Below are 72089 nucleotides of genomic sequence, written 5' to 3'. Positions count from 1 at the left end.
ACCCTCCTCCTTGCCTTCCCTAATGACAGGCTTGCTAACAGGTCACCATCTGGGAAAGAGTGTGGACTATTTTCCCCTGATCCGCTTCTGACCTGATGTAAAGTGTAGAACGATGGGTCCGAGAAGGAACAAGAAGAGGCCGTAGTGTGCAGTGGTTAAGAGTGAGCATGGTAGTCAGACAGCCTGTGACTCAAATCCCGGTTCAGCCCAGTACCTTTTAGCACCATGACCTTGGGCAAGTTTCTCAGTACTTTTGAACCACAGTTTCCTTACCTATAACATTAGAATAATAATACTACCTTCACCCTAGAGTATTTATAAGGAGTAAATATTCCTATGAAACATGCATATCAGAGTGTCTGGAATATAGTATATACTCAGTAGTGGTTGCAAAGGCATACATACATCTTAAACCTTTTGCTATAGAACATTTCATACATTTACAGAAGAATAGTATAATAAACACCCATATATCCATCACCAACCTTTGACAAATATCAACTCCTGACCATTCATGTTTCCTGTATATCCCAACCTACTTCCCATCCCAACCCTGGATTATCTTGAAGCAAATACTAGACATTGTATCATTTTACCTGTAAATATTTTAGTATGCATATCTAAAACAGAAAGATGATTTTTAAAAAACATAACCATAGTATCAAAGGTACTATAAATCTTTAATTTTATCAAATATCCTCTCATTAGAGTTTAGATTTCAAGGATTATCTCATAATTTATTTACAGTTTAGTTTGTTTGAATCAGGATGGGGGAAAAAAAAAAAAAGGTCCTATAAGATGATCCCAGGTCATTTCATGCCTTTCCTGCCTCACACTTTGAATCAGTCATTTCTCCAAGAATCCCTGGTTTCTTTGAGTAGAAACTGGTCCTGAAGACTATAATCTGTTTGGTCTAATTAGCCCATCACAGGCATTCTTCATTTCTGGTACATCGCTTTTGATCTCAAGCATTTACTTTTGGTTCTTTCTTAGGATTTCATGTCTCTGCTTACATGGCTCATCTATCTGTTCTTACATTAGAGTCCGTGCATATTCATCTTAGTTGTTTTTTTGTTGTTTTTTTTTTTTTTATCTTATCTTAGTTGTTTTAAATTCCTGGTTTAATAATACCAAGATTCCTGTGTGGACAAAACAATCTTGCCTGCCATTTCAATAAACATGAATGTTGCCCACAATCAATCCATCAGCATTGCAGCCCCCGGACAGTGGGCCCTGAGGGGAATTCAGAATAGAGGAAAGCAGGATACTGGCCCTAGATAGCTAAGATGCATATCAAAGGAATGGTTTCACTGAGCCCAGACTCTTGCATCTTCCCAGACATAGAATAGCACTACATCATTAACTTGAGATGTCTGGTTTTTGTGTGACTAGCAGTAACCTTTTGATGTTTGACTACATATTTGTTTTGTTTTGTTTTCAACAAAAACTCCTATATCTCCTGGCTCCTCCACTACCTCTTTGGAACAGTTCCTCAGAACTATCTGAGAGGCTGTCTCCCCAGCTATAGTTCTCAGTAAGTCCTCAAACGAAACAGAATTCTCAACTTTTAGGTTGTGCATTTTTGTTCAGTCGACACCTACCATGTCTGGTTCTGATGCTTGCTCTGTCTCTTCAAATTATGTGTTTTGCTCTTTAGTACGCCTTGTAATTTTTCTTGTTAGCTGGACATGAACAAGAACTGCTGTAAAGAAGCCTTTAGTAATGGGGTGATGGGGTGGGGGAGGAGAAGTATTCTATAGTCCTATGATTGTATCTCAGTTCTAGTGAGCCTTTGCCTCTGGACTGTGAACCTCACCAGTGTTTTTCAGTTTTTTTCTCCCCAACTTGGGTGGGACAGTAGGGTTCCAGTGGTCTGGAGGTGGGTATTTCCCTTTTCCTACATGAGAGGCTTAGCGCTGACTGTAGTTGTAGATTTTTCTTCCTCCAGGTTAGTTAGGCTCTGATAAAACCCCTGCAGGTTAGGCTCTGGTTAACTGGTTTCCCCTGAGGGCAAGCCTTGTTGAGGAGAAAAAGATGCTCTGCTCTATTTTAAGATGGTTCCTTTGCCCCTCCCCCTGCAGGAAGCAACAGGGGATTTTTTTTCCCGATATTTACTGTGAGAACCTGGTGGAGCTCTTAGAAGTGAAACTCACAAAAGTGTGGAGACGCCCCCAGTGACTGGGTCCCCCTGGAGCTTTAACTCCACGCTGACCATCGAGCAATCCGTCAATCACAGCAGGGCTCCCTGCCCAGCACTGCCGCTCATGGTGAGTCTCTGCTCTGCAAAGCCAGGACTCCCTGCATTTGCCTGTCTGTTCTCCAGTCTTTGGGGCAGCACTTTGCCCTGTGTCCTCAAAGGGATCTCTTAAGGATTTAAGAAGAGTTGCTTTTTCACTCTGTTCAGCTTATCACTTATTCTTAGGATGGAGTAGTGACTTCCAAGCTCCTGACATGTAACTGGAATCTGGAAGTCAAATTTATCAATTGGATTCCATACGGCATCTGTATTTTGTTGTTGTTGTTGTTTTAAACTACAAAGAATTAACTTATTTTCCTGGTAATTGTGAAGTCGCTGAGTAAACATAATAAGGAACCAAATATATTAGTCCAGTGACAAAGCTTGAAGTGAAAAGAGAAAATTGTTACAAAGTAACCTGTACTCGGAGTCCTAAGGCCTTAACTCCCTTTTAATGCAATACATTAAAAATAATTCTAAGTTGCGCTCAATATATTGGATATGCAGGTACAATTCTTATCATTTTTGATAATGATTTAATTTGCCTTAGTAAATTATTTCTAGCTGATAAATTTGAGCAGAGGCAAAATGCTTTATACTGATCTGTTTAGAATATTTTATTATTACATTAATCATTGAAAAAAACTGATTGCTATGAACGTGTTTGCAGAGCAGATATGCATCTGTATTTTGAGTTCAATTTAGAAAAGTTTTCCTCACTCTCAGGTTTTGAAAGAATTTGTCTGTTTTCTTCTAATAGTTCATAGTTTAATATTTTAACAAGTATCTGATGCATTTGGAATACCTCCTGGGTTGGTATGAGGAATGAATCCAATTTTAACTTTTTCAAATGATTATTCAGTTATTTCAATACTGCTCTCCCCTGATATGGGATGTTGCCTTTATCATACACTAAATTTCCTTATGCAAATGAGTGTTTCTCTAGATTTTCTGATTTTCCCACTGGTCTTTCTATTCATGCACCAATACTCTAAGGGGCTTTACAATACTGTGTACTATCTGGCCTTCCCTGTTGTTCTTTTTCTAATTCTCATTCCTATAATTACTTTTTCTTCTCTTTGCATTGACTGATTTCTCAAATACCACGGGAAAGTGAGTTGAAGATGGTTTTAGTTTTAGTGAGAAAGAATTTCCCCATTAAGTAAGTTGCTGGCTTTCAGGATGAGTAGAGAAATAGATAAGAAAATATGTGTCAATTCATATTTTACAGAATGTTTTTACTGAGAATGGCTATTGGTGAGTTATGTTAATAATTTTCCTCTTAATGAACATCCCCCCTCTCTCTAGTTTTCTAGAGTAAATCCCACTTGGTTATACTGTAACCCTTTTTAAAATGCTTCAGATTCTGTTTTTGCTAATATTTTATTAGGATTTTATATTTATATTCATAAATGTGATTCATCTGTAGTTTTCTGGTAGAATCTTTGTCAGATTTGCAGCTCAAAGTTACATTTACTTCTTAGAAAGAATTTGAAGGTTCACCTTATTTCCCTATATTCTGGGATAATTTAAGTAAAATTGGGATTCTCTGATCGCTGCAGGTTTAATAGAATTCTCCTGTGAAGCCATCTGGGACTGATGATGTTTTGTGGGGAGCACTTCGACTGCTTTCTCTGTCCATTCTTCCATGATCACTGGTCTACTTCAACTTTATGTCTCTAATGGAGTCAATATTTATAAGCTCTATTTACCTACAATAGATGTACGTAATTTAAAATTTAGACATTAGCCAATCTATTTTCTCAGCCGATGCAGGATTATCGTCTAAAATATCAAGCCAGATAACCATCAACCCACTTGAAACACTTTATGTTACTATAGATCATAAGGGACCCATTATTGGTTCTAAATATTAGAGTATTTTTAGAATAAGAACATCAAATTTATCTTCCTTTCTCTGTGCAGTGTAAGAAAATCAGATTAATTTAGCTCTGTGTGGCGTACACAGATTTCAGGACAGTTTTCACATGTCTCACCAAATGGTTGTTTTCCTTCCGTGTTGAGAGTCCCTGTAGTGGGACTGTTTTGCTGGCTCCTCCATCCACACTCTCTTTCTGTTTGTGTCCAGATTGTTAGTGCTTTTTTTAAAAAATATTTATTTATTTGTTTGTTTTATTTTTGGCTGTGTCAGGCCTTCATTGTGGCACGAGGGATCTTCGCTGTGGCGTGCGGGCTTCTCTCTAGTTGTGGAGAGCACATGGGATCAGTAGTTGTGGCACGCAGGCTTAGTTGCCCCTCGGCATGTGGGATCTTAGTTTCCAGACCAGGGATCGAACGCGTGTCCCCTGAATTGGAAGGCGGATTCTTAACAACTGGACAACCAGGGAAGTCCCTGTTAGTGCTTTTTAATGAGCATTCTTGCATAGGATAAGTTGCTAACTGCTTCCACCGGGATTCCTCAGATTCGATCTTAAACAAACTTGGACCTGTTCTACAACAAACTGTATATTATTTTGTTAAATGGAGAAAAGCAGTTTAAAAACAACCCAGATTTTAACATGGCAAACGCTGCTTTCATCACACCAACACAAAAGGGGGATGTAATGGGAACTAGAATAGTAAGTAGAAGATATCAGGGAGAGTATCCTATGTAAAATACAACTTCACCTGACTTAGAAAACTTGGAATGATTTATATATACAGGAGAGTAAGAAGTAAGGAAGGGTTGGGAATGGTTTCAACTCTATCTAAATACATTTTTTCGTTCCTTTGTGAACCATAGCTGGGTTGCCTACACTCCACAGCCTCTGATGTGGACACGGCACAATCCCAGGACAACGCTCTGAGGGTCCTGCTTGTCGGGAAGACTGGAAGTGGGAAGAGTGCGACGGCAAACACCATCTTCAGGGGAAAAAGTGTTCGACTCTAGGATTTCTGCCAAAGCTGTTACCAAAACTTGTCAGAAAGCATCCCGGAAATGGAAGGGGAGAGACCTTCTCGGTGTTGACACCCCAGGGCTCTTCGACAACGAAGAGAGCCTGAGCACCATGTGCAAGGAAATCAGCCGCTGTGTTCTTGCCTCCTGCCCGGGCCCTCACGCCAGCGTCTTGGTCGTGCAGCTGGGCCGCTACAAGGAGGCAGAGCAGAAAACCGTGGCGTTGATCAAGGCTGTGTGTTCAAGTATACATATTTAAGATTATGTATTTCCCTCTAAATACTGCTGTAGCTTAGTCCAAAAGTTTTGATTGTTTCATTGTTATTCAGTTCTCAATATAGTTTCATTCATTAGGGGAATTACAAACTACTCTGCTCTGATTTCTGATAAAACATGAATTCCCTGAATTCAGATGTATCTTTAAAATTTCAATGAGAAGTTTATAAATTAGAAGAAGACCTAAATGTAGTTCAAGGACATATGCAGTGTGGGAAGGGGTGGAGGCCCTGGTTTATTCACACAACACAGACTTGAACTTCACAGCTGTTCTAACTGAGGTGATTTCCCTTCAGCCCCTCCTGCAGGGCCAGGGCAGGGTGATGTGCAGAAAGGAAAGGAAGGGGGATTCAAGTCTCAGATTCTCAGAGCCGCCAGCAGGGCCCCGCTCCCTGAAGAACTATCAGCTGCCTTTTCACCTCGCCCGCCCGTCCCCTGTAATACAGGCCAGCTTCCTGCTGTTCTCCTCCCCTAGCCCTTGAGTTCTGTTCCATGCGTTCTGGGTCCTTAACGTGTATCGCCGCTTTATTTTATCCTGTGTTTATGCCCTGTGCGTGGGGCTCATCCACCCCCCTAGACTGAGGTCTTCTCTTACAAACACCACCGCACAGAGCTGAACACACAGGAGGTGCCTGGTGAAGAGCTGTATAAGGAATGCGATAAAATGGGATGAAAACGAAAGGGGAGGGATAGAGTGGCATGGACAGAGCCGGTCCTGTCTGTGAGCAGAGGCGTGACTTTACACTGACTACTGCAGGAAGCACCTTGCTCATGAGGACTCTTTTGTGTTGACACCATGGCCTCAGTGTCCCTTGTGAGATATGAACTTGCCGACAAAGAGTAGCCACGGGCAAAAAGTTGTAAGGTGAGAAATGCTGGTCTTGAGCGTGGATCCTGTTCTCTGGGCTGCCCCCACTGCACCCACGCCCCAACCCTCCCACCTTACAGTCTAACCAGGACCCCTTGCCCGCCATACAGTCCCCCGGGCCTCCTCTCCTCTCACGGCGCCAGGTCCCCAGGACTTCCTGAACTGAGGTTCCAATAATGTATGAAGGTCTGTTCTTGGCCTCAACATCCATTGGCCTCAACATCCAAGTTTTTCTGATCAAAGCCTCAGGACCTCCAGATCAGGCTCCCTCTCTCTTCCAGAGCCATCTCGTTCTAGAAAGGCTACCTCAGGTGCCCTAACAATGGTTTCCACATCCTCTCTCTTTGGGAACCAGGACACCAAAAGAGAGCTTGTGAGCTCTGGGTTTTCAGGGATGAAGACTGGGAGATGAGGTGTTGCCATCAGGAATAGAAGTGCAGAAAGGAGGATGAAAAGATAAGCCAGATGTTCTAGAGAGTTCTCCCACGGCTGGTCCTGGTCACAAGCCAAGGTATGGGAGTTCTCATCACAGAGCCGTGGAACACATTCTACAATGTCCCATTCCATGATCAGTGGTATTCTCTCTATTTCCTAAAAATTTCTTCTAATTTGGATTGCTTTCTCCAGGCTTTGGGATCCCCAAATTACCATGTTGCAGAAGATGGTGATGAAGGCAAAGAATATCAACAGTGTCACCATCATCATCTTTACCACTTTTCTAGTTATCCTTCTCCATGAAGCAATTTATATTTTGGAAAATTCTCTTACCTCCATTGTTTTAATTGTTCTTCCAAGATCCCTGTGATACAGTCCAATTAGATATTACAATTTCTCTTAAAATATTAGGAACCTGAGGTTCGAAGGATGTATTAAGGTCACACAGTTGGTTATGGAGTCGATGTCTAGTCCAGGCTTCTATTTTACCTATGTTCTCCTTAACTGTCCAGAAAACAACTAGTATTCTAAATAATATTGGCAACAAGGCATTATGGGCAAGAACCAAAGTGATATTGACAAGCTAGAATCCTGCACTAAAACCAGCTGAATAATTATTTTAAAAATTCTTAAATGATAGCTCTTCCAAAAATAAATTTAGAAGAACAGACTGGAGGTGTTAAAAAATAGGATATTTTCACTGTATACTAACCTGGAAATTTTCTGTGAGCTAACACTGAAGACGAACCAATGATGCAAAAAAGCTTTCATCAAAAATAAGCCCCTTTAACCCAGACTTTATTATCAGAAGCCCAGATCCGACAGGAAATAATACTGCCAACTGTTTGTGTTGAGCAGACAACACATAGAAACACATAGCCAATTCAGGGACTAGATCTTGGATGGTATTGACAATTTGGAGTATTCAGGGGAGTGTAGCAAAGAATATTTTTAAAGTGTATAAAATAACTATACAGAAAATAATGAAGGAACTGAATAAGAGTTTCAAGAAGAAGATACTTGGCAAGTAGGCAGATCTGAAGAAATTTGCTGGCTGTTGATGTGTAAAGCAGAAAACAGACAAAAGGGCTCATATTTCAGAATTTCTCCACCAAAAGGAGAATCTAAATAAGGTGTTCAAAAATGGAACAGGGTACCATCAGCAAGAGAAGGTTACAGTTGAACAGAGACCTTGTAAAGTTTGATGATTTTAACCATGTGTAAAACGAGGTTAGGTCTTGCGTAAGAGAGTAATGTAAATGAATGTTAATGTGTTTCTCATTTTATAGTTGATAATTCTGATTTCAGTCTAACAACAAGTCATCTATAGCATTAAGACAATATAGGATTACTGCAGGATTTGAGAGCCAAACTTTTTGATCTGCCCCCTTCACCCTCAAAAGTAACTCTTCTGCAAATATGCTCCAGTGCTTACATTTTTAACTCTTAGGAATCACTTGCTTAGGGTTTTATTAATTATGACTCCACAAACCCCTGGTTTAGCACATGTGAAATATTTACTAATACAAGATACATGGTTGTAGGGAACGGAGCACGGGGTGTGAGGGGGAGAAAGGAATGGGCCTGAGAGAAATGAATGCACACGAGGAGGTCAGGTTTGGATCTTTGTTCCGAGTGATAGGAGAGCCATCTCACCCACATGACCCTAAGGAGACCTTACGAAGGCATTACCCTCTCCAGTCAAACTTGACATGCAGGCTTGAAGGTTGAGTGGTGAGGTGCTGAATGGGGAAAATTGCACCCCATAGTCCCACCTGGCTACGAAGGATTCTGTTGTCTGGTCTTCCGGGGATATTTGCCCATTTTTGCACTGTCTTATTTCATGAGGCTCAAGTGAGAAATGGAAAGGACCATTAACATTTTTAAATGGTTAAACAAGGACAAGAATAAAAACAAATACATACCAAAGGAACGGCTATTGCCCAAAGTGCCAGTAAGCAATATCACCCAGAAACGTGGCTGACAGATTCGGTCACTAACTCCTAACATGAACAGCTGATGGTGAACATTTACCAAACTACACCCACCTGTTCAGGGATCGCTTGTCTCTGAACCAGCCCTGCAGAGTGACAACTGCATTCCGACCGGCTCTCTGAGGATCGAGTCAGCTTTGATGGGTTTGTGAGCTGGGGACCGTGCTCCTGGGTGAGCCGGGGTCTCAGGCTCCCTGGATATGGTCAGAAGTATTGGGGAGCTTTAATGTCACAGTAGGAAGAGGCCTTAGATCATTGGCCACAACCCTAATTTTAACCATAAACAAATGACGCTCAGAGGCCTTATGGGTCTTGCCCATAAACCACAGTGGCAGCCTGATGCCCACAGTCTTCATCTTCTGCCCTCAACCCGTGTTCTCTTCACTCTACTTGTGTATTAACAGGAGGCACAAGTACTGAGGTGACAGTGGGAAAGTCCAACACTGAGGGGGCTCACAGGGGAAAACCAGCAACGCTGAGCTGATGGGAAAGCCCTAAAGCAACTCACAGGCATAATGAGTACCGTGGTGACACTCAGAGAGGGAAGATCTAATGTATTAGTAGGAAGAGGCGGAGATGATTTTAGGGAAAGTCTAGAAAAAAGCCCTTATATATCTTAATGCAGTAGAACAAGGGCTTTTGGAGTTAATACACTCCCCTTTGTTAACCCCAGTCTAGTTCTCCAGGTAGGAATTCAAGTTCCTGTCATTGTGTGAGTGTGTCTCACTGCCAGTGGGTCATGTTTATAGGAAAGGGGGCCTTGCAACCATCTCTAACCACCCTAGCTTAACAGTCTGCCTGCTCCCTGAAATGTCTTCCATCTCTTGGAAAAGGAAATCATGGCCCAGTGTCCAGAATAAATTAACCTCTGAAGCAAATTCCTCCACAGAGGTGCTAATCCTCAGAAAGGGTAAGACCTGAAAGCAGAAGAGGCTGGGAACAGGCTGGGGAAGAGCACCACAGTAGGTGGGTGTGTGTGTGTGTGTATGTGTGTGTGTGTGTGTGTGTGTGTGTATGTATGTGTGTGTGTATGTATGTGTGTGTGTGTATGTATGTGTGGGTGTGGGTGTGTATGTGTGTGTGTGTGTGTATGTATGTGTGTGGGTGTGTGTGTATGTATGTGTGTGTGTATGTATGTGTGTGTGTGTGTATGTGTGTGTGTGTGTGTATGTATGTGGGTGTGTGTGTACTTCGGTTGCAGCAGTCTCTAAGGAGCAGCCTGGGCAGAGTCTAGAATGGCCTTTCCAGAAAAGCTAGTGCCTCTGCTCTACTCTTTGTGACCCTCAGACTCATCAATTCTGGAATCTGTCAAGACTGGAAACCAGGATTGAAGGGAAGTGTGTTCTCCTAAGATTGGGTACTTCAGACTCCCTGATGTAGTGGGGTAAGGAACTGAGGTCAGGAGTGTTAAAAAAGACATTGTGAACCTAAATGTCCATCAACAGATGAATGGATAAAGAAGATGTGGTACATATATACAGTGGAATTCCACGTAGCCATAAAATAAAGAATGAAATAATGCCATTTGCAGCAACATGGATGGACCCAGAGATTATCATACTAAGTGAGGTAAACCAGACAGAGAAAGACAAATATCATACAATATCATGTATATGTAGAATCAAAAAAAAATACAAATAAGCTTATTTACAAAACAGATTCAGACTCACAGACATGGAAAACAAACATGGTTACCAAAGGGGAAAGGGGGGAGGGATAAATTGGGAATTTGGAATGAACAGATAGACACTACTATATATAAAAAAGATAACCAAGAAGGACCTACTGTATAGCACAGGAGACTATATTCAGTAGCTTGTAATAACCTATAATAGAAAAGAATCTGAAAAAAGAATATATATGTATGTATAACTGAATCACTTTGCTGTACACCTGAAACTAAGACAACATTGTAAATCAACTATACTTCAGTTAAAAAAAAAAAAAGACATTGTGCAAGAAAGAAGGGAGGAAGTGAAAGAGACTGATACTGGATAACACAGGATTGGGGGGAGTAAGAAAAAAAGGAAGGGAGAGGAAAATGGGAGTTCACGTAGATAGATGGGGTAACCTCCCTCTTGTCCCAGTTTCACTTCCTTAATTTAATCTCCATGTACCAAATCAAGATTATGCAACTCAGCTTTCTCATGTGTCTGTTGCTCAAGAGACCCCCCCACTATAGGTCACAGTTCATACTTCTTGGCCTGGAATTGACAGATTTACATCAGGCTGCAAATTTTATTCACAGCCCCATCTCTTTCTATTTTGCTACCTTATAAAGGACACAGCGATAGGCTTGGGGTTCTGAAAGTTCCGTTCCCCGCTCCGGCCCCAAACACATTCTCTAAGCAACATTGTTCAAGTTATTCAATTTTCTGAATCTTATTTTTACTTCTTTAGATATGGAGATAATAATCTTTACTTCCCAGTGTGGCTGTTAAGTATTAAATGAGAAGAAGATATGAAACGCAATGTTCAGCCAGAAGTAATTACATGGTAGCGTAGTTCATGCCACCACGTAGCGTAGTTCACCTGTGCACTTTTTCCCACCCATGCAATGCTTACTTCTACCTTCAAACCATCGTTCATGCCATTTCCTCCCACCTGTCTGTTTGTCCCCAAAGCTCTCCACATACCCCATCCTCCCATCCTTCAGAGAAAACCTCCTCTCTGACCTCCTGCACGGCAACTGGAGATCACTGATCATCCTCCTCCCCTGTCAATCAGACACTCCCTCCTTGGCCACCTCTTTTCCACAGGTGTCAGTCCTTGTCTTCTCATCAATATATGAGGACACCTGTAGAGAGGAAGCCACGTTGGTGTCTTCTTTTTTCCCTTACATCATCCTCTGACGCGTGACAGGCACATCAGAGATATCTGAGTCTACTTACTGTTTATGGAAATGGCCACCTACTCTGATCCCCAGAGTCATGGAAACTACCCCGATGAGCTACTTTGCAGACTTACTGTGTACTTGGCCAGCGCTGCTCAAAGTGTGGGCCATGGACCAACAGCAGCAGCATGACCTGGAAACTCGTTAGAAATGCAAAGTCCTGGGCTCCCTCCCAAACTTACCGAACCAGAAACTCCGGGAGTCCAGCAATCTGTGTTTTTACGAACCCTCCAAGTGAGTCTGATGCAAGGTAAAATCCCAGAACCACTCGGCTAAGGCATATTCTGTAGAAGGTCTTTCACCTCGGATTAAATCAGCTAATGGGAGACCATAAACGGGATAGACAAAGCACATCTGAAATGTAAAGGTTTTGGGTGTGAAAGTCAGCATTGGACCCTCTCATCTGAGATGAACCTAAAAGAAAGAAAATGTAGAAGTGCTTTGGGCAATCAGGAAATGTCCTAGATGTCCTATGTAGGGAGAAAGCCAGAAAGTTAAGGTGCCTCAGAGATAAAGCCCCTACTTCTGTTTATAGTTGGGTAGAGGACACATGATGGTAACCCAACTTCAACAATAAAAATGATGACAATGCCCTAGGGCAGCACTCCTCAAAGTGAGGTCCTTGGGCCAGTAGCATTAGTATCACCTGGGAACTTGCTAGAACTCCCACTTTTCAGGCTCCACCCAAATCCTACTAATTCAGAAACTCCAGGGATGTTGCCTAGCCCTATGTGTTTTCCCAAGTTCTTCAGGCAATTCTGATGCAGGCTAAGGCTTGGAAACCACGGTGCTAGGTGCTGGGGCTACATGCTTTACATATATTTTTCCATTTAATGCTGACAATCCTATCAGTAGTTTAAGTTTTTTCCCATTTGAAGATGAAGGAAATTAGGGTCAGATTTGCCTAAGGACATATAGCTGGTTAATGGCCCAACAGGAATTGAAACGGTCAGATTCCAAAACCCCATTGAGTATACGGAGGATGTCTTTTGGTCATCGGCGGTCACTGATGGGCCCTGGGTAACTAAAAATGACGGAGCGGTTTGGGGGGACAGGTGGAAGACAGGAAGTTAGAACTAGAGCAAATAGAGCAATCTGTACAATTTCAATGGATAATATTCAAATCCAGGACCTGGTAGCAAGTTAGATCTGAGGTGCCCATCTCTTTTAAAATATCCTGCACATCTGAGAGCAATGGGTCATAGGCTACACTAACCGAACCCTCCAGCCTATACCTGGTGTTTGAGGACTTGAAGCGTTAACTCTTCGCTTGAACTACTTCAAGCCCCTTTGACATCCTTCTAAGTCTCCCCCTGTGTGTTGTTTTCTTTGCCTAAGCACCCTCCTGGTGCAAGAGCTTTACTCAGAAGAGAGCAGTGACAGTTCAAGGAGAGTGGGCTGCAGCTGATGTTTGGCAGAGGGGATTTCAGTCCCTTCAGATCATACCAGATAAATAGGCTTTCTGCCCTCTGGCAGGGTGGAGCTTGCCTCAGGAGCAGCTCGGGGTCTTGTGGTTTCCTTTCACAGACAGAATCGCAAACAGTTATTTTTCACTCTTGGTTAAAAAGAAACACCCAGACACCAAGTTCTTCTCAAGACATAGTTGAACTTAGAACGAGAAGTGAATAATGAAAGTCTTATGCAGGAAGTGGTTGGAAAGGAAATGAAGGGCTGACAGGGTGCTGAGCACTGGGGAGGGTGTTAGGAAATAGATTGGGGCAGAGAGTTCAGTGGGCTCACCTCAAGGCTCACAGCCAGGGTCCTTCTCCAGCTCACTTGAACCACAGTAGTTCTGTTTCCGTGCACTGAGGGGGTGGGGTGGGTGGGGAGGCAGAGGATGTGAGAGAGAACATTGAGGAGGCCCCCAAAAAAGATACCCAAATGCAGATGATGTAAAGCAGGGTAAGGGACAAGGCCTTCGAATCCATTCTTCACATAACTCACAATCGGGGCCATGGCACTATGACCCAAAGTCAATCTCAGAGTGAGTTTCCATTGTTTTGCAAGAAAACATTCAGGATCCAAACTTGACAAATGCCTGCCTCAATCTCCAGCCTCATTTCTACACAATCTGACTTCCTGCCTCTAGGTTCTAGCCATCCTTGCCTTCCTTAATACCTGAGAGTTCCATGCTGTCACTTGCCTTGGAATATGCTGCTACTTATTCCTGGAAACACCTCCAATCCCTTTCCTCACTCACTCTTCAAGTTCAGCTCAAACAATTTTACTTTTTCTCAGAAGTCTTTCCCGGCTACCCCCCTCCCATTAGTTTAGTTTATCCTTTATACATTCCCAATGGCACCCTGGCATTTTCCTTCATAACATTCACTATGCTATAGTCTTTGTTCAACATCAGGCTGGCCTAAGAAAGGAAGAGGTGATGGTGAAAGGTAGTGATGGTAAAAATCTTGTTTTCTTAAAAGATAGAACCAGAATTCTTCTGGAGTGCAAGTATCTATTCGAGAAAAACACCATGGTTGATACATTTGGAAGGAAAATGAAACCCCCAAACCAGATACAGCTAGGACCACGGCAATCAACGGAAAAAGAATTTTCTTTGTTTTAGAAATGAATAAGATCACTCATGAAGAAATGCAAAAATTCTAAATTAACTGTTATCAAATAGAAGCCAGCGATAACTTAGATGAGAAAGATTAGTCCCAAATATGCAAAGAAGGTTCAATATCAGGAAATATTTTCATATAATTTAATGTATTATAAAGCTGTGGAGCAACATAATCCAATTATCACCTTAGTGTTGGAAGGTAATTTGGTAAAATTCAGCATCTAATAACTGGTTACTTTTTAAAAATAATAAAAATTTCCATCTCAACCTCAAAGCCCACACCTTATTTAACTGGAAGCATTGAGGTATTGCCACAAAAGTTAGAAACAAGTTAAGGAGGCCTACTATATTGGGATTGTTGAACATTCTTCTGGATACTAGCCACAATAAACTAACAGTGGACAAAATTGGATGGTTTTTTTCAAAACTCCAAGAGGAAGAGGTAAAATGATCATTTTCGGCCACATAAAGAACTTCTACAAATCAATATCAGAAAGATTAACAACAGAATTTAAAAATGAGTAACAAACATATGAGAGGATAATAAAAAAAAGACATAGTTCTTTAACATATGAAAAATAACTCGACCACATTCATGTTGAGTAATGCATATAAAAAATCACATGAATACAAGTTTTCATTGATCAGATTGGCAGATAAAATCATGAACAAGGATATGGGGAAATTAACAAAATGCTGGTGTAACTAGTTTGGTTAAAATTTTTATTGTGGACAATCCAGTAATATCTATCAAAATTTCAAATGCATCTACCAATTGTCTAGCAATTCCATTTCTAGGAATCTATTCAGGTGATCCAATCATCTATTGCTATATAACAAATCACTCCAAAACTCAGTGGCAAAAAACAGCAATTTTATTATGCTCATGATTTTGTGCGTCAGGAAGTCGAGCAGAGCACAGAAGTTTTCCCCTGCCTCTTCTTCATGCAGACTGGGGCTTCAGTTGGTGGGGACCCGGGCCTAGCTCCACACCTCTGTGCCTCCCTGCTGGTCAACTGTGTTCCTTGATTCCTCCCTGTTGCATCTTTTGGGGCTGGAATGTTCCAGATGGCTTCTTCACACCTTCACCAAGGTGAGCACTTTCCTCCTGGTGGTTTTGATTCCTGAGTTCACAATAGTAATGTAAAGTCAGAGGAATTTAAAGGGATTATTGTCACCTTTGTCCACTGAGAGAGGAAACAGATCAAAGAGCAGTCACTGTGGCTACTGAGTGGGGGTGACTTTGTGTGGGAATGAACTGGTGAAGGCGTGGGTAGAACAGTCCACACTTGAGGTATGTCCATGTCCGATTCCAAGGAGCTGACAACTATCTTTACCTCATGGTACGAGATGTTCCAGAAGGAGATGATTGTGAGCCATCATTTGAAACCATAGACAAAGCAATGTGATGGAAGAAAACTTGAAATAGACATCTCTTTGGGTTCCCTTGCTTGCACATATACCTCTTTTTTGTAATGTAACACTGCTGGTAATTGCATCTTTTAGTGGAATGCTTCTGTTGATGTCTTTTGTTTGATGTAAAATGTCTTTAAAACTTTTTAAATTAAAATTTTAGCCATTAGGGATTTCCCTGGTGGTCCAGTGGGTAGGACTCCGCAGTCTCAATACAGGGGTCCTGGCTTCGATCCCTGGTTGGGGAGGTAGATCCCTCATGCATGCTGCCACTAAGAGTTCGCATGCCGCAGCTAAAAAGCCCGCATGCTGCAACTGAGACTCAGTGCAGCCTAAATAAATATTTTAAAACTTTTTTAGCCATTAATCTTTACAGTTATTCCATGAGATGACCCTTCTTACAACTCTGAGCATCCTTTGAAACTAGGTCTTCGGCAGCTAGTTCTTTGCAATGTAAAGCTAACAGTTCCTCACACTTTTCAGTAGACAAGTCACTCAATCCAGCCTCTTTGAAAAGATCCAGGTTGGGTCTTTTGTTGTTTGTTTGTTGGGGTTTATTTGTTTGTTCACTGAGTTTTTGTTTTGCACCCATCACTTTGGTGAAACTTTGAAAGTCAGGCGTCCATCGTTCCTTCCCTGCTTCACCAGTTCACCCCACACACTTTCACCTCCACTGAACAGCCATTGTGACTGGTCTTTGATTTCCCTCCACCCTCCACCAAACCTCTTTTCTTTTTCTCTTCTTCTCTTTTTAAATTGAAGGAGAGTTGATTTATGACATTATATTAGTCTCAGGTGTAGAACATAGTGATCCACAATTTTTACAGATTATATGCCATTTAAAGTTATTATAAAATACTGGTTATAGTTCCTGTGCTGTACATCATGTCCTTGTATCTTGTTTATTTTATACCTAGTAGTTTGTACCTCTTAATCTCCTTCCCCTATCTTGTCCCTCCCCCTGCTCTTCTCCCCTCTGGTAACCACCTCTTTGTTACCTGCATCTCTTTTAGATTCTACATATAATTGAAAACATACAGTGTTTGTCTTTCTCTGACTGACTGACTTCACTTAACATAATACTCTCAGGTCCATCCATGTTGCTGCAAATGGCAGCATTCTTTTTTATGGCTGGGTAATATTCCATTGTGTATATACACCACATCTTCTTTCTCCATCATCTGTGGATGGACACTTAGGTTGCTTCCATATCTTCACTATTGTAAATAATGCTGCTAGGAACATTGGGATGCATGTATCTTTTCAAGCATCAAACCTCTCCTAAGCAACTCTAATCAGTACATAAACATGTTTTAAATTACGTATTTGTCTTCTTTTAATTTGTGAGTGTAACTTGAATTCATAATGTATATTTAACCTTTCGTGGAATGATGCGGAGAAGATGATTCCAACAATTAAAAACATAGCTAAGCAACATGGGCAGGAGACAGGATCCTGTCAGGAAGCAGCTGAGATAGGACAGCAGTTCACTCTACATCCTCTTTCCCAGCCTCACATGCAATGTGATCATTTTTACTAGTATGCACAGTCGGATTTGCTGTAATGGATTTGCAATTCAGATAATGAATTTGGGGTAAAACTGTTTATAGCAAATGTTCAAATTGTGGGAGTTTGGATGGTGAGGGACACCTATCACTACCTGCAACTGAGTCTAGGATAAACCCAGACACCCATGGTAATCAAAGGGAAATGAAAAACTATTTTTAGAAATACTGAAAAAAGTAAATTGTCTGGCTATAAAATGAATTCTTTAAAATTTATTTTATTCCTGCATACAAAATAGAAGCCCTTTAGAAAACAGGGTGAAAGGGGAAATTATGACAGAATAGCAACACAAAAACTTAAGTTCTAAGGAATAAACTTGGTAAGAAATATGTGTGCTCTACATAAAGAGAGACATAATATTCTAGTGAAGGACATAGAAACTGCCAGACATTTTCCCACAGTGTTGTAACACTTTACACTCTCACCAACAATGCAGATTTCTGATTGTTCCACATCCTCCCCTGCTGTCTATCTTTATTTTTTATTTTTAAAATGTTTATTTTTTTCCTCCAGCTTTATTGAGATACAGTTGACAATAAAACTGTAGATATTTAAAGTGTACAACTTGATGATTTGACATAGGTACATTTTGTGAAATGATGATCACAATCGGGTTAATTACCACATCTATCACCTCCCATAGTTACCTTATTTGTGTATGGGGTGAGAATGATTAAGACCTGCTGTCTTAGCAAATTTCAAATATACACGGCAGCATTATAGTCGCCAGGCTGTACATTAAATCCCCACAACTTATTTATCTCATAACTGAAGGCTTTTACCCTTTGACCAGCATCTCCCCAAACCTCCAACCCCTGGTAATCAATCACCATTATACTCTCTGTTTCCATGAGTTCCACTTTTTCTTTTTAGATTCCAATTATAAGTGAGTTTATAGAGCATTTATCTTTCTCTCAGTTAATTCACGTAGCATATGCCTTAAGTTTCATCCATGTCTTTGCAAATAACAGGATTTCCTTCTTTCTCATGGCTGAATAATATCCCATTACATATAGCTTAGACATATTTATCCATTCATCCATTAATGGACACGGATTTTTTTCCCATATCGTGACTAGTGAATAATGCTGCAGTGAACATGGGAGTGCAGGTATCACCTCAAGATTCTGATTTTGTTTTCTTTGGATGCATACCCAGAAGACAGATTGCTGGATCATGCAGTAGTTCTATTTTTAATTTTTTTAGGAATCTCCATACTGTTCTCCATAGTAGCTATACCGATTTACATTCCCACCACCATGTGAATTCTCCACATCCTCACAAACACTTCTCTCCTGTCTTTGTGATGATAGCCATCCTAACAGGTGTGAGGTGATATCTCATCGTGGTTTTGATTTGCATTCCCCTGATAATTAGTGATGTTGAGCACCTTTTCATGTACTTGTTGGCTATTTGTATGTCTTCTTAGAAACGATATCTATTCAGGGGCTTTGCCCATTTTTTAATTGAGTTATTTGTCAGGATACTTAACCAATAACTTTCTTTTATAAACCAAAAATATTTTGGTTATTCAAAAGAGCAATATTTTAAGCTTTTATTCTAAAAAAAATGTTTTTATATAGGTACTTTAGTGAATTTTACATGTGATTTAGAAAATTGATGGGCTTTGAATTTGATATTGCATTATATGTTTTCATATAAAACAATAAGAAATAGGTCCGTTAGTACTTTGACACAGAATGGTTTGTTTTTAGCAAGAGATTACTGATATTAAGTAGAAGACTGCATAGCAAAGGATGTGGAAGAATGCAAAAGAGTGATAATAGTTAGTGTGTGACAAAGCAGTGGTGTCCACCCGTGTCCCGGGACTCCACTGCGTTTCCCAACCTCTCTTATAATGAGGTCGGGACCTGTGATTTTTTCTTATCAGTGGTTGGGAGAGAAAGCAAAGTGCATCACTACTAATCTGAGATATTTAAAGGCCATCTAAGTCCCACATTTTCTCTGCCCCTGCTGTGGTGAACGTCATATAAATAAGGATATAAAAGCATTTGAGTGATTTCAGCTTTAACCCCTTGGGTCATTCTTCCTGAATGTAGAGACTCAGATTATTATTGTAGACACTGCCTAGATCATTGCTTCCCAGGGGTGCCTCCCTGACATTGCAGAGCTGGGCAGGAAGGAAAAGCAGGGAAATTACGAGTGAGTTATTTCCAAATGCGCTGATGGACGTGACTGTTACAGTCAGACGGACATGGGCTTCTCCCGGGTTCCCCTTTCTGTACCCTCCCCGCTCTGCACAGTGCCCTGTCCCGTGCCCCTCACACCCACACTCTTTCTGCCCCCGAGCCCAGCGGCACTTGCCTTTAGGACAGTCACTGCTGCAGTGTGGATGAGGTGTCATTCCTCCTGGGGGGAGTTGAGGGGTGTTCATTCAGGCAAACCTGTAACTGCGGGGACGCAGCCCGGGTGGGAAGCAAGCAAATCTACCAGCATCCCTGGCGCCCCTTTTTTTCCTGTCCAGTTTAAATGATTCAAACATTGGCTTTCTTCACTATTGAGAAAAGACAGTCCACATGACAACAAATTACTCGTTAAGTGTTGCCATTTTAACTGTTTATTTTTAAAAAGAGAATTTCAGACACAGGCATGTGCTGGGGCTCGCTTGCAGTGGGGAAGCTCGGTGAAGATTCAAGAGAGGAAGAAGAAGCGGATTAGATATTCGTGGTTTTTTTTTTTTTTTTTCTCTTCAAGCTGAACTGGTAAGTCACAGGTTTGAACAGGGAGGCTTCTGTTTCTTTCAACAGTAACTCAGGTAAACCCACACTCACGAAAGTTCTGCAGTGTTGATATCTAGCTTCCAGGCTATGCTTGAAAAAGAAAAATTTTTTAAACAAATTTGCCCTATTTTCAGGGAAACAATTTAGAGTGATGGCATTTGGCTTAAGTGAAGCCAGTTTACAGGACCTGTAAACTTCATGGAATTTAGATTACCCATTACTGGCAAAGAGAGCTTCCTCTGCATAGAGCCAATAAAAAGTGCTAACTGGGAAGAATTTGGTCATTAACTCATGCATTTTCTCTGCCTTGTCGCTTGGTACAGGCTGCCAGTTTTAAGTTACTTCTCTCTGTGTAGGAAAAGGAACTAAATGGCAAGGCTTCTTCATGGAAAGAGGAAAATTCAAGGAATTAACGGATCAAATGAAGTGTATTTCTGGTTTAAAGGACAGTGTACTTTTCTGGAGTCGTGTTCTTAATTCATTGAACCTCTCAGCAAGGACTCAGCGTGGAGGGAGGGGTTGGGTGAGGTGGGGAAGGAGCGAAGGAAAGAGCAGTCTGAACCTGGGACCCAAGGCAGACCTAGAAAGGAGGCAGAAGGAAGGGAAGGTGTGTGGCCACGGAAAACAAGAGTGGGCAGGGAGGTCCTGCAGGGAGGAGGGAAAGTGGAGGAGAGGTGGGCATGGAGATAAGAAGAAGTAGGTGGGGCGACAAGCGAAACCCATTTTCTGACTCACTGGGTTGACTCTGAGCAAGTGACTAAATTTCTCTGTAAAACAGAGATAGTACTTCTTTCCACCCACCTCCTCAGCTTTTTGTAGACAAATGAGGCATGGTTGTGAACGTGCTCTAGAAATATAAGGTTCTGTCATGAGTCGTAGCTCAAAAATGATAGTTTTTAAATTGGTCTCTGGTCTCTCTGTCCCTCAGGAACTGCCATGGGCCAAAAGGAATGCAGTCACTCTGGTAAGAAAGTGACTTCCTGTGTGTGCCTGTTTTACCCATTCTGTGCCTATTTTGCATAAAAATCATGCTATCCTCTTGAAGCAAAGTATAAGCGAGCAGCAGTTTCTTCACTGGAGAGAATCATTTCACAATGCTCATTTCAGTATTTTCCTGGTCCAACCATTTCACTGGTGGTCGGGACCACACCTCTGCCCAGCCACGGTCAGAGGAGCCGTCTCTGGCCCTGGAACAGTCAGGTTACTTTCCCCACCTGGAGATGGAACCCGCAGTCTTGGCTACACGTCTCTCATCTCCAGAAAATTTGCCTTTTGCAGGGCCAGAACTGGGTGATATAGGCAAGCTTTGAATGACAAGGTATGTTTTTAATTCTAACTCATCCTCCAAATATGTTTTTCTAGGAGCCAACATGGCAATGCCCTGCAGACCTAGAGAAATCTAGAGTTTTAAAAATCATTATTTTATTTGATAACAGAGTTAGCTTCTATTTCATAAATACCATACATTGTGAGAGTGTCTTTTCCCAGACTTTTCCTTATCATTAAAAATATTCCATTGGCATGATCAGTGTGGTAATAACAAAGCAAGCTTGCTCTATTTTTTTTCACCTTTGCTTTTTTTTAATTGAAATATAGCTGATTTACAATGCTGTGTTACTTTCAGTTTTACAACAAAATGATTCAGTTATACACACACACACACACACACACACACGCACATACATATGAATAGATTTTTAGATTCTTTTCCATTGTAGGTTATTACAAGATATTGAGTATAGTTCCCTGTGCTGTACAGTAGGTCCTTGTCGGTTATCTATTTTATATATAGTAGTGTGTATATTTTAATCCCAAACTCCTAATTTATCACTCCCCTGCCCGTTTCCCTTTTGGTAGCTGTAAGTTTGTTTTCTATGGCTGTGAGTCTATACCTGTTTTGTAAATGAGTTCATTTGTATCATTTTTTTAGATTCCACATATAAGAGATATGATGTGGTATTTGCCTTTCTCTTCTAAGTAAACTTGCTCTTAGCAGGACCATATACAAAGAGCCAACAAGCTCAACATGCCAGAGGATCGGAGCTGAGAGTCATTCTGGTGGGCAAAACCGGAACCGGCAAAAGTGCTACAGGGAACAGCATCCTGGGGAAGCAAGCATTTGAGTCCAGGCTGAGTGCCCAGCCCTTGACGAAGACCTGCAGTAAAAGTCGGGGAAGCTGGGGAGACAGAGAGATGGTTGTTGTTGACACACCAGACATGTTTTCTGGGAAGGACCCCTCTGATTCCCTGTACAAAGAGGTACACAGGTGCTACTTACTCTCCGCACCAGGACCCCACGTGCTGCTCCTGGTGACACAGCTGGGCCGATTCACCACCGAGGACCAGCGGGCTGTGCAGAGGGTGAAGGAGATCTTTGGAGAGGATGCCATGAGGCACACAATTGTCCTCTTCACCCGCAAGAAAGACCTCAAGGGAGGCTCCCTGATGGATTACATCCATGGCTCAGATAACAAAGCCCTAAGCGCGCTGGTGGCTGCGTGTGGGGGGCGAGCGTGTGCCTTTAATAACCGCGCTAAAGGGAGCAGTCGGGATGAGCAAGTGAAGGAGCTAATGGCCTTGACTGAGAGCCTAGTGATGGCGAAAAGGGGTGACCACTACAGCAATAGGTTGTACAGCCTAGTAACAGGGTCTGAATGTGGAACTGTGCAGTCAGAGGAGAGATTACAGGATTTCAAAGAGAGCTTTATAAAGTACATGGAAATTCAGAGACGTTCAACCATGGTCAAAGCCCTAATCCTAATAGTGATGTGTGTTTTATTGTGTATTCAGGTGTTTGTCAGATTGCAAACTCTGTTATTTTGTGTATTGCACGGAATGTGCAATTTCTTTTACTGCTTACTGTTTAGCATGTGCAATTTATTCTGTAGCTTACTGTTAATTATACCCCAAAATTTAATGATAATTTTTAGAAAGACCATTAGACTGGAATGCAAGACTCCTATATTATAGTTACAATCAGTGGTTCTTTATCCACTGTCATTTAGTGGGTGAATCACACACTGTACCTCCCCTGTAAAATACAGTGCCTGACAGCACCAAACGTTTGAGATTCTGTAAAGTGCTTAAGTCTTAACATCATTCTATTTGTTAGTGAACCAAATGATTTTAAAAGTTACTGTTTGTTTTGCAATATACCTTTTGAAAGTTGTAAACATAAAATTCCTCTCATTTGCAAATCTCCAAAGTCAGTTTTACGTTCCTGAAACTCCTTTTCTTCCTTATAGTATTACTATTTCTACTGAATATAACAAAAATAACAATAAAATTTCTACTGGGTGCAGTAAAATAACAAGTAAGCTGTAAAGTCCCTGAGATCACATGTCTTTAATTCTGTGCTATGGTTTTACCCTCAGAAGATGGGAAGTGAACACGAGGCTCATTTGTGTAACACAACCAACGCATGCTCAACAATCACACACGGACACACTCACACATCAGTAGTCTGTTTTATGTCCATTAAATTTGCTTAAGATTGAAAGAGGCTCAGCCAAATTTTATCCCTGGTACCCAATCCCAGTTAGCATTGAAACACACATAGAGGCTTACGCTTCACACGAGATGATGGACTGAATATTTTTGGGCATCATCCTGTTAAATGCAACTAGAATTTTTTAAAATAAACACAATCTTTATGACTGATGAGCTCACTAGAAAATTAGGAAAACTCCAAGAATGAAGCAGACAATACACATGAAAAGGATGTGGAGCTAAAAGGGGAGTTGAGAGCCATGAGGACAGGCAAACCCAGAAGGCAGGGTTGACCTACAGACAAACGCCTGCATCAATCCCGAGATGAAGAAACTCAGCCTTGGGTTTTTGGTAAAGTCAGAGAGCTGATTCTGAGGTCTCCGATCCCCAGACCCAAACCTATATTAAACCTTCCCTAATATTATAAATTCTAATATTATAAATTAATATTTAAAGTCTTTTTTAACCAAATGTAAAATGTTCTGTTTTTTAATTTCTTCTTATGCTCATTTTTGTAGGCTGTGCTTTTCAAGGAATTTTTCCATTATACTTAAGTAGTTGAATTTATTTGCAGAAACATAAAATATTTTATCATCCCTTTAATATGTACAAGAACTAACATCTTACAGAAAACTCAGATGAACTTTTTGGCCAATCCAATACCTGTTCCTCTTTGAATTCTGATATTGGCAATTTATGATTATTTCTTTTTGTTTCATCAGCCTGGCTAGAGGTTTAATTTTATAAATTTTGCAAGAATCTAACTTTGATTTTCTCCTTTAAATTTTCTATGTTCCATTCCACTGAGCATTTTTTTAAGTTAGATTTTACAAAAATCTAACTTTGATTTTCTCCTTTAAATTTTCTATGTTCCATTTCATTGAGCATTTTTTTTAATTTTCATTGAGCATTTTTTTAAATGTTTTTTTAAACATTTTTTTAAATGTTCCATTTCATTGAGCATTTTAATATATTTTGCACAGCAGAAGTTTTTAATTTCAAAGAAGTTTAACTTATCAATTGTTTCTTCCATGCTTTTAGTGCTGTACCTAAAAAGTTGTCGCCAAGCCCAAAGTCACCTAGATTTTCTCCAATGTTATCTTTAGGCATTTTATAGTCTTTCCTTTTACATTTATATCTATGATTTATTTTGAATTGATTCTTGTGAAGTGTATAAGGTCTGTGACTAGATTCATTTTGTTTTGCATGTGGATGTCCAGCATCATTTACTGAAAGTCTGTGCTTTTAGACAGACTCACAGTCATAGAAAATAAACTACTGGATACAGTGGGGAGAGGGAAGGGGGATGCAAAATAGGGTTATGGGATTAAGAGATACAAACTGTTATGAAGCAGATAGATAAGCAACAAGGATATATTTTACAGCAACGGGAATTATAGCCATCATTTTGTAACAACCTTAAATGGAGTATAATCTATAAAAATACTGAATCACCCTGCTGTACACCTGAAACTAATATAATATTGTAAATCAAGTATACTTCAATTTAAAAAATAAAAATAAATAAAAAATTTAAAAAGACTATGCTTCCTCCATTAAATTATTTGCTCCTTTGTCAAAGATCAGTTACATTTAAAATAGCTATAGCTATGGTTGGATTTACATCTACATTTACTGTCTTGCTCCTGCTTTCTATTTACCCCATATTTTCATTGTTCCTCTTTTTTTCATTTTTGCGTGTTGATCTTTTCAAAATTATTTCATTTTCTCTCCTCTTTTGACCTTTTTTTTTTTTTTTAGTGGTTGCTCTAGAAACGAAAGTATTTATCTGTAACGTATTATTCTCTACCTTGAATTAAGAGTGGACCACTTCAAAGAGGATATAAGAATCTTATGAAAGTGTACTTGCATCTAGCCCCTACCTTACCTTTGTGATATTGTTGTCATTTTTTGCTTCTTCATATGTTAGAAACTCACAATAAGTTATTATTTTTGCTTTAGTCAATTTCACTTTTAAGAACCTAAGCAATAATCAAAATAGTAGTCTTCTCGTATTTCCCACATATTTAAAATTTCCAGAAACCTTTATTCTTTCCTGTTGATCCAAGTTTCTATCTGGTATTCTCCTTCAGCCCAAAGAATTTCTTTAACATTTCTTGTAGCACAAGTCCTAGTGGGACAAATTCTCTCTAGTTTTCTATCTTAAAATGTCTTTTTTGGGCTTCCCTGGTGGCGCAGTGGTTGAGAATCTGCCTGCCAATGCAGGGGACACGGGTTCGAGCCCTGGTCTGGGAAGATCCCACATGCCGCGGAGCAACTAGGCCCGTGAGCCACAACTACTGAGCCTGCGCATCTGGAGCCTGTGCTCCGCAACAAGAGAGGCCGCGATAGTGAGAGGCCCACGCACCGCGATGAAGAGTGGCCCCCACTTGCCGCAACTAGAGAAAGCCCTCGCACAGAAACGAAGACCCAACACAGCCAAAAATAAATTTTAAAAAAAAATGTCTTTTTTCAATCTTCATTTTTGGAGGGTAGTTTTGCTGGGCCGATCTTTTCTTTTTCTTCAGCATTTTAAATATATTCCAATATTTTCTGGTTTGCATTATTTCTGATAAGAAAGCAGCCATTTTTCTTATGTTGTTCCCCTGTGAGTAATGTGAATTTTCCCCTCCCCTTGTTGATTTTAAATTATTCTCTCTCTCTCTCTTTTTTTTTCTTTTGGTTTTCAGTAGTTTGACTATAAAGTGCCTGGATTTTGCTTTTCTTTGTATTTCCCACATAAACTGAAGATTTTTGGATTTATGAGTTGAAGTTTTTCATCAAACTTAAGAATTTTTGGTCATTATATCTTCAATACTTTTCCCTTCCAGTTCAGTCTTCTCTTCTCCTTCTTGGATTCTAATTACATTAGACTGCTTGATACTATCCCACTGATCATTAGTGCTGTGTTTGTTTCTTTTTTCTATTTTCCTTTTATGCTTTAGTCTCAATAATTTCTCATGACCTGTCTTAAAGTTCATAGATCCTTTCTTCAATGTCCAATATGCTATGAGGTCCATCCAATAAAGGTTTTTTTTTTTAACATCTTTATTGGAGTATAATTGCTTTACAATGTTGTGTTAGTTTCTGCTGTATAACAAAGTGATCAGCTATACATATACATACATCCCCATATTCAGTAAAAGTTTTATTTTCCAGATATTTTATGTTCTAGTTCCAGAATTAATACTTTCTAGTTTATATTTCTCTCATGAAATTCTTCAACCCTTAACCCGTTATATCTATTTTTCTATAAATTCTTTAACACTTTTATGATAGCTATTTTAAAGTCCTAAGTTCCAATGAATGAGACATCTGTGGTTCTGCTTCTAATGTTTAATCTTTTGATTATAAGCCATATTTTCCTAACTCTTCATATGTCACATAAATTTATGTTGCAGACAATAAAACTGAAGTCTAAAGCTTATGTCTCCCCGGGTTTGGTTTATTTTATGGATAGTGCAAGTTCATTTATCTGTCTAGTGATTACACTGATCACATCATTGGTTCCAAAGCTTGAGTTGAAATGAGAATGAGCCACCATTAAATCGATAAAGTTCACTTCTGATTCATACTAAACATAACAATCTCCTTTCTAAGCAACATTTTATCTAATCAACATTTGAACTGAGAAAGGTGTAAGGCTCCAAGTTTAAATGGCTTTACTTCACTAGTAGGGCCTAATGAGATAGAATAATTTCTCATTATTTTGTTGACCCTTCTCCATTGCTGCTTTCTTAGGAAAAAATATTGTGATGAGAACGGGAGGAGTTTTCCAGATAGACATTTAGCGTTGCCTTTAGGATCATACAGATTCCAATCTATTTAGATAACCCACATTGTTGTCAAATGAGCATCTGACTTCTCCTCCACTCTGCAAAATCTGTCTGTGACAAGCCAACACCTCCAAATATTTATATCCAGACCAAGTACTTACCGCAGGTATAGAAGGCTCCCCAGCTCTCTCCTCACCTATAAAGGGCTCTTTTAGATCTAGAATTCAGTTCCTCGGTGCTTCCTTGCTTCCACCATCCTTTGACATAGAGAAGTATATTTTCCTTCTGTCCAATTTTTGTTGTCAGTGTGGAAGCTGAGGGCTTTTAAACCTTTCTCCAACTTAACCAGAAGCAAAAAAGTCCCCCATTCTAATGGATTCTTTTTCTTTTTCAGACTTTCTGCAGTTTGTCTTTAATAACAACACACTTTTCAGCTAGCATTCCACTTTTCAAATATTTGTACTGCTTTCCCCTTGATGGTTCCAGAATTATAAGGACTTTGGTGTTCTATTCTCAGTCCTTTTTTCTTCATATCCTACACATTTAATCTGAGTGTTTTTTCCCATTCATTTGCTGTTTTCTGGCATGCTGGTATTACATCAAATAAACCCCCAAGTCCTTTATCTTGGTCTTTTATTAACTGAAACTCATCCTAGGTTCTCATACAAGTCTAGGTTTGTGAGAACGTTTGCATCTCTCTCACTCAGAACTTTTATTTTATTTCTTTCACTCCAGTGTCCCATTGTACATAACATTGGAGTATGAAACACACAACATTTTAACTTCCGATTTAGCTTATAAACTTCCATCTCCTTTTATGTTATGCTATCAAACTAGGAAGCTTGCCCTGGTGCTTGTCCTATGAAACTGAATCCTGGATAACACCTACCTCACTGGTACTTCTAACAAGTAAACCTTGGTGGCCACAAACTCTCTCTCTCCCACAAAAAAAGAAAGTAGGATCTACATGACACTAAAATAGTCCTTCTAAATGCTGGTGCATAGTGGGGCCAATGTCTTTCAGATAATCAATATGTGATTGAAGATGTATTTCCCTATAATCTCCTCTCCTGAGCTGATATTTGAATAGTGCTTATTCCTTTGTAGCCCTGGGGATGCTGATAGTTGAACTCTTGCCATATCTAGAAAAGACAAGGAGACATCGGGGATGAAGAATGATCCCAGAAGGTTTGAACTTCTTATTATTCTGTTCTGAAGGTCTGTTCAGGAAGGATGTTTTCCTTCTGTGTCATTTTTACTGGATTTATAAGGATAGAGAAGAAAATGATATACATGCAAGTCTGAAAGGAGAAGAAGGAAGTGTGGAAATAGGGAGGAGAGGAAGCAGGAGCCCTGGATGGTTCTGAGACCCAGGAGTCTCAGGGCCTTGGCCTTGGATAGGTTTCCACAACCGATGGCAAATTGGTGAATAACAGGGGACCAAGCCCAGAGACAATGGCAAATAACCAAAAGCTAAGCAGAATGCAGAGGAAAATGGAGACAGACGTTACTTTGGGGTAGGAAGGCGATCCCAGAAAGCACTAGTAGGGCTGTGGGAATGTGAGACAGGGAAGGGAAAGGAGCCGTCCCACGTTGTGTTGTTGAGCATGTTACCACTGTAGACAATGGTGAGGGGGTTCCCACCACAGACAACTGGGTCTCCGTCCTGCCAGGGACCACAGCAGTTGGTCCAGAATATACCTCAGAGTTATCCCACTTGGTGGGCAGTGCACAATTTAATAAGCAAGGAAGCTGGGGTATTTAACCCCTAACTTCTCACTGTCACAGATTGAGGTCTGCTCCTGGGGACCTTAGCTCTCTGATGACTTCAGGCTGCTCTGTGCACTAGCCAAGCATCCTCTCATAACCAGGTAAATCCTCAGGCAGAGAGTCACAACTGGTTGAAGGAAGACACCACATGCGTGCATGAGAACACTGAATGGCGAGGAGATGTCAAAGAGGCACTGAAAGCATCTTCATGAAAGGTACATGTTGGGTGTCAAAGACTTAGTCAAGACTGGTCTATGTGGCCTGGACTAGGGTGCAGCCAGTGAGGAGACATATGCACCTCAGTCCTAAGGAAGTACTCACTCCCAGGGCCCTTCACCTGTAGGGTTGGCACTTGAGAGACCTTGGCAGTGAGTGCCTCCTTCAACTTTGTGCCCTGGACGCCAAACTTGCCTCACACTAGTCCTGGCCCTGCTGATCTAGTGGGAGAATGAGAGACTCCTGGCTTCAACGATGTTGAATGGAAACAATGGGAGCGTCAGTCACTCGAGAGATTCTGTACCTGAAATAAAGAATGGAAAAGAGTGGAAGTTGGGTCTCTTTCCTACCTGAAAAAATGGGCTGGAAAGAAAGAGATGAAAAAGCAGGCCCCAGTCAGTAGAATAGGGCTCAGGACAGCCCTCCTTCCCACACACAGGGACAGTCAACTCCAGAAAGTTTGAGTTAGGTTGGTGACCTGACCAGTCCTAGGGCCAGTCCTTTTGTATCCTGTTCACCACACCATTGGCTTTTTTGCTGACCTCACTCTCACGGCCCTCTTGAGAGAAGACAGAATAACTAGAATTGCTGATACCACCACAGATGACCAGACTAAGCCTCCTCATAAGGCTAATTTAGGAATTGTGTAAAGGTATCCATCCTCAACATACCGGCTAGCTTCAAGTCCTTCAGTACCTGAGACTTCCTTTCTCAGATAAAACTCTGCTTCTGGATTTTTCTGACAGACTGGACCCCAGAGGAGCACTGGCCACATGGGTGTCCAGTCAATGGACAGCTGTTGAGAAAAGCTACCATGTTCTTTGTTCTGGGCCAGGAGGCTCTCTGGACTTATTTGATATGGGGGAAAAAATGCCTACAGGGTAAAAAGTCATTGAAGATTAGGTCACTAAACAGTTCTAGAAGGAGAGTCAGGCCTCGGGGTCCTACAACACCCTTCCCTTCCTCAGGTGTGACAAGATATTTGGTATCGAGGGGCCCTGCTGGAGATACACACCACTTGAGTCACAACAGGAGGGAGGTTTTGTAAGGGAAATGCTTTAAGCCCACAATGAATGTTCCTGTCTCTTTAAGTCGTCACCACCACCTAACCCTCCCTCTGCGCTTTCCAGAGCTCTGAGTCTCAAAGGCCTGAGACTTCCTCTGCGCACACTGGGAGAAAACAGCCTGCCGCACTCACAACCGAAGGGAAAGCAGAGATCAGGGCTTTCTCAGATCAACTGTCAGAGTCTGTCACCAGGAAGGGCGAGCCCCGGCAGGGGACAGGAGCTGCGACCAAGCAGAAGGAACATGGCTCTGAGAGCATTTACTGCCTGAGCACCTGGGTTCCAGCAGGTACCATGCGGGTAAGTAAGAGCCGGAGTCATTAAGATGGGGCGTCCAGATCTGTAAAGATGTCACAGGTTTCCAGGAGAGGAAGTTCAAAAGAAGGTTTATGAGCCTCTTCTCCAGGCTGGAGGACACACATTCCTGTCTCCTTCCACACTCCCTCCATACAGTAAGAGAAGTGTGTGCTGGAACCATATCTAGGAATAAAATACATTTTACAAGGCATTCAACATTGCCCAAACGGCATTTTCAGCACAGGCAGAAGATATTTCTGTGGCCCTCAAAGCAGTCTAACTTCAGAGCAAGTTACAATGTGGTGATTCAGGATACCATCAGAATTCACCCCCCCAGATTCTCCCTCTCCCCTCTGTCCACAGGAGGGGACCCTCAAGGAATTTAAGAGGTCCAGAACTAGGTCTTCAACCCCTCTCCCTGCATGACCCCTTACATGTCTTCTCCCTAATTCAGGTCTCTCCCACGCCAGCTGCAGGGACACTTCAATTTCATCATCTGTACAGTGAAGGGGTCTGAATAAATAGCTCATTTCCAAACTCTGATTTGTGGACTGATTACATCAGATACATCAGGTTCATAAATCGGAATTTCTGAGCATGGTCCCCCCAGAATGGACATTTTTAAAGAACACTCAAGTAATTCTGAAAAACAGCAAGTCTGAGAGGCACTGAACTACATGAACTTTGAATTTTCAGAGTATTCCGAATACAGGACTCTACATGTTTTACGTAGTTCAATAACTAAGAACCATTTGTCATCCCAGATTTCAGTGGGAGCTCACCTCCTTCTTGAAAATTATTTTAAATGATTTTAACCCCCATTTCAAACTATATGGAAAGTCCAGTCACCTACTCGAGAGTTCTGTGGATTCCCTGTAACTCACTTCCTCATTTCCAGCTCTGACAAGGACATCTTGCTTTAGCTAAATTCTTCTTCTTGGCTCTGAACCTTGTGGCTCTTTCTTCATTTCTGCTCTGGTGTCAATTATGGGAGTTTGTTGATTTCTAGACACAAAATAACGAATCACATTATGTGATTTACCCCTGGGGTAAACTTTACAGAAAGCTTTGGGCGGGGTGTAACCGGGGGCAGCGGCAGGAGAGTTACTGCAGAAACACCGACAGCTTTGGTCTGAGTTCTAGGCAAACCTGCCATCTGAGTCCTTTGGCCAGAGACAGGTTATTCAGCCAACCTCTCCCTTTGCTTTTGCTTCGTTGTTGGTGCCAGTAGGGGGTGAACACAGTTACCTGTAGGAACCAGGTGGGCGACATGAAGAGGTAGAATTTGAAATGGACGTTGAAGCACAGGACAGGACTCGGGCAGAAATGTGTGGTGGGATGAATGGTCCTAGGAATGAACGCATGAGGTGGGTTGGAAAAGGCCCTGAAATCTGCTGTTTGTGGAGGGGCTGACTGGGGAGGGGATTAGGTGGAAATGAGGCTGGAGTAGACGGAGGAGAGACTGTGCTCTTGTGTTCAGGCGCTCGTGTGATCAGGCAAACTTGACCACAGAATGTTTAATTGTATTAAATACTGTTTGAGTGGGTAAGATCACTTTACCTTGAGAAGCCTCAGGTTTGAGGCAAGAACATAAAGAGCTGGGGGGAAGCATCCCCATCTCACCATAAGTAGACATATTAGGACGAGCCAAGTCATGTGGTTCTCTGAGAACAGGAGCTCTCCAGACCAGTTTGGGAAATAACGTCTGTTTTCCGATTTCCAAAACCAAAATTCCAATTTTCTTCTTGTTTGTTTTCCAGGCCAACAACCCTAAGGTAGGTCCTAAGTCAGTGAGCAAACTTTCTTGTTCTCAGGGTTTTCCAAAGCCCCCCACCCCACTCCCAGCTGCTGAATCTCCAGGGAAAACTTATTTTCTACAACCTACGTCACTGACATAGAATTACCTGGGAAAATGAACATCAGAAGCTTACTCATTGACATAGAATAAGTGTTGTCATCTCCCCTCCGCTCTGTGCATTTCGAGGCCCTGAAAAGACCGCACAAGCTCACCAAGTGTTCTCACAGTATTGTCCCAACCACAGACCAAGCTCTTCCACTGTCTTCCCTAAATTCTGATGCTCAGAGAGGGCAGGAACTATGACATTTTAACTGTGGTGTCACCAGCATTTTGGACTTTGCCTGACACATAGTAGGTAGTTTTACCTATGAATGAACGAATGAATGAGTGAACGAATGAAAGACTAAATAAATTGTGTTGGGGACCCTTTCAGGGAATCATGAGAGGACAGAAGACAGCAAGAGATGAAGAAAACGCCTATGGTAAGAACATGCCTCACAACGCGTGTTTGCCCCCAGGTATGAGCTCCGGGTAGTAAGGGGGACGGGCTATCTCAACACTGAACAGAGAGAAGCCCCAGAGGTTTCTCGATGCTGGGATGAAACAGCAAAGAGCCCTGGGACTGGCATTTGACCTAGATCTCTGCCCCTGACCTGCTGTGAGATATTGAGTTCTTTGACTAACCTGCACCTCTGTCCCCAAGGTAAAATGAATAAACCTCCTCTGATCTCCACAGAAGGGGATGTAGAGGGAATCCAACTGTACACTAGAGGGAACATGATTCACCAGGTAGAAGGTGTTAGGGAGCAAGGATGGAGGGTTAACCAGGTATCTTATTAGGCAGCAGGTTTAAGAGAGAGGAGAGGAAGAGGAGGGCAAGAGGGAGGGAAGAAGAGATGGTCTCATCTTATCCTCCCAGCAGCCCTATGAGGACAGCACTACATTATTGATCCCATTTGTGCAGAAGAGGTTTAGCACTTAGGTTAAGCAGCTTCCCAGGGTTACACAGCTGGCAGGGGTTGGGCTGTGATTCAAACCCAGGGTGTGGGACACCGGGCAGCCCTCATGGCCAGGCCCACGGCCCCTCCTGCCTTTCTTCAGTGGCAGCGTATCTGGGAATGTATGGCAGAGGCCACTGAAGCTGTCAAATAGGGAGCAGCTCTGCGCAGTGTGGATGACAGGTCATGTCACACGAAGTAACGGCCTGTATTATACAGGGGTGTCCTCTACAGAAACGTTCACCAGGTGCTGGAGCACCTACAGGTGCATGTGTGACGTCAAAGAGGGAAGAAATAGACGGGTAGAGATCCCCCGGAGCTCACACATCTCCGACCAGGGCACTCAGTAAAGGGTTGGTCCGAAAAGCAAAAGTCGAAGCACTCTGTTCTCCTTTGTCCAAAGGCGTCCAGGGGAGCCAGGCACCAGGATAGGTGCTTTCAGGTTCGGGAGCTTACACGTCATTGGTGCTCACAGGTGCAGAAGCCGACGAGCCTGCCCTGCAGGAGCCCAGGCTGCGGCTCCTCCTGGCTGGGAGGTCAGGGACTGGGAAGAGCGCCACGGGAAACAGCATCCTGGGCCAGAAGCGCTTCCTCTCCAGGCTCGGGGCGACGTCGGTGACCCGGACCTGCGCCGCGGGCAGCTGCAGGTGGGCCAAGTGGGTGGTGGAAATCATTGACACCCCGGACCTTTTCAGCTCCGAAGTCTCCCAGACAGACCCGGGCTGCGAGGAGAGAGGCCGCTGCTACCTGCTCTCGGCGCCGGGGCCCCACGCCCTGCTCCTGGTGACCCAGCTGGGCCGCTTCACGGCCCAGGACCAGCAGGCCTGGAGGGGGGTGAAGGCGCTGTTCGGGGACGGCATCGTGACGCGCACCATCGTGGTCTTCACCCGCGAGGAGGACCTGGCCGGGGGCTCGCTGCAGCATTACGTGCGCGACACCGGGAACCGCGCGCTCAGGGAGCTGGTGGCCGAGTGCGGGGACCGATTCTGCGCCTTCGACAACCGAGCCGCCGGCGGGAAGCGGGAGGCGCAGGTGATGGCGCTGATGGGGCTGGTGCAGGAGCTGGTGAGGGACCACGGCGGTGCCGCCTACACCAACGACGTGTACAGCCTGGCGCAGGCCCTGGGCGGCGCGGACCCCGCGGAGAGGCTGCGCAGGGTGGCGGAGCGAGTGGCCGTCTGCGCGCAGAGGCGGCGAGAGCGCTGGCCGCTGGCCTGGCTGTGGCGGTGGCCCAAGGCGCCGGGGACCTGGTGTAAGCTGGGCGTGTGCACCCTGCTGGGCGCCCTGGTCCTGCTCTTCGTGCTCTACAGGCACCGGCCAGAGGCCGTGACAGGGTGATATTCAGTCTTGCAGGTAACCTGGCAAGAAAGGAACTGAACACTTGGGTCTGAAGGGGGATTTCAAAGGAATCAGAGTTTTCAAGAGTTTCATGTTTCCTCCAGTAAACAGTTTTAAAATAAAGTTGTACAATTTTAAAACATCCTTAAAACGTGTTAGTTAGCTTGATGTTTTGGTCCTCTCTTGAAAAATAATGGAATGACTGGTGATTTTTAGTAGAAAATGGATTCATAGCAAAGGGAAAACAGCTATTTTTATTTTGAGCTTGTGTTTGTTTGTTTGTTTGTTTAGACACTGCCTTCCTCCCTTTGGACTGCTATTAAAAAACAACAACAACAAACACCGACTGGGTGGCTTAGAGACAACAGACATTGATTCCTCACACTTCTGGAGGCTGGAAGTCCAAAATCATGGTCCGGTTTGGGGGAGAGCCCTCTCTGAGATTGCAGACTGCCAACTTCTGGCTGTGTCCTCACCTTGATGGAAGGGGCACTTTGGCAAGGGCACTAATCCCAATCATGAGGAATCTACCCTCATGACCTAATAACCTCCCCATGACCCCATTTCCTAATACCATCCTCTCCAGATTAGGTTTTCAACACATAAATGCTGGGGAGGGGGGCACAAACATTCAGAGCATAGCCTGCACTCTCTCTTCCTGATATTTTCTAGTTCTTATGGGTAGATATCTCCCTTCACTGATCCTTGTAAATTTTTATTATCATCAACGAAAGAGATGTCAGAGTCATACATATTAATGTTTACTTCTGATACATCAGTTTATTTACCAGTACAATAGCTTAGTACCAAGAAGTTAAATGTAACTACACTGAAAATAACACAGTTTCCAACTTTCTAGCATGTATTATGGTTCATGTTTGTCCAAAATGAAGTAAGATTTGGGGAAAATAACATGCAATGTCTTCAATATAGTTATCTATCTGGATTTTTAAATAATAATAATAATAATAAAGCGCCTGTCTCAAAATGGAGAAGAGAGGGGTGGCAGGGTCATCGGCAGAGAGCCACAGAGCACCAGAGGTTAGGTTTGGCTGTACCGTGGGGATTTTACAGGGGATGGGTCAACCCACAGAAGTCCGTGAATGCCATCCTTACCTTGTGTAAGCAAACGCTAGGATCTGTTTATTTCTATATTTCTGAATGTGACAGAACACTTTAAAGGAAGTCTTTCTATCAGCCACGTGCTAGTCAGGAGGTGTGGATGCAGGAGGAGGCAGATATCCCAATACTACCAGGGCTCAGGGGTGCTAAGGGCCGGGAGGTTGTGCGCAGGCATCCTAGGGCCATCCCAGCTCCACGTGGAGAAGGGGCCTATGCGCATGCACTTCGATGCCACCTCGGGTTGAGGGCCTGCAGAGACTCAGGATGGCTATGGCTTAGAGTGGCCTGCAGTTGGGTGGGGGGGTACCTGAGGGCCATAGTAGTGGGTCAGGGAGTTGGGCTCTGTGAAGCCTGGCTGGAAAAAAGTCCATTATCAATTCCTGTCTTCAGCGTCGTGCTGGGCCCATGCAGGAACTCTCAGTCATGGAGGGACTCTTTCCACACCCTGAGGGCCCCAGGAAGGGGCCGACGTAGGGGGTACTGCCTGTGTCCGCAGCTTGCCCATCCAGGGCCACGTGCCTATGATCATGCGTTGTAAGCCAAAGACTTCGCTTACCATGGGGTTGATTGTAACCTGCTTGTTCTTTCATTTTTCGTTTTCTCACATAAGGGTGTCCACATATGCCCTCCAATTTCTGTCATTGCTTATTATTTCTGTCTTGTTTGTAAATGGAAATGTGATTTTTAAAATAAATATGAGTGTTAGGATTGTAAAATTCTCATGCAGACTGTAGCATATAGAAATGTGTAGGATCAGAGGAAGGCTTGACATCCGTGGGTAAAACACCCTGCTTGGGGCATCACCAGGACCATTGTGGGGGACAGTGCAAAGAGCAGGAGATGTGCAGAGGGCTTGTGTGACAAAGCCGGTCCCCTGTGAACTTGCTCCAGGACCTTGGGCACAAGGGGATTCAGCTTTTCTTGAGATGTATATATTAATATTAATCCTTATAGCTTTCATGTATGATGAAATAACATGAGTGAAAGCACTTTGTAGGTTAAATTCCATAAGAATATAGTACAGAAACAAAAAGTCTAAGAAGAATCTTTTCATAATAATAATCCTCATAAATACATAAATTTCACACTCATAAATACTCTGCATTTATTATTCATCATAATAACTACTCCACATTATTCTATGTATAGAGTTGGGAGCTAGTGGTAATATAAGGTCGGCATGATTAGTCATCAAATATATTTACAAAGTTGTATTTGTTCTCTAAAATATTGCTAGTTTCTAATCCTTAGATTTAGAACTATGCAAAATGACTCGTAAGTAAATGGAAGACACAATTTTTAGTTTTTTAAATGTAATTTAGGGACTTCCCTGGCGGTCCAGTGGTTAAGACTCCACGCTTCCACTGCAGAGGGCACGGGTTCCATCCCTGGTCGGGAACGAAGATCCTGCATGATGCGCAGGCAGCCAAAAAAATTTTAAATGTATACAATTTAATGTTACACATGTAATACAAGATAGATCATAAAACAAAATAATACAAGACTGATCATAAAATAGAAAACAGAAGCTGTAGAGAGAACACTATAATATAATAACAATTTATTGCCTTAATATTTTATGACGAAAAATACCTCATGAGGTATGAGGGGTAATTATCATTAACAGCCTTTTATTTGAAGAGGAAAGTAATGTACTGAGAGTCAAGTGATTTTCTAAGGGCAAAACGAGGCAAATCAGAACTGGAACTTATTTTTCCTTGCTGTAATATAGGAAGGGTTTCCTGAACCAGACACAGGGTCAAAATACTATAGCTTCTCAAAAACTGTCTATTAGAGTGAATATATATATATATATATATATATCGACTACTTACATGTCCTCTCATTTTCTTTCTTTTTTTCTCACCTTTTATCTCTTCAAAAATAAAAATTCGTTGATCGTGTGCTGATGAAGTTTCTTTCATATTTCCATGCCCTGCTGCCTGGATCAGCTGTCATTTTATCTAAAGAGGTTCATATTTGACTTACTTCTGAGAGTTGTTTTTGGCCATGATGAGTTTTTCTTTTTCTTTTTTTTTTAAATTTATTTATTTATATTTTTGGCTGCATTGGGTCTTCGTTGCTGTGCGCGGGCTTTCTCTAGTTGCGGTGAGAGGGGGCTACTCTTTGTTGCAGTGCGTGGGCTTCTCATTGCAGTGGCTTCTCTTGTTGCAGAGCATGGGCTCTAGGCACGTGGTCTTCAGTAGTTGTGGCATGTGAGCTCTAGAGCGCAGGCTCAGTAGTTGTGGCACACAGGCTTAGTTGCTCCATGGCATGTGGGATCTTCCTGACCCAGGGCTCGAACCCATCTCCCCTGCATTGGCAGGCAGATTCTTAACCACTGCGCCACCAGGGAAGCCCCCATGATGAGTTTTTCAAGCAGAAGATTTCAAACAATGCATACCCTCTTACATAGTCTTGTACAATATTCAGTATTGTACAATATTCAATTCTTGTACAATATTCAATATTCATCATCTGGCTGGGCAGATGCCACTACTCCTTCCAGAGAATACCCTATGGATTGAATTCCCTAGAAGAGGAATTCCTATAACCCCTTGGGGAAGCCAGAGCTAGACTATGACCCAAGACTCTTTTTTTCTGCCCTGGGAGCCTTCATCTGATAGTGGCAATGTTTGCCTTTTCTGATACAACTGCATTTGCACTTGTTTATTCCAGCAATAAAATATTTTGAGAGTTTTTCTAAATTTGTCTTTTACCTCTTTTTTTTTTTAAAGTAGTTGTCTTCCAAAATGATGTAGTGTTTTGTTTTAATTATTATTTGGGGTCTTAATTATTTTTATACCTTACATTCAATCTCATTCTTGGCCCAATTCTTGTTTATTTTATATTTCCTTTCACTCTTTATACCACTAATTTTAGGCACTCCTGTTTACTTTGGAAATAGTGTTAAATCGTGTATATCCCCTGATTTACTACATCTGAAAACACCTAAGATCTATTCTTCCACATGCTAGTGAAATAGCTCATGGATACGCTGAAGAGAACTGCTTACCACTCCTCAAATATCACACACACACCCCCAAGAAGAGACACCCAACCCCAACAAACAAAAGACAAGGGTAGTCACTCTCTGACTCCCAGCCCTGGGGAGTTTCTGGAAAGGAGGAAAGCTCCATTCTAACCTGTTCCACATCTGGGCTCCAGCTTTTCACGAAGGTAGAGAAGTCCTCTTTCCTGAAAAGCCAGTGATTCTTTCTTGCGCCAAAGAAAATAACTAATTTTCTCAGTAGGTCTCTTTGTAGGTGCTTTCACAGGGAGACTCAGATCAGCGGGGTCTGCGTTAGAGTGAGAGGTACTGGGACTCAACAAGAGAGACGAAACGTTGATCTTCCGGGAATGGTGGCCGGAGAGCACCGCACGCCCGCGGAGGCAACAGGGGCCTTTAGCAACGGGGGAACAGGGGGGATTGGGGCCCGTGTTCTTCTCTTTCACGCTCCGAACATCACTTCTTTCCACACGTCTTAAAGAGGAAGCGGCAGGGGGCGGGGCGCTCGCGGGCTCCGACAGGAAGCATCCCATTAGGGGGGCAGCACGCTCCGAGCTCGCTGCTCTCCGGTTTCCGCGGCAGCAGGTTCGCCCCATCCGGAGGGGGTGTCCCCAGCTGCGGGGACAGGGGGCGCACTCCGTTAGCCCCATTTTCCTTCTTGCCCTGCAGCCGTGCCCTGGAACCTTCGGCCGCGCGCTCGCGCCGACCCGCCGGCACCCAGGCCGCAGCGCCGCGCCTGGTAAGGGGAACCCGGCGGGGGTCCCAGCGTCCTGGGTGGAGACCCGGGGGGCGGGGGGGGGGGTCCTGGAGCCCGCGGTTGAGTCAGGGCTACTGATTTCTCGTGGGATCTGACACCGGTTACCAGACTTCTGGGCTCTCCCATCAGTGAAACGGGGCGCCGATGGTGAGCGTTATGGGCAACCGCGGATTCCTAGTGGGAGGGAAGCGGCTTCGGGAACCGCTCACCCCGCGTTCACGGCCCATCGCTTTCCACAGCGCGGAGGTCTTTTCCGGCTAGTTGCCTACTTCTTAGCTCTCTGACTTTCATAAGCTTCACGGGGTTTCATAAAGCTTCACTAAGACTCTCAACCCATTTGACAGATGAGAAAACTGAAACTCACCAGGTGCCCCAACTAGGAGGGGCGTACGTCTCAGTTTTAGCTCTTAACTTCCCCCGTACCAGCCCCCCCCCCCCGCCCCATCCCTGACAAGCACCATGCCCCCGAGAGGCCTGGGTACCGGGAATCTATTCCTACGGCTCCACAGGACAAGTACGGGATCATTATGTTCCCACCCTCATTGAGCCACGTGCTCCAAACGAAACCTCTCAGTGAAATTGTTCTATTGATCTTCTGAAAACCAGCCCATTCTCCCCCAAATACCCCACACTTTTCCTACGACACGATGTCAAACTCGACCCTATGGCAGACAGATTCCAGTGTGTACAGGAACCATCCCTTTGTCTGCTAAACCTCCTGTGAGAGCCGCGTTATGAAATCACAATGCTAAACTCTGAAACAAGTGATACCAGGAAACAGAGGGGGCAGATGGGCGAAGGAGAATATGAATAAGGCAGACAGAAAATATTTTTATCTTTCCTAAAACAGCGTGAGAGAGCCTGCTTTCCAATGGTTTGATAAAGTAAGGTACCGTCAAGATAAAATCAGGTTCGTATAATGTAAAAATCAGGAGGTACATTAGGCTCATTTGCTCCAGCCTCCTACCTAAGCTAGATCCTCCTGCTGTTCCTGCCAGATACTCTTATAATCTCTGCTCGCATACTGCCCTCGACTCTCTCATGATTCCTGATCCCGCCTGGGGGAAGATTAGAAGGGTTTTCCTTGTGGAGAAGAAATCTGCCTCGACTCCTGATTCTCCCACTTCTGTCTACTGTGTGATTGATTGACACGTGTCTCATTCCTTCCGGTTTAGGATGTTTCCCAATCTTTTCCTAGGATTGATTCTGTCCTTTTAATATTCTAGGACTCATTTTAGCATCTCCATCAATATCCTTTCTGACTAGCCTCTGCACACTTTGTTATTTGTTAATATCTGTCCAAAACAATCTACTCCTCGGTGGGACGTGTCTCCCCCGGCAGCCTGACCCACTCGGAAGACGGTTCAGGAGGACCGTGCGCGCCTTTGCTAATGTAACCTGAACTTTGATTGGCTTTTATGACAGCCACAGAGCTCCGTTTGGGTCACACTGATCATCAAGTCATGGGAAAACACCAGGTTGCTTTAAACTGAAATACTTCCATTCCGAGCAACTTCTGCCCCCTGCGATTTTATCTTTGAATAATCTTTTTTTTTTTTTTTTTGAAAACGTGCACTCAAGATTTTGCAATACAAAGTAAAGGAGCTGTTACAGTGGAGGATTACTGGACTGAATGTCAATATTATGACATAGTATGAGTGTGTTTCATGTTTGGTAATTGCAATCATTGTTGCTTTTGTTGTGGTCATCCATGTACAATGCTTGGTGTCAGTCTACTTATCTCTTGTAAAAATAAAATACAGTGTGTGTGTGTGGAAAAAAAAAAAAAGATTTTGCAATACAGTTCTCTTTGTTAGTTTTAGGGTAAGCTTCCAGCCTGTCTGCCTCAGTTTATGTCCTGACCATGGATGGCAGCATGGTATGTGGTGTTCCAAGAGGTTCACTGACTTTATAATCTCTTTTCCACCCTGATAAATCTAGGAGAATACATAGGCAAAATGAGCCATTTTTTGGTCTTAGCTCCATGGCAGTTGTGTGATCGTGGGCAGGTCAGTTGAGGCTCAGTTTCCTAATATTTTAATAGAAATATTAATACCTATCTTGATCATATCATAGGGAATTTAGGAGAACAATTAAAAGAATGGACATGAAAGAAACTTGAAAATTACAAATGGCTGCACAGAGGATTATCACCATGGTGAAGTTCATCATCAACATTGTCACCACTGTCGTCATCGTCTTTACCACATCGATATATTCATTCCAATATATAGAAACTGTCATCTGAAGTAGAAAAGATGTCAGAGAATTTGAGCAGTTTTAGCAAAAGTTGGAGTATTATTTACCAGAGGCAAGGACCAGAGCATGTTGGAGAATGTGGTGAGGAAAATGCTCTTCTCTGGGCTTAAGGAAAGGAAAGTGGTGCAGAAGGAAAAGGAAAGGAAGGAAGGAAGTTGCCTTAATATTCTGATAATGTGACAAGGGATGGTTTCCCTAGTGACGGCCATTTCTATTCTTCCCTACTGAGTGAATAGAAAAATGTGAAAAAGGTAGAAATAACAGAATCAACCTGAATAGCAAATAAACTATGAAAACCGTTTTGAATTCAATGTTAATCAATAAAATGCACCTTTAAACCAATTAAGACTTCCTAATATATGCCCATCAGGGTGACCAAAAATTAAAAATCTAATATCACCAAGCGTAAGTGAAGATTTGGGGGTTTCTCACCCATGGCTGCTGCCAGTATGACTCAGCACCAGCTTCTTGGAGTCATATTTGGCAGTATCTTGTCAGGTGGAAACTATATATCCCAGAGAAATCGTCCATGTGCACAAGGGGACGTGTGGGGGGATTCTCCTGCAGCATTGTTTGTAGTGGCAAGCACGTATTTTGGCACACCAAATGTTTGTTAATAGAGAGTTGGATAAAGTGCTACGTAAATAATGTCACTGACGTAAAAGATTAAAATACCAGAAAGTACTATATATTACCTGTACATACATGTGTATCTCAGAATATTGGTTGCCTCTGAAGGGAAGAGGGAGAATTAGACTGGTTGGGGGGAGTCAAAAAATAAATAAATGGAACTATATGTGTTATGTTTTAACTTTTTCAATCAAACCGAACAGCAGCAGTAAAAATGCCAAAATACTTAAATCTGTTCATTGCAAATAGTGGGCATTTGTTTCATTACTCTGTGTATTTCTCCCCTTAAAATGTTTGTTTCATAACTGCATAATCTTTAAAACTGAATAAATAAAATACAGTCTCAGAGATCATCTTAATTATAGTGGCATATTGCATGCTTGCCTTTTCTAATGCATGCTTACCTTTTCTACCACCAAGAAGAATGACACGATATTATGCCTCATCTGAATGAAACTTTTATCCCGATAGTTTTGCCAGTTTCTGGTTATATCTACCGGAATTTTTTTTCAGTGGGTATTGGGAGACCCACAAGGAAGGACACTTGGTTTAAAACTGAGCAGGAAATGAACTTATCTTGAACTTGTCCTGAATGTGGACTCTGTCCCTCAGTCACGGCGCCAGCTTCTCCCCACCAGCTGCTCAGAGGGGAGGGAGGATGGTGGCCGTGCTCCGCCCTCTTTCCCTTCGTCCTCTCATGTCCATCCTCAAAGGAGCCGTGGATCCCCCAATTCCACACTCCCATTGGAAGGTACATTGTACTTTGCTCTTTGCCACTGGGATATCCATCTGATACAAAGAGTTTCTGGGACTGGAAATGGCCAGTACTTCAAACAAACCGATGTCATTTACAGCAAGGCAATTTTTATTCTCTAGTCTAGCAAGTTTGCTTACTTTGATTCCAATAATAATAATAATAATAATAATAATAAAACAATAAAAAGTCCTGCTTCTCATTCCATAGAAGAAGACTTTCTTTATTTCATGTCTTTTCAAGTAGAGGGGAAATAATCAACTGATTTGTTTTCAAACATTTCTTGCTTTCCTATAGGATGAGGAAAAAGCAAGGGTTCATTGTGTTAACATAACCTAGCATCACCTGGGTTGCCTAAGTTTATAAATGGATATTGGAAAGTAAAATATAAGTTAGAAAATTAACAATGGAAATGGCTCATCTAAGGATAATTATTCTTGGCTGTCTGAATTGGAGGTGTTCTCAGGCCTTACCAAGTCCCATATGGACACTTGCTTTTTATTCCTTTCCTTTTTTTATTCCAGAAGAGAATGGAAGGGCTTCAGAGGAGCAGATATGGGACTATGGCTGAAGGTAAGAAACCCTCCAAATTCTCAAGAGCTCTAGGCATCAGGGAAGAGTCACTGTTTTCTCTCCTCCTCTCCCTCACCTCTAACACAGTGACAGAAAAGAAACCCAGTTATTTTCAACTGCAGAAGAAAAAGGCAGCTATCATGTTCTTTATCTTCCCTACCATCATCACACCCACACACACCCGAGTGTGAAGCTCTCCCCTGTGCCGTGATGTATGGGAAATGAGGAAATGAAACTTCAAGTCAGAAGTCAGGGGACTTGGAAACGAATTGTGAAAATGATATCCTTCCCTGCCTGCACTCAACTGAAAAGAGGAAAATTTCCCCATAGAGATTTAGTAATCGTGTTTGCTAAAAAAAGAGGAAAAGAAGAACCAACACAGAATAAAAGGAATAACAATAACAGATTCTAGGAGCCTAAAATGAACTTAATTTATTTGAGCTCATAAGAACTCTAGAAATCCTTGGATTCTCACTCTCTTCATCCCTTGAAGATTTTAGCTCTTGATGCAGTGTCACCCTCGACAACACCACTTTTGTTCTAATTTCCTGTAATTCTATCAGCCAAATTGACGATCTTTCCAACACATGTATTTCTTATACATGATGGTCTTATCATCTCTTCTTCAGCCACCGATCCAGGGTCATCTGTCAGACTCCGTCCTTGACTTTAACTACAAGCCTTCTGTAGGCTCACGTTCAAACATCCAACTCCCCACCCAAAAAGAGGAAACCCAGGGACATTCAGCTGGTCCTCACTGGGAGGTCACTGGAGCTCTGATATCTGAGACTTCCTTTTCCCCCAAGGTTCAGATGAATGTGATTAGCAGTCTGTGTGCCTGGGAATTGGTGGGTGGAGAAGAGGTGATAATAGTTTCTCATTTATGACTTCTCATCCTCTGCCTCTTTCTAATCTCACATTTATTTAGCATGAAACTGGCCTAAGCACCATCCCTGGAAAAGCACAGGGACCACTTTTCTTTCTGAAAAGCTGTGTTTTCCCTGGTCCTGATGAAGTCCTCGGAGCATCCGTCATAGTGTAGCAGTTCTTACTCTTGGCTATGGGTCCAAGTTTGGGCTCCCAGTGTGGGCTTCCTGCCATTCAAGAGTTTCCTAAAGTTGTATGCAAACATTTGTATGTATTTAAATATAACTATTTGGCAGGGAGAGAGGTCCATAGCTTTCATGAGATACCATGAAAGGTCCGTGACCTAAAAATCTTAAGAATCACTAACTTTACCAACAAGGACCTACTGTATAGCACAGGGAACTCTGCTCAATATTCTGAAATGACCTAAACAAGAAAAGAGTTTGAAAAAGAATAGATACATGTATATGTACAACGTAATCGTTTTGCTGAACACCTGAAGCTAACACATTGTTAATCAACTAAACTCCAAGATAAAATAAAAATTTTTTTAAATCACTGACTTAGTAAAACACGGAAAACTCTTTTTTTTTTTATTAGGTGGAACAGAACACACGTGGTCTGCAGCCTCGTCCTCACTGCGGATCATCCTGGCGGGCAAAACAGGCTGCGGGAAAAGCGCCACCGGGAACAGCATCCTCGGCCAGCCAGTGTTTGAGTCCAGGCTGGGGGCCCAGTCGGTGACCAGGAAGTGTCAGGGGGCCACGGGCACGTGGAACGGGAGGAGCATCCTGGTGGTGGACACGCCCCCCATCTTTGAGGCGAGGGCCCAGGACCAGGAGGTGTACGAGAACATCGGGGACTGCTACCTGCTCTCGGCCCCGGGGCCTCACGTGCTGCTGCTGGTGACCCAGCTGGGGCGCTTCACAGAGCAGGACATGGTGGCTGTGACCAGGGTGAAGGAGGTCTTCGGGGCAAGAGCCCTGAGACACATGGTCATCCTGTTCACCCACAAGGAGGACTTAGCGGACGGATCCTTGCATGACTACGTAGCCAACACAGACAACCTGAGGCTGAGGGGCCTGGTCCGGGAGTGCGGGCAGAGGTACTGCGCCTTCAACAACCGGGCGTCCGGCGACGAGCGGGGGGAGCAGCTGGCCGGGCTGATGGCCGTGGTCGAGGGGCTGGAGAGGGAGCACCAGGGCGCCTACCTCAGCAACGACCTCTTCTTTGATGCACAGCGGCTCCAGCAGGGCGGGGGCGACCCCCACGGGGAAGGTCACGTGCGCTACCTGGCCAAGGTGCGGTCGCATGTTGCAAAGCAAAAGCAAGACCTGCAAGAGGCCCAGAGAAACTATGTCTTCAAGGCGCTCCTCCGAGTCAAAAACTGGATCATTTCTCACATCGGAATATTTGCTGTTCTTGTTATATGCTTTTTGATTTTTCTTGCCATTTTAATTAGCTTGTGTAGTACTCACGAATGCTGAGCATTTTCAGATGATACCTGCCATCAGCTTCCATTTTCTCAGAGTCAGTATCTTTGTCTATGTTGATAAGGAACTTTATTTGCTTTTCATGTAATTTCACTTTCCATTTCCCTTCCTTGCATCAGACATACCATCCGTTTTCTTCAGCTGCATTTTAGGTAAATAAAATCCAAAGGAGAAAAAAATCCCCTTTTTGTCTTGTTAAAAATGGTGAAAGCAAATAATAAACGAACTGGATACAGTCATGAAATATTAGGGAGCTTGCAGGAAGGAAAGTGAGTGGACCGTCATGCTGTGTGAGCATCTCACCTCTGTGACCTACTTTTTACAGTCTTGCTGTTGAGGAGAGAAACATGTTATATTAAAAGTTGATAGTGGAATTCCTTATTTTATTCACAAACGTACTCTGACTTCCTTGTTGATTGTGAAAAAAAAAAAGAGGCACCCCCCCCAAGAGAAAAAGATGAGGACATTTCGGTGGGGGTGGGGGACAGGGGTGGTCTCTGGGGTGTGAAGAGGCTGAGGAAGAAAGGAAGAGGGGCCTGGGGGTGGGGGGGAAGAAGAGGAAGGGGGTCTGTGCAGAGTCAGTGCCTGGGAAATTAAGGAACTGGAATTTCTTAGAGCGGGGCTTGGCAAGGGCCAGACTGTAAGGGTAGTATTTTAGGCTTAGCGACTATCTGGTCTCCATTGCAGCCACTCAGCTGTCCCCTTGCAGCGCAAAAGCCGCAGTGGACAAGATGGAAGTGACAGGCGAGGCTGCATTCCCATATAACTTCATGAAATTTGAATTTCATGTACTTTTCATATGTGAAACATTTTCTTCTTTTGATTTCTTCACCCTTCAAAAAATGTAAAAGCCCTTTTTTAGCTCACAGGTTATGCAAAACGGGCGGCAGGCTGGATTAGGTCTGCAGCCTGCCGTTAGCCGACCCCCGTCTTAGGAAGTTTTCCATCATGGGTTGAGCTGCGATGTAGTGGAACATCTTGAACCCCAAAGTCAGCACAATCGTGTGTGATATCTGTAGAAATCTGGGGAAAGGGTGGCGTTGCCCATTTCAATGGTAGCAAAGAGAAGAGGGCAGACAATGGGGTGAAGTCTGAGCGGAAGTCACGAAGTCAGTGGAAACAGGAAACCCGATGAGGAGGGCCCTGTGCGGCCCCTCCGAACTTCTCCTTTGGGATAGCTGCCACCCCCAACCCCCGCTTCGTACCCTGTAGGGGAGACCCGCAGTCGTCCCAGGCAGCCTGTGACTGGGTGGGCAAGTGATGAATGCTAGAGTGAATCTCAGGAACTCACTGGGATGCCCAAGCGTCATTCTCCAAACCTCCGCTGGTACTAAGGTGCGTGTTGGTCTCTACAGCGCTACCCCATAACTGATTCCAATCTTGTGCAAGGAGTGCTATGTCTGAGCTCCTCAAACTCTTGAAACCCCAAGGAACTCGCGTTCTCAGACCAAGGACCCCCTCCTCAATGCAGTGTTCCCAAACGGTCCGACCTAACCTGGTCTCTCCCTTCCTTGACATCATTCAGCCCCGCTCCACCAACACTTGCGTGAGCACTGAGTGTCGGGCTCTATGCTCAGCGCGGTAGGCGGAGGAAGGCATATAAAAATGGGTATGAGAGAAATGTGTCAGCCAGAAGGAGGGTGCGGGCTCGGAGCGGGGGCGGGGGCGGGGTTGGGGGGTGGGCAGAGGCAACCTAGCCAGGGTGGGGCTGGGCTTCTAGGAATGTGCCGGCCCCTCCCTCCCGGGACTCACTTCAGGAGGAGGGAGCCCACGCTCAAGGAGGGGAATGCGAATCCTGGTAGGAGGGATAAAGGGAGGGACCTGGTTGGGCGGGGCCCTGGGCGGCACCCCCAGGGTTCAAGGGCTACCTCCCCGAGGCTTTTAAGCAAGTTAGGAGTTTTAGGAAGATCATGCTGCAGCAATGTGGCCATTGGACTAAATAAGTGTATGCCTGAGAACAGAGGATAACATTCAGAAGAAAAGAATTCCGTCTTGGTCATCAGAGTCTGCGCCATAACACGAGGCGTGGGGAAGGAGAGGAGAGAACGCGGAGGGGCGACACCGACGGGGTGGAACTGACACAGTGTGGGCACTAGCAGCAAGGTCGGGAGGGACCCAGGTTTCCGTCTTGCCGCCCTGTGACAGTGGCTCCCTGCACTGTCCCGGACCCTCAGAGGGAGAGTGGGCTACGCAGAGGAAAGCAGACTTTGGATCTGGATGTGCCTTCCTTGAAGCCCTCTGGGCTGGGCAGTCTCATCCTCCCTCCAGGGAGGGCATCCCTACCAGGCAGAAACTCGGCCCAAGAAAGTATTAGGGAGCAGGGCTGCAGGAGGATGGTCTCCCTCCAGGTGTGTAGATGGTCCATTCCCAGGCCTCGCCGCACCAAGAAGTCATCTCTTTCCCCAGGAGCAGCAATGCCCAGTAATCCAGACGACATTCCACCTTTGTTGATTGCCAAGAGGAATAAAGCCGGAGGGTTAACCCAAGGATATTTTACAGCAGAGAAGGAGAAAGGGTTTTGCTCAACTTTTACTCACACACATGAATGTTTGCCAAAGTAATTCCCTGGAAAGTGTTCAGATATGAGCTCTGTTTCTCCCTCAAAGGATAAAGGAAGCATGGAAAAGACCCACCTAGGGATCGTCCCATTTACTCTGCCCCCTCCTTTTGTCATTTCCAAAATAATACAACTCTAGGGATTTTTCACTTTCTTCAGGATTCAGTGAATGTCTACTCTAAGCAGGAAATTTAGCTGTAGAGGGAGGTCCTTCCTGATACTAGGAACAAGAAAAGAGAAATTCGTTTATTTAGTCTCGATTCACTTACAGGAAGCATGAAAACAGGGAAGTTCTGATAGATTTAAGGATTTTTTTTTTAAAGGATATGGAGAACTCTTCATTAGTTCAAATGTTTTCAAATGCAGGTAAAGGAGACCCCAAACTCCAATAGCTTAAGCAATAAGGGAATTTATTGGCTGACATACTGGAAATCCAGAGGTAGTGCAAGCTTCAGGGCTGGTTGAGTCGGTGGCTCGGGTTGATTCCATCATTCTGCTTGGCTTCAACCTCAGGTCGGTAGCCACGTGGCTGCTGTCATTCCAAGCATTACACTCAGATCCAACAATGCTCAGAGGAGGAAGAGCCTGACTCTCTATGGGGGTCTCTCCTGGGCAAGGAGAAACCTTCTGGCCCCACCTCTGCAGACTTTTTCTCACTTCCCATTGGCCTGAATTGGGTCTCAGGCCTATGCCTGAGCTGCTCACTACAAAGAAAATGAGATTGTATATAGACCAGCCAGGCATCCCTCGAACTGAGCCATTGTCATCTTCTTCTGAGGCACATAGCTTCACCGAAGGGGTGGTGGAGGCATGAACCAAGCCAGAAATCTACAAGGAAGATGGGAGCTGCAGAGATGACAAACAATGACCTCTGCAGACCAAGAGAATTTATTTCTGAAATGAACAATGAATCCTTGAGGTGATACTTTAGAAAAGGCTCTGACAAACAGATGAGACAGAGAATTAAAGATGATACCAGATGATCAGCAGAATAAGAAGAAAAAGTAAGCTGCACCAAACAAGACAAACACAAAGCTCATCATGCACAACGATCCAGTTTTTGACTCGGAGGAGCACCTTGAAGGCACAGTTTCTCTGGGCTTCTTGCAGGTCTTGCTTTTGCTTTGCAACATGCGACCGCACCTTGGCCAGGTAGCGCACGTGACCTTCCCCATGGGGGTCGCCCCCGCCCTGCTGGAGCCGCTGTGCATCAAAGAAGAGGTCGTTGCTGAGGTAGGCGCCCTGGTGCTCCCTCTCCAGCCCCTCGACCACGGCCATCAGCCCGGCCAGCTGCTCCCCCCGCTCGTCGCCGGACGCCCGGTTGTTGAAGGCGCAGTACCTCTGCCCGCACTCCCGGACCAGGCCCCTCAGCCTCAGGTTGTCTGTGTTGGCTACGTAGTCATGCAAGGATCCGTCCGCTAAGTCCTCCTTGTGGGTGAACAGGATGACCGTGTGTCTCAGGGCTCTCGCCCCAAAGACCTCCTTCACCCTGGTCACGGCCACCACGTCCTGCTCTGTGAAGCGCCCCAGCTGGGTCACCAGCAGCAGCACGTGAGGCCCCGGGGCCGAGAGCAGGTAGCAGTCCCCGATGTTCTCGTACACCTCCTGGTCCTGGGCCCTCGCCTCAAAGATGGGGGGCGTGTCCACCACCAGGATGCTCCTCCCGTTCCACGTGCCCGTGGCCCCCTGGCACTTCCTGGTCACCGACTGGGCCCCCAGCCTGGACTCAAACACTGGCTGGCCGAGGATGCTGTTCCCGGTGGCGCTTTTCCCGCCGCCTGTTTTGCCCGCCACGATGATCCTCAACCAAAATGATCCTGGATTTAAGCTCTCTTCTCCTCCACCTGTCAGAGCACACAAAAAGTTAATGTGCCCTTGCCATGGACTGAATGTGTCCCCCCCAAAATCATATGCTGAAACCCTAATCGTCAATGTGATGGTATCTGGAAGTTGGGTCTTCGGGAAGTGATGACGTCTAGATGAGGGCGTGAGGATGGAACTCCATGATGGAATTAGCGTCCTTCTAAGAAAAGAAAGAGACTAGAACTCTCTCTCCACCAGATGAGGACACAGCAACCAGGAAGTGGGTTCTCCCCAGACACCAGATCTACCACACCTTGATCTTGGGCCTCCCAGCCTCCAGATCAGTGAGAAATAAATATTTGTTGATTACCACCCAGTCTGTGGTGTTTGTTTTAGCAGCCTGAACTGACAAGAAGAGTAATGAATGCCTTTTTAAGAGGAAGAGAACAAAAGATAAAAAGGAAAAGACCTAGAAGAAATAGCATCCCTGGATCAATTAGGCTATCACACTCTCTTTTCCCACCACAGGGCTGGGCTCAGAGTAAATATTCTTACTAGAGAATAAAGGGAAGTCACGCAGAGCTGGTGGAATAAATCATCCCAGCTGGCCAAAGTCTTTAGGATCCCTCCTTTTGGGATGCTGAATTTTTCCACCCTTTCCAGAACATTCTCCCTATTCAGTTCCCACCCTGAAGGCTTTCTGATGCTCAGAGCTCCCTATGACCACTAAATTAATTGTTAGTCACATACTTTCAACTCCTCCCATCCCTGCCTGGCCTCTGTTTTACAAGATGGCAGGGTTTTATCTGAAAAAACTTACCCTCACTAAGGAGAGCATGACAGCAAATAGCCTAATAAGTTCTATTTCTTGGGGGATATGCATTTTCTTTGTGTTGAGGTGACTCTAGTCTTGTACCTTTCACTACAGGTGGGAAGTTTGCTGACCCAATGCTGAGTTCATGGTCCCCAGGTGTTGTGCAGGGCTCCACCAGATCTTACCTTTGATGCAGGTGTCTTCTCCACCCTTCTGAAGCCCCTCCATTTTGTTCTAGATGGAAAACAGGCAGAGATTGTTCATACTGGAGTATACTGGAGTATACTGTTGCATACTGGATGCAACATCTGACACAAAACACCACATTTTATAGATGAGGAGATTGAAGGGAGAAAAAAACAACTACTGAAGGTCACACATAATTTAATGGATGAGCCGAGACTAAAACCCAGGGCTGCTGACCCTCAGCCATTCTTGGCACTAGACTGAGCTTCCTCACAAAGAGTATATAGACAGTCACAACACAAGAGCACCGCACGTGGTTTCCCACCACCTGTATTTAGCTACTAACAGGATGCACTGAAAAACTGCTGTCCACCCAGAAGACCAAATAAGGAAGTTGGTCATTTCCTGGCTTCCTGGCTCTCTGTCTTCAGGGTCTCAGTCCTGGCACCCAAACTCAAGATTGCCTGGCAAAGTTTTGCCTTGGGTAAACTCACAAAAGACGTTCTTCCCTAAGTTTCCATGGTGATGGTGGTAGAGAGGGTCACGAATCATCCCAGTTTGCCCAGGACTGAGAAGATCCCCTGATCAAAGGAACTTCAGTGTTGAAACTGGGAGAGTCCCAGGCAAACCAGGACGAGTTGGTCACGCCAGGAGTAGGAGATTGTCATGACCCCAGGTGGGCAGTGGGGTGGAGCGTACAACCGGTAAACAGAGGGAAGGCCTGATTTGTTAGGCTCAGACCAGCTGTTATGTTACCAAAGATCTATGCTTCCATATTCTCAGCTCAAATAGTCTTCGACCAGTAGCTACCTCAGGGGCATCTCTCTCCAGTCCACTCCCCTTCTTTCATTGTCCCCCATATGCCTTTTTCTTGATCTTTGTCTTTCTTCCTACTTCCTACTTCCTGTGCTCAGTGAGTGGGGCCACTCAGGCCCCACCGAAGGATGACTACTCAAGCTTCACTATTGGGAAAGAACTTCACGACCCTTCCCAAAACTGCATCAGGACCTCGCTGTGTGCAAAGTTTCAGAGTATTTTCTAAGGCTCAAGGAGTTAATGCTAAAGAATGAATCTCTAATTTTGGAATTTCAGCACCTAGGACAGGTGGACCGAAAAAAAATACTTTTTGGAATAAGTAGATTTCCTCCACGCTCCTTGGGATCACACCATATAGGATGTTATCTAGCCTCTCCACCTCTGAAACTGGCCACAGTGATTACCTTTGAAGGAAAAATAATTTAATAAATAAATAACTTGGGAATTATTTTAATTTGAATGTCAGAATTCAGCTTCTATCAGACCGTTTCCCGGTAATACCTTGTAATTTGTTCTAATGGTATTTTCAAGCCAAAAGAGAATTCTGCCTCAAGACTTCAATATCAGCTCCTGCCTGAGTTTCCAGGCTGCCAGTCTGCCCTACAAGTTTTGGACCTACCAGCCCCCATAATTGCATGAGCCAATCCTTCAAATAAATTTCTTCATACATACATCCTATTGGTTCTGTTTTTCTGGAGAAAACTGATACATCGATCCAGCTAATTCTCTCCTTTGAAATTTGGAGAAGGAGCAAACCTGCAAATAATTCTCATCTTTGGCTGGATCTTTTCAAGCACGAAGTCTATAGGGAGGATTTTTTTTTTAAAGATGTGATTGCATAGCGGGTGGCAAATGGGGACACCGGTGATTTTTAGATATCAGCTTATTTTCTGTGCTGATGATCTTGAAACCAAGGCGCTCTTATACTTTTCTCATGTACTGCCCTTGGATCATCTTGAATGGTGGTCTCCAGAGAGGACCAGCAAGGAGGGGCTCCCAAGCATCTGAGGACACCAGGCTGGTACCAGGTAAGTGTCTAGATGAATGTTAAGGGACAGAGAAGGTGATGCTGAAAGAGCTGCAGAAAGGGGAGCTGGAGTGGGGCTGGAGCTGATATGCCTGGACTCAGAGAAATCAGGTAACACTGTCCACGTCTTTTATATACGAGGAATACAACAACGATGCGAAGCCACCTGCACCCAGGGCTGTGGGTTGAAGGGATATCCGAGAGAGATGGCAACCCCTTCACGGTGTCTCCCGGCCGATTGGGAGTGCAGGCAGGACCAGAATGTGCTGCCTGCGCTGTGTGCTGGGAAGGATATTCCCCTCTGGCTGCCCCTCAGACCCTCGGGAACGGGTCAAGCAGCGCTACTCACGTGATGTGTATGGCCAAGCGACTGGTAGCCAGCCATCTTGGAACAAGAATGAGAGGCTTAAATTGCTGCTCTCTCTGAGTCTAGTCTGAGCAGAAAGGGAAGTGAAAAAAGGGGCTCCTTCTCAAGAACCATCTTTCTCAATTATTTTTTGAGGATTTTTTTTCCCTCTCTAGTCCAAACAGCCACACCTCTGGCCAGAAGGCTGCCACCGGCTCCCAGCTGCACACCCTCCCCCGCTCTGTCCCCTGCAGATCCCTGTGCCCTTGTCGCCACATTAGTCCCCTCCCGACATCACCATCATCGTGCTTCCTCCTGGCCATCAACCTAGCTCCCTTATTGTAGAGCCATCATCCTTCCATTCATTCATTTAAAATGTTACTAAATACCTGGCCTTGCTAGACACTTCTCTCCCTACACTCGGAGGACGGTTGGACCAGTTTAGAGAACAGCTCCTTCCAAAGACAGGGAAAGAAGGTGATTCCTTCTACCACCCTTGGGAAGCCCCACTTCCTGCAACATCTCCACTGGGCAGGGCTGAAAGGAGCATGTGGGGACAGGAAAGGTAGAGGCACCCTTGGCAAAATTGTGAAATGGGCTGAAACTGGCCTGAAATGGGCCAAAACCCAGGCAGATTATCTTACTCTCATTTGCCAAAAGTATTCAGGATCTCCTCCCTACTGGCCCCATGAGAGAGGGTTGGAGAAGGTGACACGCTGATTAGGAATCATAAACAAGATGCCATGGTGAGACTCTGTCACTGTCAAAGGGTGCCAGGCAGGGTAATCCTCCAGGAATAATGCCCTCATAACTCCATTCTGGTCAATGAGCAGGTTAAATCATTTTTCAAAACAATAAATTGTATTTCTTTCTCAGAAATAAAGCACATGTTTTACCCAAGCAGATCACCTTGAGTCCTGTTCCTGAAATCTTTTTCCCTCTTGAAAACAGAAACTTGCCTTCAAGTTGAGTGGTGTATGCAACAGAAACAAGCAACAGACATCAAGTCAGATTAAAATCGCAAGGCGAGTTTTCAGCCCATTCTTCAAAGGGTATCCTATGACTTCTGGGAGCAGGTTGCAGGGAGGAGGGTCAGACCATCCTCCCTCACCCAGCAACGTGCAGAGAACTCTATAGGTGCACCCAGATGTGGGTGCAGCAGCCACTAGGTGCATATGTGAATACGCTTTTGCACAAATGTGAGAAATAAGCAAGCTAGTATCACCAAAGGGCTACTCTCTGAGCTCATTCTGTTCAAAATTTTAGGTTCTGAAAAATATAGTACTAGTAATATTTTCTGTTTGCAGTTATTTGGGGCTTTAGGGTATGTACTTCCTGACCCTAATAATTTAGGAATAATGAAACTGAGGCTTAGAAAGATCAAGTGTGCAGATTGACACAGATTACTACTGGGAGAACTGCAGTGAGAGGGAGAAGGAGAGAGAGGGAAGGGGAAAGAGAGAGGTAGAGAGATGAACAAGCCCTGTTACCTGGTAGGTCCTGGAAAGTTCTGCAAGTTCTCAGACAATCTTGCTGCAATCTTCCCTCCTCTCCCAGGCAGCCTCTCTCATTGGCTTCTAGTCTCTTCACAAGAACATAAGAGCAGTGGCAGATGAAAAACCCTGGCCACCAATTCTATCTGCCAGAGAGAGAGAGGGAGAAAGACCCCGTCCCCCGGGGCAGGAAAAGGACAATGTGTGAGTTTCCTCACCAAGCCATCCTCAGAGAGTGACTCAAAAGCCCTCAGAGACGCCAGAGGAAGAAGGTTTTCTTTTTTGGTTTGGCTTGGTTTTGTTTTCTTTTTAATAACAGTTCCATTTCCTTCTCCCCACCGCATCTCTGTAAGGCTTTTGTGCAGAACAAGGTCTCTACCTGAGTTAGTCTGGAGACCCGGGGAAGCCAATGAACATCTGGGGCACAGCTGCATCCCAAACCAAGCATCTGCCACCTTTCACTGGCCCACACTGGACCGACTCGCATCTCCCCACGCCCACCATTTACCTCTCCTGCATAAAGATAGCTTCTTATATGTAATTCCAGACGGCAGTGAAGGCTGAACTCAAGGCAGGCGTCTTGCTTGAGACCTTCTATGGCTCTGGCCCCCCTTCTTGTTTCTCTGTCAAATGCCCTGCTCTCAAGTCACCCATGCTTTGACCTGAGGAGGAGACAAAGTTTGGTACGTGTCTTCACCTAGGTGGACTTGCATTTCCACAGAAGCCAGGGCCACGTCCGACCCCACCCATAGTGCGATTTAGGCAAAGTGACAGGCACTTAAGGGGGTAGGGGTGCCCTGGTGCCTCCCACTGCCCTGATTAATGTTCTTCCTCTGCTTCTGTGCAAAGGGCCTGCTGGGGGCCCATTACTTGGAACCATTACTTGCACATTTGGGTTCAGAACTGTAAGTTGGAGAAACAGCTATAATCAGGACATTGAGCTACAAGTAACTCTTGGTTCTTTGCTTAGAGAGGAGGGCATTTATAATGCAGATAACACCCACATTTCACATTTGCAATGAAAACCATGCCTGACTTACAAAATATTCTCCCATATTGATACTGTCATTTTAACTTTTCAAACAATAATAGCTATTACACTGAATGAGGTGGATACATGCCCTCCTGCTGTAGAGGACAGAAAGGCATGCTTTTTAACATACAGAAGACATTTTTTTCTCTTTGCTGGCTAGAAATCCCTCTGATATCTCATTTTAGTTGGTGGGGGGCGGGTAGGGGAAAGAAGGTTAAAAGATCAACTCCTCTAAAACAAAAATAACTCTTTGTGCTAGACATTTATCAACTCTTAACTGGTTTATCATGAATACTTTTATGCATGAAGTCAACTTATTCAGTCATCTCAGCACATATTTTGTAAATACTTGGTACACAAGACATTGCTCAAAGGTATCAAATCCACACCTGCCTCGTGAGTTTTTCACGGTTGAGGTAAACCTGTCCTTTTACCTGTCTTAAGATACTGAGGCTAATACTCATGAGCCCACACCATAGAGACTATGGATCCTGACCGGCTACTTTCTGTGCATTAGAGAAAATGCAAATTAATCACTGAAAAAATCATCTTGGTTCTGTCTTCAGGCATTTCCTCAGCTACTACATAGGGTGAGATGAGATGCCTTCTACTGGTGACAATTGTATGGCTTTTCCTCTAAACAGCCTCTTCATATACTTAGCTGAATTTTTCTGTTAAATTATATGTATTTTTCTTGTTGATTCAAGAAAGGCCTTTATTTATTACTCAAGAAAGCAAAATACTACCCACTCTATATAACACCGGTTAACACTCCTTTTCTGCCCCTTTCCTTTCTTTATTTAGAGTTTTGTGGCTATTCAGGGCTCCTCTTTTTTCCTTCAGTGTTAGCTCTTGGAATTCTAGTGATGGCTCTTCAAGCCATAAGTCCTTCTAATGGTTGGTGAAAGAAATATCAGCAATAAAAAAGGAGGGAAATTGTTCATTTGCCCCCACAGCTACAGAGAAAAACAGCAAATATTATTCCTGCAACAGAGTCTGTGAGATATCTAGTCCTCGAAAACTGTAGCTCTGCCCTGTGAAAATAACCATTTGTCTCTCAAAACTTGTAGAATTATGGTTGTCTTATTTAATAATGTGTTTCCTGGGACTTCCCTGGTGGCACAGTGGTTAAGAATCCACCTGCCAGTGCAGGGGACAGTTTGAGCCCCGGTCCAGGAAGATCCCACATACCGTGGAGCAACAAAGCCTGTGTGCCACAACTACTGAGCCTGCACTCTAGAGCCCGCAAGCCACAACTGCTGAGTCCATGCGCCACAACTACTGAAGTCCGTGCACCCTAGAGCCTGTGCTCCGCAACAAGAGAAGCCACCACAACGAGAAGCCTGCGCACTGCAACGAAGAGTAGCCCCCTCTCACCGCAACTAGAGAAAGCCTGCGCACAGCAATGAAGACCCAACACAACCAAAAAATAAATAAATAATAAATGTATTTAAAAAATAATGTGTTTCCTTATTGTGAGATGTAAATTGAAATCTAGTAATTCCTAACAAGTGTAAATACTCATAAGGTTTCTTGGACAGATCCAAAGGAGATCACTGATACTTCTTTCTTCTGCCATAGGCATGGAGGTAATAAAATAAAACAAAATAAAATAGTCAAAAAAAGTTTGAGACTTGTGTCTCTAATTTAAATTGACAATATGCTCAGTAAAAGAGAACTGTCAATTGGTGTCAAACATCTTGCAGATACTACCCCCTGCTGTTTATCTCTTAAGTTAGCTATGGTAAGTTTTTTTCTCAGTCTGGAAATTTTAACAAACATTTTCTTTATGGCTTCTATCATTCTTAGAAGGCCCTCCTTTCTCATCCCTTTATTTAAAAATATATTATTTAGGTCCACACAAAAATCTGCACATGAATATTTATAATAGCTTTATTCATGATCTCCAAAATTTGCAAGCAACCAAGATGTCCTTCAGTAGGCAAATGGATAAATAAACTGTGGTACATCCAGTCAATAGAATATTATTCAACATTGAAAAGAAATGAGGGGTTTCCCTGGTAGAGCAGTGGTTAAGAATCCACCTGCCAATACAGGGGACACAGGTTCAAGCCCTGTCCCGGGAAGATCCCACATGCCGTGGAGCAACTAAGCCCGTGAGCCACAACTACTGAGCCTGCACTCTAGAGCTCGCGTGCCACAACTACTGAGCCTGCGTGCCACAACTACTGAAGCCCACGTGCCTAGAGCCCATGCTCTGCAACAAGAGAAGCCACCACAGTGAGAAGCCCGCACACCACAACAAAGAGTAGCCCCCGCTCGCTGCAACCAGAGAAAGCCTGCGCGCAGCAACGAAGACCCAGTGCAGACAAAAATAAAAATTAAAAATAAATAAATTAAAAATAAATAAATAAAAAGAAAAGAAATGAGCTATGAAGCCATGAAAAGACATGGAGGAACCTTAAATGCATATTACTAAGTAAAAGATGCCATCTGAAAAGGCTACATACTGTATGATTCCAAGTCCGACATTCTAGAAAAGGCAAAACCGTGGGGACAGTAAAAGATCAGTGGTTCCAGGGTTTGGGGAGATGGATGAATAAGTGGAGCACAGAGTATTTTTAAGGCAGTGAAACTATTCTGTCTGATGTTATAATGGTGGATGCATTTCACTATACATTTGTCAACATCCATAGGCTAGACAACACCAAGAGGGAACCCTCATGTAAACTGTGGTCTTTAATTAAATAATAATGTATCAATATTGGCTCATCAACTGCAACAAATGTACCACACTAATGCAACATATGAATTGGGGGGAACACAGCATTCATTTAATTCTTGCTTGTATATAAGCAAGAATTAAATGCTTATATCAGAAAAGAAGAAAGTTCTCAAAAAATCTATTTTTTCATCAACCTTAAGAAACTAGAAAAAGAAGAGCAAAACAAACCCAAAAGCAAGCAAGAAGGTTGAAAAATGATAAAGATGAGAGTAGAAATCATGGAATTAAAAACAGAAAAAACAAAATGAACCCGAAAGCTGATTCTTTGAAAAGACCAGTTAATAAACCTCTAAAAAATATTTTCCTGGACTTCCCTGGTGGTCCAGTGTTTAAGACCCATGCTTCCAATGCAGGGGGCACAGGTCCATCCCTGGTTCAGGGAACTAAGATCCCACATGCCATGTAGTGCAGCCAAAAAAAAAATTATGTAAAAAATTTAAAAAATATATTTTCCAAGGGAAAAAGGGAGAAGACACAAACTACTAATATCACCAGTAAAAGAGGGGACATTACTACTGATCCTACAGATATTAAATAGCCATTAAGAAAATCCTGTGAACAACTCTATGCCCATCCATTTGACGCTTTAGGTGAAATAGTCTTTCAATTCCTGGAAAGACACAAACTACCAAAACTCACTCAAGAAGAAAAAGATAGCCTAAACAGAAGAGAGAGCCCCAAAATGAACCCACACTTATATGGGCGATTAATCTACACAAAGGAGACAAGAATATCCAATAGGGAAAAGACAGCTTCTTCAATAAATGGTGTTGGGAAAACTGGACAGCTACATGCAAAAGAATCAAACTGGACTAGTTTCTCACACCATATACAAAAATAAATTCAAAATGGATTAAAGACTTAAATCTAAGACCTGAAATCATAAAACTTCTAGAAGAAAACATAAGCAGTAAGCTCTTTGACATCCGTCTTAGTAATATGTTTTTGGATCTGTCTCCTCAGGCAAGGGAAACAAAAGCAAAAATAAACAAATGGGACTACATCAAACTAAAAAGCTTTGCACAGCAAAGGAAAATTAAAGGAAAATGAAAAGGCTGCCTACTGAATGGGAGAAGATATTTGCAAATAATATATCCAAAAGGGGGTTAATATCCAAGATATACAAGGAACTCAAACAACTAACATCAAAAAAATAATTTGATTAAAAAATGGGCAGATGATCTGAATAGACATTTTTCCAAAGAAGACATACAGATGGGCAACAGGCACATGAAAAGATGCTCAGCATCACTAATCATCAGGGAAATGCAAACCAAAACTACAATGAGCTATCACCTCTCACCTATCAGAATGGCTATTATCAAAAAGACAATAAATAACAAGTGTTGGCCAGGATGTGGAGAAAAGGAAACCCTCATGACTGTTGGTGGGAATGTAAATTGGTGCAGCTGCTATGGAAAACAGTATGGAGATGCCTCAAAAAATTAAAAATAGAACTACCATATGATCCAGCAATTCTACTCCTAAGTATTTATCTGAAGAAAACAAAAGCACTAATTAGAAAAGATATATGCACCCCTATGTTCATTGCAGCATTATTTACGATAGCCAAGATATGGAAGCAATCTAAGTACCTATCAATAGATGAATGGATAAAGAAGATGTGAGTAATAACTAGACTTATAATGGTGATCATTTTGAAATGTATCAAAATAATTGAATCACTATGTTGTACAACAAGAACTAACGTAGTGTAGTAGGTCAATTATACTTCAAAAACAAACAAAAAAACGCATAGAAAAAGAGATCAGATTTGTGGTTACCAGATACAGCGGGTGGGAAAGGGGAAATTGGATGAAGGCTGTTAAAAGGTACAAACTTCCAGTTATAAGATAAATAAGTACTAGGGATGTCATGTACAACATGATAAATATAATGAACACTGCTGGATGTTATACATGAAAGTTGTAAGAGAGCAAACCCTAAGAGTTCTCAGCACAAGAAAAAATATTTTTTTCTATTTCTTTAATTTTGTATCTACATGAGATAATGGATAGTCACTAAACTTACTGTGGTAATCATTTCATGATGTATGTAAATAAAATCATTATGCTCTACACCTAAAACTTATAGGGCTTCCCTGGTGGCGCAGTGGTTGAGAATCTGCCTGCTAATGCAGGGGACACGGGTTCGAGCCCTGGTCTGGGAAGATCCCACATGCCACGGAGCAGCTGGGCCCGTGAGCCACAACTACTGAGCCTGCGCGTCTGGAGCCTGTGCCCCGCAACGGGAGGGGCCGCAATAGTGAAAGGCCCGCGCACCGCGATGAAGAGTGGTCCCCACACCGCGATGAAGAGTGGCCCCCACTTGCCGCAACTAGAGAAAGCCCTCGCACGAACCGAAGACCCAACACAGCCAAAAATAAATAAATAAATAAATAAAGTAGCTATAAAATTAAAAAAAAAAAAAAAAAAAAACTTATACAGTGCTGTATGTCAATTATATCTCAATAAAACCGGAAGGTAAAAAATATATATATTGACAAAGGTTTATCAAAGTTTACAATTTTTCAATTTTTTTCCAAATGTTTGAGATATATCAGATTAAACAGATACCTTTCAGCCTCTCAGTAAAAGAATAAGAGATATAATATAGTCATTTGATAGGTCTTGGTAAAGCCTTTTTGGTATACTACCCAGATGTTGCAAAATCTAATGTCTCAAATGACTGGCTAATAACTCCTTTTGCAAGCCAAGCAGTTTACACTATTTTGTTTTCAACAAAAAAGAAGGCAGATATATCCATTAATACACAATTTGAAATTAATGAGATATCACTATGTGGTTTAGGGGCATTTGTCTTGGAAGGGGTTAAGAGAATTGAGCGGACTTGCCATTAAAAAAATTGGTTTTATTCTTATTATTTATTTATGCGAACAAGGTTTCTCTTGCTTGCACTGATTAAAACAAAAAATAGGAGTTCAATTGATCTGAACATTGTCTCATTCTAGCAGAGAATAATAGTCATGCATGCATACATAAAATAAATGGGAAAAAATCTCACTGATTCTGAGAGATACACTTACAAAGTAAAAAAATTTATTAAATTATTATTTTACAAATGTTGTGATATGTTTGTGTTGTTTTGATCAATTGTGTACTAATTATACTTAAATACAGAAGAGATGTTTTACTTAAAGTTTTACAGTCACAGAAATTTTTTCAATTTTCATATATATTTTTGTGGCAGAAATATATGCTAGGATGATCAAGATTTTTCCAGCATAAAAATCCATTATAATAAGATACAAGTCTGTGGAGGATTTAAATGGACAGTCAAGGAGAAAAAGGAACAAGTATAAAATTTCTATTATAAAAGAGCTTGTTCATGTATTTTTTAAATAGCTTATGGTTGGTATCCAACTTCTATGTTATTTATGTTATTTTTTTAAAGAAGTAGCAGTTTGGGGGCTTCCCTGGTGGTGCAGTGGTTAAGAATCCGCCTGCCAATGCAGAGGACACAAGTTCGATCCCTGGTCCAGGGAGATCCCACATGCAGCAGAGCAACTAAGCCCCTGCGCCACAACTACTGAGCCTGCGCTCTAGAGCCGGCGAGCCACAACTACTGAGCCCGCGTGCAACAACTACTGAAGCCCACGCGCCTATAGCTGGGGCTCTGCAGCAAGAGAAGACACTGCAATGAGAAGCCCATGCACCGCAACGAAGAGTAGCCCCTGTTTGCCGCAACTAGAGAAAGCCAACGCACAGCAACAAAGACCCAACGCAGCCAAAAATAAATAAATTAAATAAATAAATTTTTAAAAAATTTTTAAAAAGTAGCAGTTTTATTTTAAAATGTTAATATCTACAATGTGTTAGAAATTGCATTCTTTGCAAACATTCATGATGAAAAAAATTTAAGTTCAGTTTAAAATGCTCAAGGGAGCACCTAGATTCAAAAAAAATTTTTGGTGAATACACAAGCAAAAATGTTTGAAGACAATTGCTCTAGAGAAACTCTTACATGGATGAATACGTGAGGATATTTTTATAAGAAAGCTCATAACAGTAAAAAGCTAGAAACAACCCAAATATCCATCAAGAGTAGATTGAATAAACAAACTGTAGAATACCCACACAATGGAATAATACACAGCCATAAAAATGAACAAAATACAGCTACCAGCACCAGCATGGATAAATCTCATATACACTATGTTGAACAAAAGAAGAAAGTCCCGGGAGAACACAGAGTCTGATTCCATTTTTGTCAAGCTTAATAACGGACAAAACTAAAATATATATATTATTTAGAGCAACAGACATAGGCGGTAAAACTATAAGGAAAGGCAAGAGAATGATTTTCACGAAGGATAGGCGAGTGATGATACCTTGCTGAGAGGGAGGCCATGTGATCAAGAAGGAACGCATGAGAGTTGAGTGGAGAACTTCAAAGAGTAATGAGGGCTTCCCTGGTGGCGCAATGGTTGAGAGTCCACCTGCCAATGCAGGGCACACGGGTTCGAGCCCTGGTCTGGGAAGATCCCACATGCCGCGGAGCAACTAGGCCCGTGAGCCACAACTACTGAGCCTGCGCGTCTGGAGCCTGTGCTCCGCAACAAGAGAGGCCGCGATAATGAGAGGCCCGTGCACTGCGATGAAGAGTGGCCCCTGCTTGCCGCAACTAGAGAAAGCCCTCGCACAGAAACGAAGACCCAACACAGCCATAAATAAATAAATAAATAAAAGCTTTATTAAAAAAAAAAAAAAGAGCAATGAAACAGGATGTGAACTAGTAGAGAAACTTACTGTTGTAACTGAGCAGGACCCTATGAGGCCTTCCCAGAATAAATCCCCGCTCATGTCCTCCACCTGCCTTTTGTCTGTAAAAAAACTTTAGTCAAAGGATAAATTTAATCAGTAAAGTGAGAAAATGCAGAAAGGAAAACAGTCAAGCAAGACAAAATAATAGCATTTTAGCCATTAAACAAAGTCAAGGACCTTTAGTTCTTCCTCAAGGGCTATAGATAATATTCTGAGCCACGTCCTTTGAGTTATTTTGCAGATACTGAAACCCCTACCAGGCGGAAGAAGTTAACTACATGCTGCGCACAAGCACGTAGACCCCAGACCGGTTGGAACCAGAAGGTCGATGATGCTGACTCTCGATTACCTCACCACCAATCGATCAGAAGAAGGTCCACGAGCTGATCACACACCCCACAAACACCCTTCCTCACCCTGTCTTTATAAACCTTTCCCTGAAAGCCTTCGGGGAGTTCTGGCCTTTTAAGCACAAGCTGCCCTGAACTCCTTTCTTGGTGCCCTGCAATAAAGCTGTTCTTTTCTACTTCACCCAGAACTCTGTCTCCGAGGCTCAATTCGGTGCCGTTGCACAGAGGCCCAGTTTCAGCAGCACTATGTTCTTGTATGAAAATACTAGTATAAAAATACACATTCTTCCAAAATTGATATATATGTAATTTAATTCCAATTGAAATTGAATTGATATATATGTAATTTAATTCCAATTGAAATTCCAATTAAATCCAATTTAATTCCAATTGAAATATACATTCTTCCAAAATTGATATATATGTAATTTAATTCCAATTGAAATCCCAACTTTTTGTAGGTAGAATTAAATAACACTTTCTTAAGTATTACGTATTTTCTTGGGATGAAAAATGCCTGGTGTAATGAAATCAGTCTGGTATTGACATAAGAAAAGACAAATCAGTAAGTAGAACAATATACATAGTACATAGGGAATCCCAGTTAATAATGGGATTTAATATATGACAAAGGCAGGGAAACAATGGTTTATTTAGTAAGTGGTGCTTAACCAAATGGTTTTCCAACTAGGAGACAATAAAGCAGAGCTCCTACCCCATACTATATAAAAATCCAAGGAGGATTAAATTCTCATCTGTAAAAAATAAAACAACAAAAATCTTATAAAATATAGGAAACTGTATGTACAATACAAGAGTTGGATATACTTTCTTAACCAAGACATGAAGCCAGAAGTTATCAAAGAAAAGATACTTTAATGTTTTATTATGGCCTCAAAGTTAAAGACACACACACACACACACACAAAAACAGACTTGAAAAAAAGATGAAATCTTAAAATTCATGTTGTAAAAAAAGCTCACAAAAATCAAGGAAACTGGGCAATATATGTGTAGATTGTTCAAAGATGAACAATAAACAGCCAATACACATATGAAAAGATACTCAACTTCATAAATAGTCAAGGAGGTGAAAATTAAAATAATTTGCAAAAATTAAAATGAGTTCCAATATCTACTACTGGCAAAAGTCAGTAGTGAGGTTAGGGAGAAGGACAAAGGCCACTTTAATGCACTGCTGGTAAAATGTAAATGATTCCAGCCTTTTTGGAAAGCTCTCTGATAATATTTATTGCAATTTTAAATATCTATACCCTTCAATGAGTGATCCTATTCCAAAGACTCCATCTCACAGCAGTAAAAGCTCCAGTTACCGCAGCCAAGGAGCACAGCATTTTTTTCTAGAGGCAAAAATACAAGTAGTGCGGTAAAAGTTCATCGGTAAGGATATCATGGAAATATTGTGCAACCGTTAAAAAGGACTACTAGAATGCTTGAAACTAAGTACACTGACCACACCAAGTGTTGGTGAGCATGTGGGGGAAATGGTTGGGATATAAAATGATGCCATGGCTCTGGAAAACACTTGGTCGCTTTCTTAAAAAGTAAACATACACCCGTGATGTTTCAGCCATTCTAATCCTAGGTGTTTCCCAAGAGAAGAGAAAGCATACGTCTGCAAAGACTTGTACCTGATTGTTCACAGAAGCTTTACCTGTAACAGCTGGGAACAACCCAAATATCCATCAACAGGTGAGCGGATAAAGAAACTTCAGTATAGCCACACAGTGGAATATTATTCTAAATAAAAAGAAATGAACTACTGATACACAACAACATGATGGCTCTCAGAATCATTAGGCTTAGTAAATCAACTATACTCCAATATAAAATAAAAATTAAATTAAAAAAACAAAAACAAAATCAGGTTTACTGAAAAAAAAATCATTAGGCTGAGGGAAAGAAGTCAAACAAACAGACAAAATGAATACACATCGTATGATTCTACTTATATAAAACTCTAGAAAATGTACACTAATCTACATTGACAAAAAGCAAATCAGGGGTTGCCTGGGGATGGGGGGAGAGGAGGGCCAGCGGGGAGAGGAGGGCCAGGAGGGAGAGATTGCCTAGGAGCACAACGACACTTCCGGGAGGTGATGGATATTTTCACTACCTTAATCATGGTGTATATATGTCAAAACTTACCAGATTGCATCCTGTAAATATGTGCAGTTCATTGTGTAACAATTATACCTCAATCAAGATAAACAAGTACCAAGAAAAGTACAAACAAGCATCAGCTGTTAAGACAAATCACTTGGGAATGGGAAAGTAAGTGAGGAGCGGGGCTGGCCAAAGGAGTGACCAAGAATTTTAGAAAGGAAAAGAAGAAAAATACTGCACTGAAAATAAAAACAAGTATGAAAGGTTCACAATTGAAAATATGAAAAAATATTTTAAATTACTAATTCTAGTGATTGGTTTTACACGTTTTTACAATTTGTGCACGATGGCTGCTGTCTTTCAAACTCACCTACTTTTAAGCAATTATGTCCGGTCCCAGAATCAGGGACAGATATCTCTGGAGAACTTTCTGAAACCCGAGATGCTTTGGCCAATTTTGGTGTGCTTTCCTACTTTTTGGTCCACTCTCAGCAATGACAGTCAGCTTGGCCTGTTTTGTGTGCTTGGCAACATTCTCATCACTTTTACAATTTCGTTTCTAGTTCTAAGTAAGCTAACCAATCCCTCAGGCCCCTTCTGCTGCAGGAAACAGAAGTACAACTCACACAGCTTAAACAGAAAAGGAAATTTATCTAGCTTCAGTCATTGCTATATTCTCTCTCTCCTCACCTCTCCAACAAAAAATCCCAGGACTGAGTCTTGTGGGACAGCCTTGGAGCCCAAGCCCAACCCTATACCTAAGCCATGGGGCTGGGATACACCAATTACCCTGCATCACATGATGCCCTGCATCATGCCAGTCCCGGGTTGAGAGCTGGTGAAGTCAGAGTCACTTAGTTAAGGTTCAGGGGCTTGCAGCCGAGGGGGACTGTTTCCAAAGGAAACCAGGGGCCTGTTCCCAGAAAGAGCAGGAATGCATGCTGAGCTGCCAAAACAACCAACGCTTAGTGATGTCACCCAAAAAAGATTAATCTGATTTTTTTTTTTAAGTTTTTAACACCAGTATTTATTTCTATGTTTTAAGTGTTCAAGAAACTTTTGAAAGGCCCAAATACCCAAAGATGTTCAGGTTCAATATAAGATCATACTGAGGTGGCATCTGTTTGTTTCTCTGTTGCTAAAGCCTCAATCTGATCCTGGTTAATTACACATGCCGATAATTCTTCCAGTTGGGTAGCAGTGATTTCCTCTGACTCCCGGCATCTTCCATAAATGGTCGTCAGTCCACGAATGATGAGAAATGCAATACCAGAAATAATCACTAAACGTTTGCAGATTCTACTTGAATATCCTTCCTGTATTCTTTTCTGAAACCAGGTCCGCTGAAGATCAATTTGGGAAGCGGAGATAATGTGAGTTTCATCTGGTATTAAACACAGCTCTTCACTACAGAAACCAGCAAACACCCTTCACAATAAAACAAATTCTCCAAAGAGAGGAAATATGAGGGAGACATAGATGAAACTAGATCTGATCGCTGAAAGTAGAAAATGTGTTCTGAGGGTGCGTGGGTGCGGTGTGTTACAATTGGCTATAATTTTGTGTGCTTGAAAATGTCCTTTAACATTTGTATTTTTAGGGCTCAATCCCTAAGTAATGCTATTTGAAATTATAAATCTTCAAAATAAAATGAAGTATATAGATAATAAAGCTTAATCAAAATTGAATGTTTCATTCATGTATTGATAATGTTGGTGCACACCAAGATGATGTGGTTTGAGGACTTATTTACGCATAACTTAAGTACATATATGCCCTTTCTAAGTTATTTTCGAGTTTTCTTTGGCATTTTTACTTTTTTCTCGGCCAATGAGGCCTTCATTATCTATGAGTACCGGTCCTGTTCCATCAACAGGAGTGACTTTCTAGGTTCTCACAGGGAAGATGAAATATCCTCACCCTGCCCTTCCTCCCTCATCCACCCCCCACCTTCCACCTCCCTCCTGCCGCCAACCGCACCTCTTGTCATTCTTCTTCTGGATCACATCCCCTGGGAGATCCCATCTCTCCTTTGGGTGGGTCTCTCTCTAGTTTTGCCAGCGCAAACCTTCAAATAGCTATCACTAAAAAGTGAGTAGGAGGCAAACTTTCTGAATTCCAGATGTTGTGAAAATAAAAGTATTTTTCTGCCCCTTCATTCAAGAACTGGATTGACTGCACTTTCAAAATGCCGATTCAAAATCATTTTCCCTCAAAATGCTGAGGACATTTCTCCATTTGTCCTCCAGCTTAGATTGACTGGGTCTGATGCCAATCTAACTCCTATACCTTTGTAAGCCACCAAATCATTATTGTTGTTATTTAACTTTTGGAATCTTCTTATCCTTTCATGAAGATGGGTCTAAGTGCGAAAGAGTCTATTTTTTTTCCTATTTCTTGTGCTGGCCACTAAATGGGACTTCTCACTCTGCAAATTAAAGTCTTTCCTTAACTCTGCGGTTTTCTTTATGTTGATTTTTCTCTGTTCTCTCTTGCAGACACCCCTATTAGTGGATGTTTCTCTAACAGAGCCATGGCCACAGGGATGGCCTTCTCTTGCTCTTATTTTCTTCTCTCATATTTCATACCTCTTTTTCAATCTTTTTTCATTCTCTTTTTCCTTCTTTTCAAGATTTTCTTTGGATTTTTTTTTTAACTTTAGCAACCATATTTTTAATCTCTAAGTGACTCTTGTCTGCTAATTGTCCTTATTGATAGCACATTCTTATGCTGATAGATGCAATATTTAATGCAATTCCTCATCTTGCTAAAGATGTTATTTGGATGGTCTTAATTTCCCTTCTGCTTCTCTCAGGGCTTCTCTATCAGTTCGTTGGGCTTCTGCTTTCCTCAGGTACCTGGTCTTCATTCCTACAAATGAAGGTGGCGGCATCCTGAATTTGTGGCCTCCATGCAGGAACTTTCCCGGGGACCCTCCCTGCCCAGGCAGCCTGATTAGCGACTCTGGTCCATCAGGCAGGGACTCCCAAACCCCAAATGTCAGAAACGGGGGCTTTGCTATGCAGTATCATAGCCCTACTTGAAACCTCAGTTCTCCCCAGAGAGATTGGGCAATCATTTTAGAGAAAGGCTCTTGGCAGTTGACGCGTTTTTTGTGCTCTTTTGCCTAGGGCCTGACAGAGAACTTTGGGTTCTCTGCGCATGCGGACCATCCCTGGATCATGTCATGCTGTCGTCTCCATTTGAAGTAGTAAAGTGACAAAGCAGATGGGCTTGGTGATAACGCCGAGCAGGCACTGGGTTAGCGAGGATAGAAAGGATCTAGTGGAAGTCTTCAAATATTTTAGTTTTTTAATAATTTAATTTAAATTACTTTTCTGATTAGGGAATACTCAAAACGTAGGAATGGGTCTACAGTGAAAAGTCCCCCTGCTTCATCTCCTGATGTCCAATCTCCATCCCTCCAGGCAGTCAGGGTAGCCAGTTTTGGTGTTTCCTTCCAAAAGCTGATCCTATGAGTATATAAATAAATATACATATATATGCATGTGTATATTTGCATTCGTTGCAAAGACTATATACAACTTGTTATGCTGCACATATATTTTTGTAACCAAATTCTCTCCTAAGGGCATGGAAAATGGGGGGATGGGAGGCAGTAGAATGTAAAAACCATATTGGGGCACATGTGATTTCCCTCCAACCCCCAAATCACAATGTTTTATCCCCCAAAGTAACAGCAATGGAGTAAGTACACCTGGGTTCACCCCACAAAACAGCACCCCACCCAGGCGGTTTTGAGTGCAGCACCCTAGGATGTGGGACCTGGAGACTCCTGGGCACCCATTTAAATGCCAGTTACCTTAGCCCAGTCTCTCAGCCTATTAATTAGAACTCTTTCAAACTGCAAGAGGCTTAAGCAAAAGACAACTTATTGGGCACATACTAAAATGTCAAGGCTCAATCCAGCTTCAGGCACTGCTGAATTCAGAGCTCAAGCAACACCTTCAGGAGTGGTTCTTTCCCACCTCTCAGCTCTGCCTTCCACAGGTTGTCTTCATTCTCAAGCCCGTGGAGGGGGTGTGGTCTTTGGCAGCTCCAGGAGAACCTCTCGTGGGGGCAAGGTGGCTGCTGCTGCTCCAACTTTACATCCTTGAAGGTTCAAGTTCAGCAGCAAGTGCAAGAGCTTTTCCTGGTAGCCCTAAGATTTACTGTAATGTGACGGACTTGGGCCATGTGCCCACTCCTGAAACAATCACCATGGTCTGGGGGAAATGATCCGCACTTAATCTAAGTTTGGGTCACATGCCTTATGCCTGGAACTGAGGATAAAACCCCACCATGAACACACAGCCAGACAATGAGGAAAAAGTGGATCCCCAAATGGAAATCTAGGGTTGTGCCTAGAAAATTGGGGAATGATGAATGCTGGGGCCATCTACTTATGAAACTTCATACTAACACTAGTCCATTGGTTCCAAAAGTGGAACCAAGATATTTCAACCAAGAACGGTAGGATAGCTTGTAAAAGGCTCCAGGTGGTTCTCATTCCTAGTGGGAATGTTATTCTAATCCCACATTGAAACTCGTTGCCCTACTCAATTACCCCGCAAATTCATCCCATTGATCCCACTGCAGACAGTATAATTGGTTCAAACAAAACTCTACTCACACTGCAAAAAATAATTCATGCCATTTACTGATTCATCCAACAAATATTTAGAAGCTGTCCTCCCAACTCTCTCTAATATCACTCTTGTATAGACAAGACAAGAGGGTTTATTTACCATTACAACTCATTGTAATACAGACCAAATTGTCTATCAACAAAAGAATGGATGAACAAAATGTGCTATGTACAATGAAATACTGTTCATCCTTAAAAAGGAAGGAAATTCTGATATAAGCTACAACATAGGTGAACCTTGAAGACATTATGCTAGGTGAAATATGCTAGACACGAAATAATAAATATATAATTCCACTTATATGAGGTACATAGAATAATCAAATTCATAGAGACAGAAAGCAGAATGGGGGTTAGCAGGGGCTGGAGAGTGGGGGAAATGAGGAGTTAGTATTTAATGGGTACAGAGTTTCCATTTAGGATAACAAAAATTTCTGGAGATGGATGGTAGTGATGGTTACACGACAATGCGAATGTACTTAATGTCACTGAACTATACACTTAACAATGGTCAAAATGGTAAAAAAAATTAATAAAAATAAATAGATGTTAATAAAATAAATAAGACGGCATTGGTGAGAGTTGGGAGAGTTGGGAGAAAAAACAGCAAAGACTTCAAATCTGGTACTTTTCTTACAGAAAATAAAATAAATAATGTAGTAAGCTTAGAGAAATAAAATAGGTCATCGGTGGCATGACTTAGGAACAAGAGAATATCAAAAAGGAACAGGAAGATCTGAAAAAGAAGCAAATATCATATCTAGAAAATTTTAATGGAACTTAAAATTTAATGGAACAGAAAAAGCAGATTATACATAACTGAGGCAGAAATTGGGTAACTTGGTAAATAATTATGAAGAATTTAACCAGAGCACAGCAGGTAGAAATAAAGAGATGAAAAATAAAAAGCACAAACCGGGTTAGGAGATAAGGAAGCTAGAGTGAGAGGGTCTAACATGAGGCAAATCAAAATTTTAGAAGGAAATATTAGGGAGAATGTGGGAAAGGAACTATTCAAAGGCATAATTCAGAGTTTCCCAGGTTAAAAAAAAAATGTGTGAACTCTGAGACTTGGAATTTTTAAAAATACTTTCTCAGGAGGAATTTTCAAGGGAAAATAAATTCATGCACACCTACACATTTTGAAGTAAAATTTCAAAACATCAAAGACAAGGTAAAGATCTCAAAAGCAACCAGAATTAGATATAATTAACTAAAGCTGGAATGGTATATCCAGTGAAACTATTTATCTTGAGCCAGGTAT

The 72089-nt window shown here is 42.7% G+C and overlaps 3 protein-coding genes across 3 annotated transcripts; 2 read left to right on the top strand and 1 right to left on the bottom strand.

Moving 5' to 3' along the window:
- Positions 1-20817: 20817 nt before the first annotated feature.
- LOC103004243 (GTPase IMAP family member 2-like) lies at positions 20818-22909 on the top strand. The gene is made up of 2 exons (XM_007184636.2): positions 20818-20848; positions 21881-22909. The coding sequence occupies exons 1-2, from the start codon at positions 20821-20823 to the stop codon at positions 22852-22854; spliced, it is 1002 nt and encodes a 333-aa protein (XP_007184698.2). The 5' UTR covers positions 20818-20820; the 3' UTR covers positions 22855-22909.
- Positions 22910-30296: 7387 nt separating this feature from the next.
- LOC103019019 (uncharacterized) lies at positions 30297-46402 on the top strand. The gene is made up of 6 exons (XM_057550425.1): positions 30297-30499; positions 32728-32776; positions 33768-34618; positions 39244-39501; positions 43687-43735; positions 45203-46402. Exons 1-6 carry the CDS (start codon positions 30494-30496, stop codon positions 46087-46089), a joined length of 2100 nt encoding a protein of 699 aa, XP_057406408.1. The 5' UTR covers positions 30297-30493; the 3' UTR covers positions 46090-46402.
- A 2700-nt stretch (positions 46403-49102) lies between these two features.
- On the bottom strand, positions 49103-55336 carry LOC103015884 (GTPase IMAP family member 5-like). Its single transcript, XM_007165382.2, has 3 exons — positions 55135-55336; positions 51455-51503; positions 49103-50496 (listed from the first exon to the last, which is right to left on the bottom strand). The coding sequence occupies exons 2-3, from the start codon at positions 51495-51497 to the stop codon at positions 49616-49618; spliced, it is 924 nt and encodes a 307-aa protein (XP_007165444.1). The 5' UTR covers positions 51498-51503; positions 55135-55336; the 3' UTR covers positions 49103-49615.
- Positions 55337-72089: the final 16753 nt, after the last annotated feature.

This window comes from Balaenoptera acutorostrata, chromosome 7 (genome assembly GCF_949987535.1).
Source record: "Balaenoptera acutorostrata chromosome 7, mBalAcu1.1, whole genome shotgun sequence".
NCBI classification, from domain to species: Eukaryota; Metazoa; Chordata; class Mammalia; order Artiodactyla; family Balaenopteridae; genus Balaenoptera; species Balaenoptera acutorostrata.
Note: the sequence above shows the minus strand (reverse complement) of the source record. Positions and strands in the feature narration are given on the sequence as shown.

Coding starts and splice junctions, on each gene's coding strand:
- LOC103004243 (XM_007184636.2), top strand. CDS start 20,821: ATGGGCCAAAAGGAATGCAGTCACTCTG. Junction 20,849..21,880: donor AAAGGAATGCAGTCACTCTG/GTAAGAAAGTGA, acceptor TGCTCTTAGCAG/GACCATATACAAAGAGCCAA.
- LOC103019019 (XM_057550425.1), top strand. Junction 34,619..39,243: donor ACAGGCACCGGCCAGAGGCC/GTGACAGGGTGA, acceptor CACGTCTTAAAG/AGGAAGCGGCAGGGGGCGGG. Junction 39,502..43,686: donor AGGCCGCAGCGCCGCGCCTG/GTAAGGGGAACC, acceptor TTTTTATTCCAG/AAGAGAATGGAAGGGCTTCA.
- LOC103015884 (XM_007165382.2), bottom strand. CDS start 51,497: ATGGAGGGGCTTCAGAAGGGTGGAGAAGACACCTGCATCAAAG. Junction 50,497..51,454: donor AGAAGACACCTGCATCAAAG/GTAAGATCTGGT, acceptor GTGCTCTGACAG/GTGGAGGAGAAGAGAGCTTA.